General features: G+C 36.3%; 1 pseudogene; it reads left to right on the top strand.

The window, feature by feature from the left end:
* The first annotated feature begins 28,196 nt into the window (after positions 1 to 28,196).
* Positions 28,197 to 71,201, top strand: LOC149209634 (protein PPLZ12 pseudogene; annotated as a pseudogene).
* Positions 71,202 to 72,089: the final 888 nt, after the last annotated feature.

The following is a 72,089-nucleotide window of genomic DNA, read 5'->3' as shown; positions in this document are numbered from 1 at the left end:
GAAAACTAGAGATGCATGTGAATAAGCAACGAAAAGAAGGCAAAAAAATGATACAAAAGGGCTCTGAGGTTCCTGGGATGGCCAAGACCAAGGAAACTTAGAGACCTATGGAGGAGAACAAGATTTATAAGCTGAACATGACACAAATCTTCATTATTTTCATCAATAGGATTACAACGGAGCTGCAAGAATACAAGCTCTCTCCACAATAACACTAATGAAAATCATCTCCCTAGAGGAAAATTGGACTTGGTACTTATACAAAATGATTAAGAATCATTCCCTATGAATGGAGGAAGCTTTCCCCACCAAAATCCCTTGATTAGTGGATCTAGTCCCCAATATTAGGAATTTGCATTAAATGGCACGGAACTCATTCCTAGATTTTCTTAATCATTCCCTAGAGGCAAATTCAACTTGATATTTACAAAAAATGATTAGGAATCATTCCCCATGGATGGAGGAAGATTTCCCCACCAAATTCCCTTGATTAGTGGATCTTCTCCCTTGATTGGTGAATCTGCTCCCTTGATTAGTGGAACACATTCCTAGATTTTCTCAATCATTGGAGTTCCACAATTTGTGCCATAATTCCATAATATCTTGTTGACTTATTATTTATTATCGATCCTCCAGTAGTAGGGAACAAGTTCCTAAATTATCTCCTCCCACTCTTCATAATCTGCCCAATATTCTCATAATATTCCACAAAAAAAATAATAATATTAGGCACAAATATTCAGTTATTCATAAACCTTCCTAATGAATAAATTAAAGTTAAAAATAAATTATCTAATGCAAAAAGAGAGGTTTAATGTGCTGAATGATGGTTATAGGCCTTAATTTATGTTTTAAATTAGAGGCATGATCATTAATTTATGTCTAATTTAGAGCCCCATCATACCCCCCTGCTGAAAGTGTTGCTCATCCTCTGAGCAACTTAGTGACCTCATTGTACCTCATCCATGGCCCTGGTGGCCTCTCTCTTGTGCATTAAGAATATTAGAGCCAAGTTCTGCAAGGACAAACCCTAAAAACATATTTGTGCAAAGAAAAATCCTTGTTTCTTGAGATGATTTTTCTTGCCTTCTTCTCCTTATTTAAGATAGTTCCTGATTATGTTTTAGTTTGGCAAGGTCTTCCAAACCCTTATCAACCTTCTGCTACCTTGTTCTGCCATTTGGACACCCCCTGTAGGATTTCTAGGTCACTGTAATTCCCATAGGATCATCCTATAGAAAACACAGTCCCTTTGTAAATTGAAGTAAACGAGTGGAAAAATGACAGAAATGGTGGAGGAATGAATGGTAATGAGTGATAAAATAAAAATGTGAGTGATAGGGGTCCCTTTGTGATCCTCCTTTGCTCTTTGACTGTACTTCTTGCTAACCTACAAATAGAAATTTCATGAAAACGGAGAGGATGCTCTCTTTGTTTTTTTTTTTCTTTCAAGAATGAATTGGGATGGATGAATGATGAATAGATAGTGAATATGAAGTGGATGGAGGGCTTGGAGTGTTGTGGTGACCTTGGCCTTTGCAAAAAATTCTTCTTTTAACTGTTGTCCTCATTCCTTGAAATCATCGCCATTCATAATTTGATTTTTTAACATTGCATGAGTGAAGGAGTGAGTTGTAATTAACTAGCTAAAGGCGGTTGAGACTGCTGATCAATCCTTAGCTTATAAAACCTCATCTCTCATGCATTGACAACAAATTTCTAACTATAATATGCTCAAGAGAAGAGGTCAAGAATATTGCATACTTGTACCTACCTGATGGTTGTTGGAGAGACATGCATGCTGTTGCTGAGTTGATGTTCATTTGCAGGTGTTGGATGGTGATGCTGATGATCCTAATGCTGATGTTAAGCTCTGGATGAGCTTGTTTGACCTCTGGATCTCCATTAAACCTACTCATTTCCAATCCTGTAGGTGTTGTTTTGTATCCTGTAGGTTTACAGGGCAATGACTTGTTTTATCCATATCTCCCAAACAGTAGACTCGATTGAGTTGAAACTTTTGGAGCATGTTTCCATCATCATTATGCACCTCCCTATAGAACAATTTTGGTCAATGGATGCACAGATCTTGAGAAAAAATAAAAATGGTTGAAGATGATGGAGGCTGATTTCTTGGAAACCATGCACTGGAATTTGCTAAAATTTCTTGGGCATGTTACCATCATCCATATGCATCTCCCCATGAAACAAAGTTTTATATGGATGCACGGATATTGAGAAAATGCAAAAATGGTTGAAGGTGATGGAGGCCAATTTCTTGGAAACCGTGCACTGGAATTTGCTGAAACTGATTTATCATGTTACCATCATCCATATGCATCTCCCCCCTAAAGAAACTTGGAAAATGGATGAATGATTTTCAAGTTATGGCAAAAACAAATTTCTGCTCTATGTATTTTTGTATCCTATAGTAAAACAAAGCATCTTGTAGTTTTTTAGGACAACAAGCAAATTGAATGGTAGAAGCTTGAGAATGATGGGTGGATGGTGAAAATAGATGAGGGTGATGGATTGGCATGGCCTTGGCCTTGTTGAAGCATTTGAGTAAAGTAGGAGAAAGTCAAAATTTGACTTCTTTTGACTAGGCTTGACCAATTTTTCTTTTGGTATCAAATTGCTTTCGTTGTTTGCAGATGTTAGAGAGTACATGCATGCATGGAGAAAGGATTATTTTATTTTTTCTCTTTTTTTTAGGCCTACTAGCTACCTCAATGGGGTTTTCAACTAGTAGGTATGCTTAGGCATCTCAAAGGAGGTTTTCACTTAAGATCTTTTCTTTTTCTCTTTTTTCTTTTATCCAACCCATTGACCGCCTCATGGAGGTTTTCAATCATGAGCCAATCTAAGGCGCCTCCAAGGAGGTTTGCACGTTACATTTATTTATTTATTTATTTTTCTCTTATTTTTCATTTTTTTTCTTCTACCCTACCCTACCTGAAAAACAAAATCACTTTCAAGTATAAGAATACTTCCAATGGAGCCATGTGCACATCAAGATGACAGAAATGTATGCTTTGACATGTACGTGGATTTCAGAGACCAAATGATTTGACTTTGAAAGGATCAAGTGTAGTTGAGGAAGAGAGTGATGTTGCAACTTAGCGACCGTCTGGAACCATATTTCAATATAGTTGTGATGTCCTTGGTCCTTATGCTGATCTGGATCATTCTTCATGTCTTCTTCTACCATGACCTTCAAATCTTCCTCTTTTTTTCTGATTGTTCTCTTGAATACATGAAGGATTTGATGGTAACCATGAGGGAGTTCTCTCAATCTCTAATTTTTATGTCCGCTCTTCATCAATCGCAACCCATGGTTCTGTGGTCTTTTTATTTGAATCTTTTTCTTCTGGATGTTGTCCTTCAATGATATCAAGATAGTCTCTTTTTTGCAATACTCTTACTGAGCTATGGTGAATACCATTGATCTCAAGAGGAGATGTTTGGAAGTGTTGAACTTCAACATTGTAAGTGGGTTGAGCTACCTCAATGTGTGGGTTTGGAAATTGTGGTACAGGTAGTTGAGTGGGAGTGTATATTTGAGATGGATGCGGATGGGGTTGTGGTTGTGGTGGAGGTGAATTTTAGGGATACCATGGAGTTGGGTATCGAGGATATTGAGGATATTGTGGATGGTTCCCAGAAGTTCCTTGCCAACGTTGTTGCCAAGATTGGTTTTGGGGTTGAGATGGCTAATGTTGCCAAGAAAAAGGTGTGTTCCAATTACTTTGTGGTGGATGTACATAAGCTTGAAATTGTGAATTAGGCTCTTTCATCATATCAGGCTGAATAGGCTTCCATGGCCCTCTTGGAGCTACATAACATCGCATCATTGACAATTGACTTGCTCCATTATCCTCCTGGTGAACTACCTTCAACCTTGGTAATGAGGAACAACATTTAACATCATGTGATTCTCCATGGACAACACAAACATCTTCTTTTTTCTCATTTTGTATTCTTAACATTTCTACTTGTTTGGTTAGATTGCTAAGAATTTCCTTTTTAAAGTCATCAAACAAATTTCCAAGTTTAGCTTGACTTACCGATCTTGATGCTGATTTACCTACTCTTCCTTTTCCTCTTGATATGTGTTTGCATGTTTCACAAATTTCCTCATTTGATAATTGATATACATCACCTCTACTCATGAGATTAAGGGGATAAATCCACTCATCCCTAATTGTTCTAAGTAAGAGGGTTTTTAGTGTGTCGGATCCTAAATGATGTAGTTTTGCCCTCTTAACATTATACATGAACCTCTCTATTATATCCTCTAGACTCTCATCTTCTCTTTGATTCATTCTAAAGATTTCTTCTTTAAGATCATGATTTTTATATTTTTCTAGGAATATCTTTTGCATATCATTCCATGATCTTATTGAATTATTCCCTAAACTCATGAACCATTTAAGAGCTCTATCCTTCAATGTTGCCGGAAACAATCTCAATTTTTGAGTTTTTAATAAGTAACCATAAGATCTACAAACAATATCAAATTCAAAGAGAAAGGTTTCTGGATCCTCTGACCTTAGACCATGAAATTTTGGAAGAAAAGATGGAGGGATGTTCTTCATGTGCACACTTCCATCAGTATCCTGAATGGGAAATCTGATATGATCTTCCTCATTGTCATCATCGTGATCAATTTCTTCTACATTCTTCGCCATCTTCTTATTCTACCTGCAAAAGTGAATGGTGATATGGCTCTTACTGCACCATGTGATCAAATCGGGGGGTGGGTTGGTGTTGGAGAATTTTATTTTTGTTTTTATGATTGAATGAAAACTATAATGCAATGCACTTTTCTACTTTTGAAATTAAATATACCTAATGAAATTTTTTTTATTTTTTTTTTGCAAAAATTAAAAAGAAATGAATCAACTAGGGAAGAAAACAATGCATACTTTGACACCTCCCTGGCAACGCTGCCAAAAAGTGATGCACCTTAGTATTGCAACATGAATGATGCAACTCCTAAGGCTACTACTTTTAAATATCAACTTGGAGTTCATAGAAACTTAAGAGGTATCGGCACTATATGTGTAGCATACAATGTGTCCTTCCTTTGTTGGCATGATGTAGTGCAGTGCATGTATTGAAGTCAAATCCTAAACTAATTGCAAAAAATGAAATGTTTGAAATGGAACCTTAACCTATTGCAAGAAAGAAAGTACAAGGAAAGAGATAGAAATTCAATGCTAAATCACACCATTTTCTAATTAACTGCCAAAAAGCTATGCTTTGCAATAATGTTAAATTATCATGAACCAAATGCTACTATCTAAGCATGGAAGTAAGAAGCATCAAACATCACTAATGCGCAAGTAAAAGGATTGAAATAAATATTTTCTTGTCTTTTTTCCTTTTGATGCAAAATCAAGTATGCAAACTAATTTCCTTTGGTGATGTGGCAAGTGAATTTAAGGATGTTGGAGGTTGGATGGAAGGGTTAGGATATGGTTGTATGGTGTGGGAGACCTTGGGAGGCTTTTGATGATGTCCTAGAGGTTTTTCATCAATTCAGCCTCAAAACAAGGCATTTCAGGAAAACCTACAGGATGTACTAGAAACCTACAGGATGATCTTGTAGGAATTATAGGAAACCTATAGGATACAGCCGAGAGAAAATTGTGAGGTGTTGGACGTGATGGGAGGCTTAGGGAAGGTGGCATATTTGTGGAATGGAGTGAGAAAATTCCTAGGATCACTCAAAACTCAAAACCAAAGTTGGGAGATGGATGGATTTGCTGAAAAAGCTTGGATAAGTTTCGTTGTGAAATGATGAAATTGGTGAGGGTTTAATGACTAAAAAAAATCAAATAAAAAATGGATGGAATAATTTTTTTATTAACTAGCATTTATTAGGTCCCTATTCCAATTGGAATCACTCGAAATGACCTATGGTAACCCATGCGAAAAAATAATAAAAAACATTACTAGTCGAAAATCTAGAAATTTGAGAACTAGTGAGCTAGTGAATCTAAGAAATGCCTAACCGAATCAAGTGCGAATGAAATGGGGTAATTTTTTTTATGAACTAGAATGTTTTTCTGATCTAATTCAAGTGGAATCAAGTCAATTGAAGCTCATTATCATGCTCTAAAAAATAGCAGAAATTTGTTGTTCTTCTCTAAAAAGGAGGTATAACAATCTATATTTGGAAATAAGAAGACGAATCGAAGCAAATCAATGATTACTATGAACTTCCAAAGATTTTCCAAGGATGAAATAATGCTTGTGATCCTGCAAAAGAACTTACATCAACCATTTAACTCAACCCTAAAACAAGAAATCATTGATTCTAAATGCAGAAGTAGAAGGAAATAAAAACTAGAGATACATGTGAATAAGTAATGAAAAGATTGAAATAGAATCATACAAAAGGGCTCTGAGGTTCTTGGGATAGCCAAGCCCAAGGAAACTCAGATACCTATGGAGGAGAACAATATTTAGAAGCTGAACATGACACCAATCTTCATTATTTTCATCAATAGGACTACATCTCTGCAAAGAAATACAATGGAGCTGCAAGAATACAAGCTCTTTCCACAATAACACTAATGAAAATCTTCTCCCTAGAGGAAAATTAGACTTGATACTTATACAAAATGATTAAGAATCATTTCCCATGAATGGAGGAAGTTTTCCCCACCACAATCCCTTGATTAGTGGATCTAGTCCCCAATACTAGGAATTTGCATTAAATGGCAGGGAACACATTCCTAGATTTTCTCAATCATTCCCTAGAGGCAAATTCGACTTGGTACTTATAAAAATAATTAAGAATCATTCCCCATGGATGGAGGAAGCTTTCCCCGCCAAAATCCCTTGATTAGTGGATCTGCTCCCTTGATTGGTGGATCTGCTTCCTTGATTAGTGGAACACATTCCTAGATTTTCTAAATCATTGGAATTCCACAATTTGTACCATAATTCCATAACATCTTGTTGAATTATTATTAATTATTGATCCTCCAGTAGTAGGGAACAAGTTTCTAAATTATCCCCTCCTCCAACTCTTCATAATCTGTCCAATATTCTCATAATATTCCACAAAAAAATAATAATATTAGGCACAAATATTCAATTATTCGTAAACCTTCCTAATGAATATATTAAAGTTAAAAATAAATTATCTAATGCAAAAGGAGAGGTTTAATGCGTTGAAGGATGGTAATAGGCCTTAATTTATGTCTAATTTGGAGGCCCATCATATGCTTCGAGATTTCATCGATCAATTATTGTTTCCATTGATGAGTAGAGTAGATTCAAGTCAATTATTTTAGCATATTACAATCTGCAGTTTCAATCTAGCAATTTTTACATGGTATAATAGCTAACATCACTATAAAAGAGGAGAATATGAGTTTACCTTTTGCAGGAGAAATCGAATTTTCAATATCATAGTTCAGAGCCAGCATGATGTCGTTCTACAAATTGAGATTCAAATATTCCCTTGAGGGTAGTTCGAACTATATTGCCTGGAAGGACATGATGGAGTCAGTGTTGGAAGACAATGGACTTCAGAAATTCATAGACAAATATATTCCTAAACCAACTGATACTCAGGATCTGGCAGAGTGGAGAAAGTGTGTGGAAAAGGTGAGAAGCATTATCCTAGAAGGAGTTCTAGATCATATTTTATCGAACCTACATAGTAATGTAACTCCATTTTCAATGTGGAATACCTTGATGGACCTGTTTTAAAACAACAGTGACTATAGGAATTTGGCACTGAAGGACAAGCTCAAAAAGATCAAGATGGAGAAGGGTGACATAATACTGAAGTACTTGACCAAGTTCACCCAATGTCAGGGTGAGCTTGGAAGTGTTAGTGTTACAATTGTTGAAGACGATATGGTGATCCTAACACTTCTAGGCCTTCCCAAGAGCTGGCACAGTTACAAGAACTCGATTAATGGGAGGGAGAAGCTACTAGAGTGGGAGTAGTTGTGGTCTGAATTAGTACAAGTATAGATTCAACGGAACACCAGAGATGGGACCTCATCCAAAGAAGTGGAAGAGGACTTTAAATTAGTTAGAAACTAAAATAAAGCCAAGGGAAATAAGTTCCAAGGTGAGGAGGGAAACAAGAAGAAGGAACTCGTGACAGTGAAAACACTTGATGTTCAACAATTCCTTCTTCTTGTTTCCCTCCTCACCTTGGAACTTCTTTCCCTTGGATTTATTTTATTTTCTAAATAATTTAAAGTCCTCTTCCACAAAATACCCACATAAGAAAGTAAGAAAGAAGCAGGCTGCAGTAGCAGCAGCAGGTGAAGCTCTAGCTTTACAATTTGAACATTATTTCACTCTCATTGCATGCATGGAAAGAACTGTAATAGGAAGCATGTGGTATCTCGACAGTGGTGCCTCATTTCATATGATGGGGAATAGATATCTATTGAGTGACCTGGAGGAGAAAGACGTCAAGCATAACATAAATTTTGGAGATGATGGGAGGTATAGCGCAACCGACATCGGTACTGCTACTTTTCAGAGGGAGTCTGGCTACCCTCTCAGACTCACAAATGTGATGTATGTTCCTAAACAAGAATCTTCATTCTGTCACGGTATTGGAAGACCATAGCTACAATGTGATTTTTAGCGAAGGAAAGGTTTTCCTTAGACACATTGTCATAGGACAGGTGAAATAGATTGGTGTGCCAGTCAAGAACTTGTATGCACTTAAGGTACAAGATGCATGCATGGCCTTGAGGAGCAAGGAAAGGGTTCAGGACTTGGTTATTGATAGGGAGCATGAATTACCTCTCAATAAGAAGCCTTAGAAACAACTTGAACAAGTTGTGGAGCTGCCACAATTGTAGAAGCAGAGAGGAGACCGACTGGAGGCATCCACTCAAGGGGGGAATTTTGAGCCAAGTAGGAAGAGGGAGTGCATGCAGCCATACCTTCAGGTGAGAGGTGGGGGGGATGTGAAGCAATAGTCCCAAGAGCTGTAGAAATTTGTGCAGGATCCACTGAGGTGTTTTTGTCTCATGGATCATTACCATGCTATGGGGGCCCACAATATTAAGTAGTAGGAGGATACATTCCAGTCTGATACTGAGGAGTGTAGAGAAGTGTTGACAATAGAGAAGGAGGCTTAGTAGTAGAGTCAACTGCAACACAATTTTCCTAGTAGACAATTGTAACACAGTTGATTTAGTTTTTTTGTTTGGATATTTTTTTTAGTTGCAGATGTTTCAATAGCAACAACAACAATGAAAAGAGTTGAATGTAGAGCATTCCAAAGGTACCAGATCAGTATAGAGTTGAATTCATTTCTTGTTGAGAGGGAGTGTTGAAAATAACAACAAGAAATGTTAAAAATAACATCAAGAAAATCCTAATTTAATTATGTCCTTGAATTAAATTAGGAATTAAATTGTAATTCTAATTCTCATAGCAGCTTGTAATAGTTAAATAAGCTAATTTGACTTAGTTGACTTAGTTAATTTGAGTTGGGAGTCTATATAGAGTCATGTAGAGTGGTTCCTAAATTTTAGGGGCCCAGGTTGAGTTCTTTTGAGTTGTAATTTTTTAATTCAATTTAATTGAGTTAAATTCAATTAAACTAGTTCCATTTTTTTTATTGTTTGGTATTAATTCCACAATAACCATTTATGAATCGATGTTTCGAGTCTATAGGAAGACTCATCATCAGGATAATAACTATAGAGAAGTCCGCAAAAGGAAAGTGATTAATATAGAAGGTATGAAAATGAAAGAGCCGACTTGTTTAATAATTTGATCTATAGGAAATAAATAATTTAATCTTGGGAAGTAAATAAATTATAATCTTAGGAAATAAATAATAAGGAAATTTGATTAATTAATTTTTTATCCAAGTATATTTCTTGATATAGATACTCTTTGTTGTTATTAAATACTAGTTATCATTAAATATTATTTTATTAGAAAAAGATTAATACTATAGTTAATTAATAATACTACTAACCCTATTATTACATATATGATTTAAACCTAATTAATGATGACAATAATAATAATTATTAATGTTATTTTATATATTTTCTTCATTGCTACAAGTTTTAAATATTTTAACCATATAACATATTGATTTTTAGAGATTGCTATTAATATTAAAAATTGTGATAATAATAATAATTATTGTTATAATTAATTGTTATTATTATTATTATTAGCATTAATTACGTAACTAACACTAATAATAGTAAGGAATAATAATAATAAAGTTAATACTTATTATCTTGTATTAGATGTAATAATTAAATTAATACTATGCACTCTTAAGCTTTTAATTTCTAGAAGAGGATAGTACTATTATTAGGGCAGACAAGGGTAGGGGAGATATGCAAGGTAAGGTAGGCGAAAGGGAGAGGGGAGAATAGAGAGTGCTAACAGGGAGAGAATGATTGGGAGAGGGAACCAAAGAAATAAGGAATGAGGATAAAAGCGCAGGAGGGAGCTAGGGATAGAGGAGTGGGGGGGCTTCAGTCATGGTTGTGAGATGTGGTTTGTTGCATGAGCAGGGGGATCCAACTTCTGCTAATATTCATGACTCTATCTCTGTTAAGATTGCTAGGATGCTTTATGATTTCAACGGCTTCTAAGATCTTACACCTATATTGATGTTTTTCCTTAGCAAGAATTTTAGCTTCTCCAAGGAAAACATTGTCACATGTTTTTTCAAAGTGTTTTGCAAGAGTCGAAGATCTGGCTCTGCCATTTCCAATGTTGGTTCCATGGTCCTTGAGTTTGATCTTGAAGGATCTCCTTGTCTTACCAATATAACATTCTCCACAAGAATACATGACCTTGTAAACCCCTTTGTGCTGAAGGTGATCAAAATTATCTTTTACAAATCTCATTTCTTGTTTGATAGTTATTACGGGTTTGAAAAAGGTATCAATATTTTTCTTTCTAAGAGCTTTGGCCAGCTTATTAGTGACTCCTTGAATATATGGAAGATAGGTCTTGCTAAGCAGTTGAGAGACTGCTTGAGAGGGTCTTGTTTTTTTTCCATCTTTAGCTCTATTGATGGTTTTAATGATGTATTTATTTTTATATCCAATGCTAGAAAATACCTTCTTCAAATATTTAATCTCATAATCCACATGCTCTGAGTCAGAAATCCTGAATGCTCTAGTGAAGAGGGTTTTAATAACCCCTATCTTTTGCACCGGATGATGGTGTGATTTAGCATGAAGGTAGTTGTCTGTGTGAGCTTTCTTCCTGAACACCTTGTGTCCCAATGATCCATCTTCATTCTGAAGGATGAAAATGTCAAGGAAAGGGATACATTTATTTTCTTAAACCTCCATAGTGAACTAGATGTCTTTAGATAAGCTATTAAGGTGGTCTAGAAATTTCTTTACCTCTTTGTCTCCATGTGTCCAATTTACACTATTGTCATCAACAAACCTAATCCAGAATTTTGGTTTCCCTCTCCTCATCATTCTCTCCCTATTAGCACTCTCTATCCTTCCGTCTCCCTTGCTCTTGCCTTAGCTTGCATATCTCCCCTACCCTTGTCTGCCCTAATAATATTACTATCCTCTTTTAGAAATTAAAAGCTTAAGAGCATATAGTATTAATTTAATTATTACATCTAATACAATATAATAACTATTAACTTTATTATTATTCCTTACTATTATTAGTGTTAGTTATGTAATTAACATTAATAATAATTATAATTAATTATAACAATAATTACTATTATTATCACAATTTTTACTATTAATAGCAATCTCTAAAAATCAATATATTATATGGTTAAAATCTTTAAAATGTGTAGCAATGAAGAAAATATATACAATAAGATTAATAATAGTTATTATTTTCATCATTAATTAGCTTCAAAGCATATATATAATAATAGGGTTAATAGTATTATTAATTAACTTTAGTATTAATCGTTTTCTAATAAAAAAATATTTAATGATAACTAGTATTTAATAACAACAAACAAACAGTGTCTATATCAAGAAATATACTTTGATAAAAAATTAATTAATTAAATTTCCTTATTATTTATTTCCTAAGATTAAAATTTATTTATTTCCTAAGATTAAATTATTATTTCCTATAATTCAAATTATTAAACAGGTTAGCTCTTTCATTTTCATACCTTCTATATTAATCACTTTCCTTTTGTGCTCTTCTCTGTAGGTATTATCTTGATGATGAGTCTTGCTATAGACTCGAAACATCAATTCATAAATGGCTACTGTGGGATTAATTTTGAACAATAAAACTCAAGATACCATCCGCATAAATCTTCAAACTAGTTCCAACTGATGGAGGAATTAGTGGTGGATCTAGTAGTGGGGTGTAACCAATACTTTGCAACCACTAAACTGAATATTCTCTCATAATTAACTCATGCATGTCAAATTAGAGAAATACCCAGTTGAGATTGGAGTTCAGGGACAATGTACTATCAGTTGTAAAATCATCTAAATTAAACCGATGGTGCATACAATCAGAGGAAGGCATATTATGGATTGTGCAGTTATGGATGAGGAATTTACCAATTAAATATGGGCTAATTCCCTAGGAAATCGCGCAAGAAAATATGAGCTTGGTAGGTAGAAAATTTGGCTAAGTATTGACTTGAGAGAGTTTGTGAATTAGTGATATAGATTGAGATTGTGCAAAGGTTGTTCGGGCTTGAGGAAAGCATTGTAATCTTCTCATATTTTCTCATTAGTGCAATATACATATAGCAGGGGTTTTTAGCTATGGATTTCCCCATAAAATTATTTTGTTATGTGTAATTGAATTCTTTCTCTTTTATGCTCCATGATTTCATTGATCAATTATTATTTCTGCTGATGAGTAAAATAGATTCAAGTCAATTATTTTACCATATTACAATCTGCAATTTGAATCTACAAGCAATTTATACATGGTATCAGAGCTGAAATCACTATAGAAGAGGAGAATACAAGTTTTTCTTTTGCAAGAGAAATCAAATTTGTAGTATCATTGTTCAGAGCCAGTAGGATGTCGTTCTACTGATTGAGACTCGAATATGCCCTTGAGGGTAGTTCGAACTATATTTCTTGGAAGGACATGATGGAGATAATGTTGGAAGACAACATGCTTAAGGAATTCATAGACAATGATATTCCTAATCTAGCTGATGATCAGGATTTGGTAGTGTGGAGAAATTGTGTGACAAAGGTGAGAAGGATTATCCTAGAAGGAGTTCGAGATCATATTGTCTCGAACCTCCACGGTAAGGAAACTCCATTTGCAATGTGGAAGGCCTCAACAGACTTGTTTCAAAACAACAATAAAAACACGAAGCTGACACTGAAGGAAAAGATCAGAAAGATCAAGATGGCCAAGGGAAACATAATACTGATGTACTTAACCAAGTTCACCCAATGTCAGAATTAGCTTGGAAGTGTCGGTGTTACACTTCTTGAAGACATTATGGTGATCCTAGAACTTATAGGCCTTCCCAAGAGCTAGAAAAGTTACCAAGGCTCCGTTAATGGGAGGGAGAAGCTACCAGAGTGGGAGCAGTTGTGATGTGACTTGGTACCAGAATAGATTCAATGGAACACTAGAGATGCAATGTCATTCAATGAAGTGGAAGATGAATTTGAATTTTTCAACAAATAAAAGAAATCCAAGGGAAAGAAGTCCCAAGGCTAGGAGGGTGGAAAGAAGAAGGACTTGTCGAACATCAAGTGTTTTCATTGTCATGAGTTTGGGCATTATGCCATGAAATGCCCATAGAAGAAAGCAAGCAAAAAGGATCCTGTAGTAGCAGTAGTAGGTGAAGCTATAGCTTCACAATTCAAACTTGATTTCACTCTCATTTCATGCATGGAAATAAATTTAATGGGAATCATGTGGTATCTTGACAATGGTGCTTCGTCCCAGATGACAGGGAATAGAGATCTCTTCAATGTCTTGGAGGAGAAAGACCTCAAGGAGAACATAGAGTTTGGATATGATGGGAGGTATAGTGTGACCAACATCGGTACTGTTACTTTTCAGAGGGAGTCTGGCTCTAGACTCATAGATGTGATGTATGTTCCAGGACTAAAGAAGAATCTTGTTTCAGTCGCGGTATTGGAAGACCATGGCTATGATGTGATTTTTAGCAAAGGAAATGTTTTGTTTAGACACATCGCCATAGGACAGGTAACCTAGATCAATGTGAGAGTCAAGAACATGTGTGCACTTGAGGTACAAGATGCATGCAAATCCTTGAGGAGGAAGGAGAAGGCTAGAGACTTGGTTGTTGAGAGGGAGCGTGAATTACCTTTCAACAAGTACCCTCAGAAGTAGCCTCAACAAGTTGTGGAGAAGCCACAATTGGATAAGTAGAGAGGAGACCATGTGGAGGCATCCACTCAAGCATAGACCTCCAATAGGGGGTAATTTTGAGCCAAGTGGGTAGAGGGAGCACATTCAGCTATAACTCCAAGTAAGATTTGGGGTGATGTGAAGGTCCCAAGAGTTGCAAAAATTTGGGTAGGATCCATTGAGGTGTTTTTTGTCTCATGGATCATTACCTTGCTATGGGGGCCCATAATATTCAGTAGCAAGAGGATCAATGTTAGTCAGATACTGAGGAGTGCATATCAGTGTTGACAGTAGAGCAGGAGGCTCAATAGTAGAGCCAGAAGCAACACATTTTTCCCAGTAGACAGTTGTAGAGACAGTTGAATCAGTTTATTTTGTTTGGATGTTTTTTTTGGTTACAAATGCTACAGTAGCAACAAAAATAGTGACAAGAGTTGCATACAAGACATTCCAAAGGTACCAAATCAGGATAGAGTTGAATACCTTTCTTGTTGAGAGGGAGTGTTGAAAATAACAACAAGAAATGTTAAAAATAACATCAAGAAAATCCTAATTTAAATTTTTCCTTGAATTAAATTGTAATTCTAATTATCATAGCAACTTGTAATAGTTAACTAAGTTAATTTGACTTAGTTGACCCAGTTAATTCTAGTTGGGAGTCTATCTAGAGTTATGTAGAGTGGTTCCTAAATTTTATGGGCCCACGTTGAGTTCTTTTGAGTTGTAACTATTTAATTCAATTTAACTAAGTTAAATTCAGTTAAAATAGTTCCAACTGACGGAGTAATTAGTGGGAGATCTAGTAGTGGGGTGTAACATATAATAGTGGGATGTAACTAGCACTGCTCAACCATTAAACTAAAGATTCACTCATAATTAACTCATGCATGTCAGATTAGAGAAAGAACGAGTTGAAATTGGAGTTCAGGGACAATGTACTATGAGTTGTAAAATCATCTAAATTAAACTAATGATGCATGCAATCAGAGGAAGGCTTATGATGAATTTCACAGTTATGGATGAGGAATTTTCCAATTAAATATGGGCTAATTCCCTAGGAAACTGCCCAAGGAAATAGGATCTCGGCAAACAACAAATTTGGCTAAGTATTGGCTTGAGCTAGTTTGTGAAGCAATGAGATAGATTGAGATTGTGCATAGGTTGCTTGGGCTTGAGAAAAGCATTACAATCTTCTCATATTTTTTGATTAGTGTAATATATAGATAGTAGGGGTTTTTAACTGTGACTTTCCCTAGAAAAATATTTTGTTATATGTGATTGAATTCTTTTTCTTTTATGCTTTGTGATTTCATCAATCAATTATTGTTTCTGCTAATGAGTAGAGTAGATCCAAGTCAATTTTTTTAGCATATTACAATCTACAGTTTTAATCTACAACCAATTTCTACACTGATAAGTGGACCAATCATAATGCCACACATGGTAGGATTGGCTGACGAGGTTGATAAGTGGCAGTTCTGGAGCTGAAGACATGGCACTGGTGATGTGGGGATGGCATGGTAGGTTCATGTGTATGATTTGGAAACCCCATAGAATGATATATGACACATGTGATGACATGCCTGGATGATAAAGCAGGTTTCATGGTCGCCATGTGGTAGCCCAAATTTTCCCACAACAGGCCTTATCGATTGTGGAAACATTGGGTAGGTGGATTAAAGCCCCAACCTATTCGCTACAAATCAACAGCTTAACGCTACACCATTGGTGGTTCTTATTATTCCTCATGGGAAGATTCTATTGAAATTTTTTGACTATATCATTTGGTGAAAAAGGTGGTCTGGTAGGATTCAAACCTGCAACCTATCCACAAGCATCCAAATAACTTCACCGCTATGCCAAGCCATACACCTTGGAATAACATGTGATTTATATGGTATTTGTGTTGTAAAGATTTCAACAGTCCATAGTATTCGATCATAAGACCTCTACTATATAAAGTAAGTTTTTTAACTAGTGAGTAACATCTTGGCTTTTGAAATTTGGGCATGAAATCTTCTTTAATTTTAGAGTTAAAGGTCGAAGAAGATATAGTAAAATCCAAAGCCAAAGGGAAATGTATGTTAGGGCTCAACCCCAATACCTATTGGTACACAACCAAGCACCTTTTCTGTGTACCAAAGGGATGCATGTTGAAGCATTGTTGTAGAATGTGCATTTTATTATAGAGATAGGTCAAAGATCAAACAATAAATTCAAGCCAAAATAGGTGGAGACATTGGGGTTTGAACCAGAGACCAGTTATCCATTAACCAATGAATTTACCATTGTTCTAGAGACCCATTGTGTGTCCCAATGGCCAATAACAAGCCCTTTTTGAGGACTAATGGATCGTGTATTTTTGGTAAAGTAGGGATTTTCTTAAAGCCACTTTTGGAGTAGCCCAAGGATGTAGAAGGACTAGATCTTTCCACTGTGATTTCTACAGGATGTCAATGTGTCAAGGAGTTATTTGTGGATAATGTGCATAAGCTAATTAGTTTTTTTCTCATACATAGGAGGTGTAGAAAAGAAAACTAAGGCAGTTGCAAACATTTTTCAAGTAGATCAAGAGTAGGATGAGCCTAAGATAAATGCCACAATATTCCTAGATTCGGTGATAATATTGTGTTGCAGAATTGAGTTCCATGGTGATGTAACAAAGAATATGAGATGCTTCCCATTATAATAATGGAACAATTGCTTATTTGAGTGGTCTCGGAGACATAGCCCAAATTGGGTAGACCTTGTTGTCAATTTGGTTTTTTTTTTCTCTTCTTACTGGTCATTTCTTCAAGTATTTCTTAGTATTTCTCATTAAGTTTCACAACTTAAAGTAAGTTGATTCACAAATAAATATTAATTGCAACCACTCATAGATTTTCGGATTAGCCACAAAAGGAGTGTTGGTAAGTGGAAACATGAATGTTTCTCCTCTTCTCCTCATTGTACTCAATACACTTCCCATACAACTGTGAAAATTCTACAAAATGGAATCCTATCGCAACAACTGGTATTATTTCTTCTAAATGATAAATGAATTATTATATTTATTGCGACGACAACATCCAAATAAACACACCACAACCTTCACAAATAAAAGTGTGGAAAATAAATAGAACTGGAACTGAGAAAATACTAGCACACACACATAAATAAAAATTACACCATTAATTTTGGACAAAGTCCCTGGAAAAACCTATTGTGGGAGAACTAGTGCAACAAATGAGGATTTTATTTTATTATGCACTAGTGAAATATGAGTACAATCTATCGATGCCCAATTGGAAAACCAAACAACAAGGATATCTGGCCAAAATTATTTAAGGGAATTACCCTTCTTCCACAAGCAATCCTGACACAACTTCCCTTCAGTAAACTGGATGTCCAAACCCTAGTGTGACCCCTTCTACTTTGCATCTAGGTTTTTTCCCACATGTGTGGATTGAGTCTACCTCTGATGAAGTCGTTCTTCTTGCCTCTTCTAAGGAAATCGTATCTCCAAAACTCTGGACCCTCTGCCTGACCTCTGGAATGGAGAACTAATTTTTCTTTAGAAAAATCAAGTTTCTTCTGAAGCAACTGTGCAATCCTCTACACTGCCTCACTGGGAATAAGTCGACTTCCTTGCGATTACCTCTCTATATCTAGAAAACTTCCTCTAGATCACTATCTCTACCCCTCACTGACCCTGCTATGATCTTTGACTCTCTAAACCCTTCTGATGCTCTCTAGAAATTAATCTGCAAATAAAATCGAACTACAAAAGTGTGATCTCCAAGTTCCCATCGACCTCCTCTTATAATCCACTGTTGGAGCTCCAACGACCAAGATTAAAGCTTAATCGATGGCTAGGACCATCTTAGAATCGATCAATGTGAGTTTCTAGATGATTCTGAGCTTGAATTAATTAATACTAATTAATTAACCTTTTTCCCTAACCTTAGACTTAGGAAACATTAAAAAATTTGTTAATAATATAAATAAGTCACTTCTAAGTGGAATTTATAGAAATTATTTTTGGGTCTTGGAGATCTCATGTATTCAAGATTCTCCACCAAATTTCGTGGCTAGAACACATATGATACTACAAAAAACTAACAACAACCCCATTGCACATGTGTGGATTGATTAATATGCATGTTCATTGTGCTTGTAGACACTACAATCAAAGTATTAATAATTTTCATAATCTAAAATTCGAATGTAACCTAGTCACGTATATTTTATCATTCCCTAACTCAATTCGAAATTCAAAAAAATATTGGCACTATTCTATGTCAATTCACCCTTTCGGTTTCCTGTCACACTAGGAAAACTGTTAATAGCATTTGCAAATTGATGCATGTACATTTTCGTTTCATATTATCAAAATCATAGGAATCAATATTATTACTTGCATCATATTGCTACATTTTAGTCCATTAAAGATATTATATAAACTTATTATAAAACCTTTCAATCATTATCATTTAAACTCAAGTAGAAAGAAAAAACTTCATGTTTCATAATTACATATTAGACAAATAATCAATCATTTATTAAAAATTTCCCTCTAATATTTTTTGGTTTATCTCAATAGTCAAATAAAATTAGACCCTACATACACCCCCTTTGAAAATAAACTTCATCCCAAAGTTCCAAAACAAGCATGAAAATTATTGACACATCTCAGTTGTATCCTCCCAAGTACTAGAATTAGGACTATTAAAATTCAGCTAAATTTTTTTCGAGTCTACCAAGATATATCAGATTTTTCAAGTGTGTCAGTACACAATGTAGAATGGTTTAGTTATCAAGTCCCCCTTTTCCAACATATGCAAATAACTCATATTAATAAAATGGGAAGGATCAAGAATATAATGATGTAATACTAAAATATGAAAGACATCATGCATATGATCTAATGATGTTGTCAATGCAAAATTGTATGTATCTATTTTCTTTCATTTTAAAACTTAAAAAGTCCTACTTAACATGGTAATAACTGAATTTCTCCTTTATCAAATTTAATCAAATTATTTTGTAGCCTTTTTAAGAAAACTTTATCCCTAACTTTGTAATTTTTATCACCTCTAAGCTCATCCACATAACTTTTCTATCTATCTTTTGGTTCCTTTAATCTTCCTTTAATTATATTTATTTTTTCTTCCATATGTTGTATTGCTTTTGGTTTGACAACAAGAACTCTATCCTTTAATCTATCCCAATTGAGAGGTGTTCTATGTAGTCTTCCATATAAAAAGTCAAATGCTTTCATCTTAATCAGACGTGTTTAACTATTATTATATGTCATTTCAACAATCAACAAATATCTTCCCAACACTTTTATTGGGTCATTACATTCACAACGTGTCTTCTAATATCTGTTTTTTATTTTAGTCTTCATGGTAGTATCTACGTGGTATGTTGTATTAAAGTTATGCCTTCATTGCTTCTTGGAAACTCATCCAAAACCTTTTTGTAAATATTGATCCTCTGTCTGAAATTTGTTTTTATGTATTTCGTGTAACCTTACTATTTCATCAATGAACAATCACAATATTTGGTGCTTGATAAGTAAACTTCACCAAAATAAAATGTGCATTCTTGGTAAGAGTGTCTACTTCTACAATATTGAATATTGAATCATGTCTTTGTGATATCAACAATAATCCAACTATGAAATCCATTGAAATTTCCTTCCATTTCGATTCTAGCATTGCACATGGATGTAATAATATTTCCAAATGAAAATGTTTAGCCTTCACTTTTGACACTCCAAATATCTAGCTACAAAATCAACTATGCTCTTCTTCATCCCCTTCTAAAAGAATAACAATTTAAGGTCTACATTCATCTTTTTAACTCCTGAATGAGTCATCTACATTGTTCTATGAGCTTCTATTATATTAAATTGTGAATTTCATCATTCATTGGCACATATATCCTTTCATAAAATTGTAGTAATATGTCGTCATTCAATGCATATCCTTCATACTTCAAACTTCCCATTAATTCATTCTCTAACTCTAATTTAATTTCTTTGTACCATTCATATTGTAATTGCATTTTTCAAATATTTTCTTTCATATTTGTCTTTAATGGTAAAATTGAGAAAATACATGGTTTGTGACTTAAAGCATCCACCATTTTATTTGCTATTCATTTAATGTATGATATGTCAAAAACATACTCACTCAGTGATTTTAACCATCTATTTTTTATAGCATTCAAATTGCTTTGAGTAAATGTGCGCTGCAATTTCTAATGATGTATTTAACTCAAAATTTTGTTTAGCTAGATAATGCCACCAAATTCTTAATGCATATACCATTGTTACAAGTTCCAAATCAGGTGTCATAATTTTCTTCATGGGATCAAAGTTTCCTTGAAGCATAGACAATTACCCTACCTTATTGCATTAATACTCCATCAAATCCCTCCTTTGACATATTTGTACATACCAAAAATCTTATTCCATATTTGGTGCTTTAAAAATAGGAGTCATTGTCAACAACTCTTTCATTTTTTGAAATGATTCTTCAAATTCTATTGTCCATATGGATTTCTTATTTGTCTTTTGTAGTTTTGTAATAGGATTTTTGATATTTGAAATCCTTCAACAAACCTTTTGTTGGCATTATGATGTATGTGTTGTACATGATGGCAACCCGCTTGTAGCAGAACAACTCACTTGTATATGGTAACTAGATGAATCTGCAGAAGAGATATCAGATGTAACAGAATGCATGACAGTAGTGTTTACAAATGTGATGAAATGCAGGACAACTTCAAGGAATCAACTCACTCAGATGAAATATCACAGTATAGTAGGTAAACAACAAAGAATTACAGATCAGTCTTCACAGAATGAAGAAAGAGCGGTATATGTAGGTTCACCATTAACCAAGCTGCGTATACACGCAAGTTCACTATATACAAGTCGTGTATATGTACAGACGCACTTTCATAGAAAGAAAAGCACATATACCTTGGAAAACTAAATTTTTGGTCCAAAGTATTTGGTCCATGGTATTTTGATCCATGGTATTGGTCCGAGGTATCTGGTCCAAGGTATTGACCCCAGGTATTGGGTCCAAGGTATTGGGTCCAGGGTATTGGTCCTAAGTGGTTTTGTTCCATGGTATTGATAAAGGCCTAAAACTATAAAAGGAGGAGAAGATCATTAGGCCAAGGTTTACAAGTATCGAATATCTGATGAAGTGTGAGATCTAATATGTAGGTTACTGGCTTATGGTGTTGTGCTCGATCTAAGCCAAGGATGAACCTTAGCGTTTGATGAAAGATAAGATCTAATGATGTATCAGGATCTTAAGGCTTGAAGCGAATTATCTTTAAGTGGTTTGATCATGTATTTGAATAACTGGTGCATGTTGTAGTCTGTAAATATGATGATCTGGGTATGACTGAAGTCTGGAATAGTTGTAATGTTTAAATCATCATTTACAGATCTACATGCAGGTTCACTTTAGAAAAGAAGTGTATACATGCTGGTTGTACATGTCAAAGCAGTGTATACATCATAAATTTGATTTGCAAATCTGTATGCTGGCTCGCTTTGAGGAAAGCACGTATGCACATAGGTTCGACACATGGAAGTAGCGTATACCTTATAAAATATGTTTTAGTTGCTTCTGTTTTCTGTTGCAGTGTTCTGGGTTGTAGGTTGGATTCTGGTTACTATATTTTGGTGACAACATTTTGAATGATCAGATTGATGGGTTGTCAAAGTGATTGATTGATTCGGTTGTGGTTAGTTCAAAGGAGATTGGTTGATGTAGATATATTTGATGATTGAATGATGTTGTTGATGGATCCAGTCCGAAAATTTATGAAATGTGGTCCTTGGAAGAAAAGAGATGGTTGTAGCCTTCTGTAGGCCAGCACCTACGTACTAGTAAACATATCATCTAGTACAAGATCTAGGGGGTTGTAGCTCCCTTCCAGTAGAAGCTAGAGAATGAGAGAAGGTTGTAGCCTTCTGCAGGTAGAAGCCTGCATACTAGTATAAGACTACACCGACACAAAAATTGTACACATAATTTTCTTATTATTAAAAGAAGACAGAGACGACAACAACAGGTGGTTTTCACCCACATTGGGTTTCCACCTTATATCTTGGTGTTCATGTGTGTTGCTTATGTGTGATGCTTTATTCTACTTTTACTACACTGTCTAATGAATTCCTGATATACTGTTTAAAGTTCATTGCATGATAATTTAGGTAAAACAAAAGATCTCTGCATCGACACTGGTTGCATTAAGTACAGTTGCGTATACACACTAGTTCACTAAGCTAAAATAGCGTATACAAATCATTTTTGAAAATTAAATTATTGATCTGATAATACTGATTCACCTCCCCTCTCAGTATTATTTTCAACAATTGGTATCAAAGCAGGTCCTTTAGAAGAAGCTTGATCGCTTGAAGGAAGATCCATCATCATGAGTAATCAATAAAGCGGGGGATCCATCAGACCGCCAATCTTTGATGGGAGAAACCTTTTTTATTGGAAGGTAAGAACCATAGCCTATCTTCAATCACTTGGAACAGATGTCTGGGAAATTGTGGAAGGAGGATATACATTTCCATTAGCAATTCCTACAGATACAACAGGTAAAAATCAATATCAAACCAATGCCAAGGTTGTTAATACATTTTTGGGAAGTTTATCACAATCAGAGTTTGTCAAAGTTATGCAGGTCAAATCTGCCGAAGAAATATGGGACAAAATCGTTCTAAGCTACAAAGGAGACTCTCAGGTAAAACATGCTAAACTGCAAACTCTCAGAATTCAATATGAAACTCTCAAGATGCACAATGATGAAAGTATATCTAGTTACTTCTTACGTATAGATGAGGTTTTTAATTTCATGAAAAATCTGGGTGAAGAGATAAAGGAAGTTACCTTAGTTGAAAAAGTTTTAAGATCCTTTTATGCTAAGTTTGAATCAAAAGTATCTGCCATAGAAGAAAAGTAGGATCTACAGACTATTACTATGACACAGCTGCAGGGAATCTTAACTGCCTTTGAGATGAGAAAAGGAGGTCCATCAGATATGAGATAAGCTACATTTAAAACTTCTACAAAAGGAAAAGAAGAACTCAATGAATCAGGACATCTTTCAGAAGAAGAAGAGGAAGTAAAGTTTGTCAAGAAGCTTCAATGGGGTTCTGGAAGATTCAGAGGTAAACTACCTTTCAAATGTTTTTCATGTGGTAGAGTTGGTCATTATGCTACCAAATGTCCTCATAAAGATAAATATGATAAAGGGAAGGAATCTGCAGAATTGAATAGAAAACAAAGTGTAAGTAAAAGGAGCTACTATACTCATGAAGATAGCGATCGTTTATCAAATAGTGATGAAGATGAAAATAGTAATGACTATAGACTTCTGATGGCTTATGAAGATGATGATTTTTGGATGCTTTAGATGAAGATGACCTTTATGAAGAAATCTCTAAACTCAAAATCTGTTTAGAAGAAACGAATATGATTATAGATACCTTGACATACCAACTTGCTGAAAGAGAAAAACACAATGAAAAACTAGAATGTGAAATTATGGGTCTAAGAATGGATCTTGAGAAAACAAAAGCTCTCAATCTTAGATTTGCTAAAGAATCAGAAACCTTAAATGAAATTATCAAAGTTCAGCGTTCTCCTTTGATAAAGACAGGTCTTGGATATACTGAATAAGAATCTCAATCACAGAAGCTATCAACCTCCACTAAAAGCTATCTTGATGCAGCAAAGAGCAGTGAACAGTTTGACAATCGTCAGCAAAGGCATAAAGCAGACCACCAGGTAAATCAAGCTCAATTTACTTCAAGGATGAACAGAAGCCACAACTAACCTCAGGTAAATCGTACTCATTTTGCTTCAAAGATGAATATCAATAGAAACTACAATCACCGGGTCAGTAGATTTGACAATCACAGGAACTTCTTTAATGGTCAATGTTTCTCATGTCATAATTTTGGACACAAAACTGCTCAATGTGTTGCTTACAAAACCATCATGACTAGAGATGCACGAAATCAAAGGAATGTGACATGGATCAAGAAAAGTTCCTATAATAACTTTTCTCTTATTGAAAATGAAATAGAATGCTCAATCTGTAACAACTTTGGCCATGAAGAATCTGAATGCAAGAGTAAATTTCGGCAAATATCTCAAAAGGAGAAAACTCCATTAAATCCCAAAATATGGAGAAAGAAAGAACTACAAACAGAAAGATGTGGTATAGCCTTGTATGCAGAAGGACAAGAAAACTAGAGTTACATCGACAGTGGATGCTCAAAACACATGACAGGTGACAAAGAAAATCTACACTTATATAATGCCTTAGAAAAGGAAAAGAGTGTCTCATTTGGAAACATCATTCCTACTGTCATAAAAGGTAAAGGTTCTGTTTTCTTGAAAGGAAAAGTTAAAGCTGGGAATGTTATGTATGTTGATGGCTTAAAGCATAACCTGTTGAGTGTGAGTCAAATGTGTGATCAAGGAAATGAAGTAGTGTTTCGATCAAATGGATGTGTTGTTCGTGAGATTGATACAGGAGAAACTGTGATTAAAGGTACAATAACTCCAAACAACCTATACATACTCAAGGGAGGACAACAATAGTGCTATCTAAGAAAAAATGATGAAAACTAGCTATGGTACAGAAGATTGGGACATCTAAGATTTTCTCAAATAAGAAAAGCATGCAGATTCTAGTCTATTTGTGATCTTCCAGATATCAACATTCTTGAAAATACTATATGCAAATCATGTCAATTCGGTAAGCAAACTAGATCTCAATTCATTGAAAAGGAAGGGTCAGCTAGTAAGCCTCTTGAACTTGTTCATACTGATTTATGTGGACCATCAAGGAAAAGGTCACCTCGTGGAGAAGAATACTTTATATTGTTAATTGATGATTTTTCCAGAATGTGTTGGATAGGTCTTCTAAAGCATAAAGATGAAGCATTTGAAAAGTTCAAAGCCTTCAAACGTTTGGTTGAAAATGAATCAAATCGCAAAATCAAATGCCTCAGATCTAATCGAGGAGGGGAATTTACCTCGGATGAATTCTTTGACTTTTGTGAACAACATGGAATAAAAAGGTAGTTCTCCACCGTAAGGACTCAACAAAATGGAGTGGTAGAAAGAATGAACAAAATTGGTCAACAAATGGCTCATGCTATGCTAGATGAATCCAGAACTCCTGCAACCTTCTGGGGTGAAGCTACATTCACCGCCATCACTATTCTCAACCAAGCAAATGTTCAGGTAAACAACACTCAAACTCCACATGAACTTTGGTATGGTAAGACTCCTACTGTAAAATACTTCAAAGTTTTTGGAAGCAAATGTTACATCAAAAGGACTGATGAAAAACTTGGTAAGTTTGAACCCAAAGCAGATGAAGGTATTCTTCTTAGCTACTCTTCTCGAAGTAAAGGATATAAATTTTATAATAAAAGACTTGGGAAAATTATTGAAAGTATTGATGTTGTAGTTGATGAAGCATACAAAAATCCAAAACAGATAAAAACTAAAGATTATGACAATGAAGAAGATGAGGATCATTTTCCCACATCAAATCACACTGATTCTGAAGAAGAAACCAATGAAGCACCAAAGGAAGAGATAACGATAGAAGAAAAGACTCCGTCCAGGTATGTTCAGAAAAATCATCCAGAAACTCAAATTTTAGGGGAAAAAGGGGCAGGTGTGCAGACAAGAAGAACTATTGCCGAAGCCTCAAGCTATCTAGCATTACTATCTTCCATTGAACCTCAAAATGTAAATGAAGCATGCAGAGATGAATGTTGGGTCAAGGCCATGAATGAAGAACTTGAGAAAATTGAAAAGAATAATACTTGGGAATTAGTTCCTAGACCTCATGATAAGAATATCATAGGAATTAAATGGATATTCAAAAACAAGTTGAACGAAAATGGAGAAGTTATTAGAAATAAGGCTAGACTTGTTTGCAAAGGATATGCTCAATAAGAAGGTATAGATTTTGAAGAAACTTTTGCATCTGTTGTTAGACTTGAAGCCATAAGAATGTTTCTAGCTCTTTCTAGTTTTCAGAAATTCAAAGTATATCAAATGGATGTAAAATCTGCCTTTCTTAATGTAGACTTAGAAGAAGAAGTCTATATTGAACAACCAGAAGGATTCATTCTTGGAAATGATGCAAAACTTGTATGCAAACTCAGAAAGGCTCTCTATGGTCTAAAACAGGCTCCAAGGGCCTGGTATTACCGTCTTGACAAATATCTCCACCAACAGGGTTTTTCAAAGGGGTGAGCAGATAGCAATCTATATACAAAGATTGACACTGGTAAATTGTTAATAATTGTTGTTCATGTTGATGATATAATTTTTGGTAGCAATGAAAAATACATGAGTTAGAATTTTTCTTCAGTAATGCAGCAAGAATTTGAAATGTCATTGCTTGGTGAGCTTACCTACTTTCTTGGTCTACAAGTTCAGCAAAATAAAGATGGTATTTTTCTCACACAAACCAAATATCTCAAATAGATCCTGATCATTCTAAAATTCATACTTCTTTCCTAATTTCTTGGTAACTAGGGTTAGCATTTAGTTTTAATTTTCATTTCATGGTAATTTTGCATATATATGTCATTATTCTATTAATAAATATTTCATTTCATTAATTGAAAAGGAAAAATCTAGAATTAATTGCATCTTTATCCCCCAAAGTAGGGTTGACGTCTAGACTTTTATTGTTGTTGTTTATGTATTTTTTGATTGAAAGTGTGTTATATTCTGAAACTTCTAAATATTTTGGTGGGCCCTCCACTCATCATTGGGGTCTAGAAGAGCATATTGATTATGAGAAGCAAGTTTCAAAAGAGATAATATAAATATTGGGGTTGGGGGTTAGACATTGAGCTGATGGGAGAGAGTCAATGGATTAGAGTTAAGATGTGGACAAACAACTTTTAAAAATAAAGAAAGAAATAAATCACAAAACATAATAGGATAATAAATTAATATAAGGGGTTTAAGATTAAGGAAATTTTAACATAGCTAAAATTTATTTTGGACCATAGTTAAGAAATTTATAAATCAATTATTTTTAACTAAAAAATAAATTAATTAATAACTAGAATAAAATAAAATATACATGAAACTAAAATAAAAGAGCCGTGGGGGCGAGGAGGGACACGGGTGCAATTGGGGTGCTAAAATGTGAATTAGGAGACAAGTGTAATGACAAAAATATGAATTTTAAGAAGTGACTGAAGAAAGAACATAAAAAAACCAATTGATAAAAGAAAAGATCATATAAGATTCAAGGATTAGTGATATAGGATAAAGAAATTAAAGAGGGGGTGGGTAATGTTAGACTCCGTCTCATGTCAGAGATTGATTCTTCTTCAAAACAGGGTTTTGAAGAAGAAATCATTTAAATGTTGCTTTTTAGATTATGTAATTTGTTCTTCAGCTCTTCAACTGGCAGCGACTTCAAGCTCCTACCTCTGTAAAAGCACAAAGAAAACAAAGCATACATCAGACTCTACTGTTGATGAATTTGGTCAAGTTTTATCTTCATATGGTTTCAACTATCATGGCACAGAGGTTCCCTACAGTGGCACCCTTGGTACAGAGCTTACTTGTGAAATATTCATTGGTCCAGTTTACTATCAACGACTTCGTCATATGGTTTCAGATAAATTTCAGGACAATGTCTTTGTGCAATTATTTTGCTCTATCCAGTATCGTGTTGTGAAACAGAATGCTGACGATGCATTTTATGAGCTGCAAAATCCTCAAGAATAAATTCAAGCTTATGTGTTTGATGTGGTTCGAGCAAATGTTCCAAAGATGAATTTGGATGAATTATTTGAGCAAAAGGGCGATGTTGCCAAAGTTGTGTTAGAAGAGCTTGAAAAAGCAATGGGGTCATATGGGTATAACATACAACAGATACTTGTGGTTGATATAGTTCCGGATCCTTCAGTACAGAAGGCAATGAATGAGATCAATGCAGCTCAACGACTTCAACTTGAAAGTGTGTTGGATGAAGTTAGAGAGAGGGGAGAGTTTCTGAGTGCTGAGAGTGCTGGAGAACAGAGCTTTCAATGTACAGTTTTTGGCAGAGAGTTTAATGAAATTACACAGCTCTGACTTCTGAGATTCCTGTGGTATGAAAGTTAGCATTAGTTTTCCTCTTGTTTCATATGTAATCTGTTATGTTCCATTTCACTACATGATCATTTCTAACTGAACAAATGAAGTGTTTAGGTAAGAATTCATGCCTGCCATGCTCTGCCTATAAGTTTGTTCATGTTTAATGTTTTCTTCTGTTTGACAAGGATTCATCTCCTATGCCCTTGTTAGCTCCTCACCAGTCTTGCCATCCCATTTAAATCTAGATTTGGTGTTAAATTTCTTGCCTACCTTGCCTCAGTCGATAATCTGTGTTGTTCATTATATTTCTCTGTTCAAGCTGTGATTTTGCCCATGCAGCCCAGAAAAACCCCGTCATTTGATTAAAAACCCCAAATCAACTTTTCTAATTAGTTTACTAGCCTAATATCAGTGTCACCGTATTGGTCATCTCATCTATTGAAGATTTTACCGAGATAGACCGGAGAGAGCCTTCTCCTGCCCCGTAGGGCTAGCTACGGGGCTGAATGGTTTGATGTTGCCTTGAGGTTTACCTTTCTCAGCCTGAGGTGAAATCTCAAGCGCTAATAGGTAAAAAGGAAATCAAAATCCATGAAGCCTTAGAAATTTGTAAAACATCTATAAAATTTCAATTGGGAAGATAGCTATAAACAAAGCCATTTTTGGAAATCCCCCATTCATCATATTAACAAGCATACTCGACATGCATAATCTCATTACTCTCATTCCTTCTCTTCCCACCTTCCTTGTTTTCACCCTCCCTTCTTCGCTTTAAGTTCCCTTCTTACCCCCCTTAGATTCCCCACTCCCTAATTTTCTATTTTCTATATCTCTTATCCTCAAATCTTATATCGTCTTTTCCTTTATCTTTTGGTATTCTTGTGTTATTTCTTTTGTCCCTTATAAGTCTTCTCCTTATCATTAAACTTATCCCCTAATTTGTTAATTAAGATTTCTTTCCTTCTAATTTTCCTATTATTTCCTCCCTTGATTTTTTTTATCATCCTCAATTTCCCTATAACTTATGCCTTTCCCTTTGGTATTTAATTTCTATTTCCCTCCTAATCCCCCGCCCCAACCCTTTTAATTCCATTTTCATTTATATTTTATTTAATTCTAATTATTAATTTAACACTTTTTAAAATTATTAATTTAATTTTTTCTTAACTATGGTTTGTTTTTTTTGTTTTTTGCTTTAAATTATGGTTAATTTTCCTTAATCCTGAACCCCTTATATTAATTTAATATCTTGATATGTTTTTTGATTCATTTCTTTATTTATTTAGAAGAAATTGTTTGTCCATGTCTTAACCATAATTCATTGACTCTGTCTCCTCAGCCCAATGGCTAACCCTTAGCTCTAATATTTATAATCCTTCTCTCATTGATCTAGGTGGATTTTGGTGGCCATCTCCCTATTCCACTTGCACCCACCACTGCCTCTTTTAGTTTTTTTTCAATTTCCTTAGTTGTAGCACAAATTTCTATTTTTAGTAGTTTTTCAGGTCCTCAACTTCCGAAGCCATTTTGAAGCCCTAAATAATGTTTCTTTTGGCAAAATACCTTAAATATTTTAAGGGGAAATCACAGTTTCGGCTATACTCCTCAGAGAGATTTCAAATGAGGTATCATACATGTCAAACGACGATAATATTACCAAGTTACGACCTCGGGAAGTTGGCTGCCCAACTAACCCCAACGAGACCCATAAACTCTTGGTGTTACATCTCCTCGGGTTAGGGTTTTTGTTGTTTAGGGTTTTCTATTATTGTTCAATAATAAAAAGGCCCTTGAGCGTCATTGTAACTCATTTCAAAGGCATGTAACCACCACATCTCTTCTAAGAGATAAGTTACCATTGCTCGAGCTAGTTTTATTTACATTCTATTTGTAAGCATATTTCAGTATTTGATATTAATGAAATGAAGTATTATTTATAATGCATCTCTATATTTATGGTTATATATGTAATTTTTTGCGTTCTTGTTTAAATCCAGATCAGTGGTATTAAATCGATCTTCTCTTTCTCTATTTTTCTTTGCATGTCCCCAATCAGGACATAAGGAGTTAGGGCTCGATCTAGTTGAACCTTTGCAAGATCAACTTTTCAAACCCCGACAACTGCCCATGGGGGAAGAAAATAAAGATGAGGGAGTAGGAGATCCTAACAAAATATTGCTCAAGGAGGCCCTTGAGAAACCAAGGAACACGATGATGGATAAATTTGCATAGATCCTTCAATGGTTGCCCACTGACGACGCATCCACAACATGCAGCTACTCTAGAGACTCCACACCTTTTAAGGTACAAATAAACTTTGACATTCCCATATTTGAGGGCCAAATAGATGCAGATGTCGTAGATAAATGGTTAAATCTGAGACAACAATATTTTTCTATTCATGATTTTTCTAGCCAGGAAAATATTACTTTTTCCCTTCTCAAAGCCGCCCCCCACATCAAGGACTAGTGGAAAACCTACTCTGAGCAGAAGGATAAAAGTATGACCTCATTGTTTTCAGCCGCTTCAAATTGGAATTCATTCCATAATGCCATCAAGGAGTAGTACTACCCTGTCGAAAACTATGAGGGCAAATACATAAAGTGGACCACGCTACAGCAGGGAAGGGAGCAAGATGTGTTGGAGTTGACCAATGTTTTTCATACCCTTTGCATGAAGTTGGGTATCAAGGATTTTGAAAAACATTTGGTACTCAAGTACTGCGACTGCCTACATAGATAGATGTAGGACGAGATGGAGTTCCTGGACATCTCCTCGCTTGGCATGACTTATTAATAAGCTGTCAAGATCGAGCAGAAGTTCAAATAGAAGAAGCGAGAATTTGGATCTGCGAATCTGAAGCAAGGGAAAGGTGCCCCCAAACTGTAGAACAAAGGACAAAGCCAAGGCGGGATGACCCTGAACAATCCGCAAAAGCCACAAGAAAATGATAACACTATGAAGCCGAAGAAGGACACAAGACAGTTGCTTGAGTTCCATAAGAGTTCCACTCACAACACAAGTGAGTGTCGGGCCAAGAAGTCACTGGTGGCTGAGCTGAAGGCTTCAGAATCAGATGCATGTTCTGACTCTGAGTAAGAACCTGACAAGGGGAATGAAAAAGGGAAATAGATTATCGATGCGAAGCCCAACGCCACAATTTCCACAAAGAATATCCAGAGGAGGAGGAGCGTGTCTTCCACTCCAAGATGTGGGTGAAGGGTTCCCCGCTACAGTTCATTGTCAACAACGGGAGCCAAAAGAACCTCACTGCAGTGGAGGTCGTGAAGTGGTTGGGCTTACCGACCACAACACACCCACAACCGTACACCATCAGCTGGCTTCACCAAGGACAGATACGCCCTCAGGGAAAGAAGAAGATGGTGGCCACGACCTCCAAACAAGGCCCCTCCACATGAAAACAATAGATGGAAAAGGTCACAGAGGAGTATGAGGACATCTTCACCTCCCCTGCAGGGGTGCCCCTGCACTATCAAACACTCCATCAATCTGACCCCAAGTGCGTCGTTTTCCAATGGACCAATCTAATGACGCTATGTTTTGGAGAACGATGAAATCAAGAGGTAGATTTAGGAGCTACTGCAGAAAGGTCAAATCTAGCCGATTTCATTGCCTCGTGGGAGCCTGATCGTGTTGGTACAGAAGAAGGATGGGAATTGGAGACTCAGATTGACTACCGGGCATAAAACAAGATCATTGTCCGGAATAAGTACCCGATCCAACATATAAATGACCTTTTGGATCGACTGAAGGGGGCTAAATATTTTAGCAAGATTGACTTGAAGTCCAGATATCACCAGGTACCAATCGAGCCCTCCAATGTGTGGAATACTACCTTCAAAGCCAAGGAGGACCTTTTCAAATGGCTGGTTATGCCTTTCGGGTTGATGAGTGCTCCTGCAATCTTCATGAGGTTGATGGATGACATCCTGATCTTCATCCAAAGCTGGGAAGAGCACCTCCACCACATCCGACAGGTTCTCCAGACACTGAGGCAACACAAGCTATGTGCCAATTTGAAGAAATTCACTTTTGGCATGAGTTTTTTTCAGTATTTGGGATACATTATTGATGAACGGGGGTGCATGTGGATCCAACCAAGATCCAAGTAATTTGGGATTGGCCAATCCCAACCACTTTGATGGAGCTTTGCATCTTTCTAGGTCTTTCCAATTTCTACCACAGGTTCATGTTGGGGTCCTCTCATATCACTTGGCCCTTGAGTTAAGTCACCAAGGGATGAGTGAAAGAAAAACTATTATGGTATGAATTTCAACAGAAGGAATTCACAGAGTTGAAACATCACCTCTACTCTACACTAGTGCTCACACTACCAAACTTGCAACAACCATTTGAGATCAAGACAGATGCCTCTAACTATGTTATTGGGGCAATTCTCACTAAACAGGAGCATCCAGTGGCATATCACAGTGAGACACTTTCAGACACAGTCCAAAAGTATCCCACTTATGACAAAGATATGTATTTCATTATGCAGGCCTGCCAACAATGGAAGCATTACATTTTGGAGAAGGAAACGATCATTCACGTAGACCATCGACCCCTACAGTTCATACAGATGCAAGGAAAGTTATAGAATGATCGCCATCGGAAGTGGTCCACATACTTGAAACAGTTCCATTTTAATATCAATTACAAGAAGGGTAGCACCAATAATGTTGAATACTACTTCATCCGACCACCGATCATGGCATTAACCATCATGCTCAAATCTTGTGGGAACGAGACTTTTGATTGGCCACTTGTCTACAAAAGTGACCCAGAATTTGGCCACACATACCATATGGTCTTGGAGGGTCATCAAGTTCCATATTTTCACCTCTAAGATGCTCTTTTATGCCACCTGGGACAACTTTGTGTTCCTTCAAGTGAACGTGCTAAGATGATTTGGGAAGCACGCTACAGTTGGGCTGTTGGGCACTTCGGGGTGAAGAAAATGGTGGTAGTACTGCAGAATTATTTCTATTAGCCAAACTTTTGACATGATGTCAACAAGTACATCAGATCCTCCATTACCTGCGCCATTTCCAAATCGACCATCAAGAAGCAAGGTCTCTATACTCCGCCGCCTACCCTTATTCGACCTTGTGAATCCATATCCATGGATTACATGTCAAGCCTTCCTTCTATTAAGCATGGCAATGACTGTGTTTTTTTGGTCATCGATAGATTCTTGAAGATGGCCATTATGGTGGCCTGCAAGAAGAATATCACAGCAAAAGGCACTACTAAAATCTTCTTTGAACGAGTGTGGGTACATTTTGAGATCCCACAGTTAATCATCTTAGATCAGGACAACAGGTTCCTCAATACATTTTTGTCCAATCTCTAGTCAATGTTGGACACCAATATCACTAAGTCCATAGCTTTCCATCCCCAAACTGATGGCCAAACAGAGGTTGTCAACAGGATCATCGTACACATTATGCGCATGTACAACTCAAAGCATCCACACACATGGGATGAGAGCCTCCCCTATGTACAACATAGCTATAACTAAGCTCTCCATAGCTTGACTGGCCACAACCGTTTTCAGGTGGGCTTCAGATTCTAGCCACTATGTCCCATTAATGTGGCCATACCATTTGCAGCAACTTAGGCAGATTCAGCTCATGTCTAGTTTGAAGCCGACAAGGCAAATAACTTCATTGAGCACATTTGACACACCTATCAATAAGTCCATGACATATTTGACAAAGCCAATGCTAAGTACAAGCAGCAGCATGATCAACATTGGGTGCCACACAAATTCTAGGTGGGTGACAAATTTTGGCTACATTCGCAGAAGGAGAACCTCGTTAGGCCCCATTTCAAGATTCGACTACTTTGATATGGGCCATACACCATCACCAAGGGTATGGGAGATAATGATTTTGAGCTTAGCATTCCTCCATTCCTTGGCCTGCGCCCAGTGTTCAATGTGGATCGCCTTTTGCCATACTTTCCACCATTACTAGACACATCTGACATTACAAAACAACTCACACCAACAGAGTTAAATCAAGACTACATGGAGGAAGTTGCAACTGATCAGATCATGGACACGCATATCAAGAACACTCACCAGCAGGAGATCCAGCTATATCGAGTTGTCAAAGCTAGCAAACTTCTGCAACAAGGAAAATGGTTCACGAGGGAACAAGTTCAATAGAAGTTTCCTCATCTCATGAAGGAACTCAGTGCAATGGAGACGATTGCTTCCTAAGGGGTGAGGAACAATCTAGGAAGATGTTGGTGGCCACCCACCTATTCCAATTGGACCCCCACCACTGCCTCTTTCAGTTTCGTTAATTGTAGCATATTTTACTCTTTTTAGCAGTTTTTTGGGTCTTGAATTTCCAAAGCCGTTTTGAGGCCCTAAACGATGTTTTTTGGCAAAATTCCTCCCTTGTTTTTGAAATAAATCACAATTTTGGTTGTATTCCTCAAAGAGATCTTTCCAACGAGGTATCATACGCGTCAAACAGAGATAATATGACCAAATTATGACCTCGGGAATATCGTTGCCCAACTAACCCCAATGGGGCCCATAAACTCTTGGTGTTACATCTCCTTGGGTTAGGGTTTTGGTTGTTTAAGGTGTTCTCTTATCATTCAATAATAAAAAGTCCCTTGAGCCTCATTGTAACTCAGTTCAGAGGCATGTAGCCACCACATCTATTCTCAGAGATAAGTTACCATCACCCGGGCTAGTCTTATTTACATTCTATTTGTAAGCATATTTCAGTATTTGATATTAATGAAATGAAGTTTTATTTCTACTACATCTCTGTATTTATGGTTATATCTGTAATTTTTTTCATTCCTGTTTAAATCTGGATCACTCACAACTTTCTTCTCATCACCAATATGCTCCTCTAGTCCTTGATGATGAGTAGAGAGTCGAGTTGAAACATTGGATGTTTTAGAATATCACACATAGTTTCAATCCAAAAAGACACAAACAACATCATGAAAAATTGTGGAAATATTCACACACTTTTATTGTTGTTTTGTACATCTAAAACCATTAAAAGCCTTAAAGTTTCCTTACCACTTTCTTATACCTTGATAGTTTCTGATCCCTTGTTGAATCCATACCTTAGAGGCTATTTCTAACTATTATATGCTCTTGCATGTTGTAAATTTGCATACCATAAAAACTCTAGTTTATAAGAACCCTCTTCTAATCCATTGGGGTTGGTGGAAATTGTACTTGATTACTTGTAGCCCTCTCATGGCTATCAAGGCTTCGCTGACACCATCCTTTAAAACAATTAGACCTTTGACACACTTGATCTCTTACTTATTCAAGACCTTGTTGGGTGATATTATTCACAAGTCACTTAAAGATTCATTTGCTTTAGGTGAAAACCCTTTGAGCCTTGTTAGGGAAGCCTCCCTTGTGGTGATAACATCTACCACTAAATAGAAGGAGAGGCCATTGAAGCGACAATGGTAGCTAATCTCATTGTTGCAATAACACCTGTGTTACATAGTGGGGCTTTGCACTAGCCATGCTAAATTTTGTGGTAACATGTCCAAAACCCTAATTCCTTAAATTCAACTTTAATACCATATATAGCACTTCTTTAATAATTAAGCTCATAAATAATTAAATTGTATTAATACATACAACAATTCAACTTATTTTAATTACACAAATATACAATACAAATTAAAAAACATCATTATCTTATATATATATATATATATATTACAACTAAAGCCATATTTATGTAATATACTAATACTCTATAATAATGATGACAAGCAATAAAATAAATAACTTCAACTTCTTTCTTACAAAGAGTATTCGATTTTTATTTTTATTTTTTTGAGTATAAATATGAATCTTTAAGCTAATCAGTTTTTTTTTTTGTCAAGTGATCTGAGTTCATCAGAGCTTACATCAAGCTTGACATGTGTTATGAGAAACCATGGCCCAGGGGGATATGATGCATCAAAATCACCTGGTGATTGCACCTGGTCTGGGCCACACCAACCCTTAACATGATTGGATGTTTTCCCACGGAGTTTCAAACTGGTGACCTTCACATCATGAAGTGACTTAATAGTACGCTCAATCACCATCCATTCTATGCCCCATGGGCTACTCTTTAAGCTAATATTTTACAATATCTTATGCTCAATAATTATAATTATATATAATATTTTGAATGATAATTTCTTAACTAACTTTCATATTAATTTATATTAATTAATTTTTATACATAATACTCTCTCTCTCTCTCTCTCTCTCTCTCTCTCTCTCTCTCTCTCTCTCTCTCTCTCTCTATATATATATATATATATATATATATATATATATATATATATATATATATATATATATATATATATATATATATATATATATATATATCTTATCGGGAAGGTCTAAGGGAGGGAGTCTAGTTTATATCTAGTGTTTCTCTAGGTTTTGGCTTTTTCCAGGCCACGATTCTTCTTGTCTCCTTTCCCAGCCACCAACATTGTTTCCAACAGGCCTTTTGGGGTGACCCTAATTTCAACTCAAGAAAGCTATTGTGTATAATGAAAAAGTTGATTATTAGCTCGATTCAACTATCTTGGGCCTAGTTTTTATGCATAACTCTAACATTAATTTGGGAACTTCTCCATTGTTGGATGGTTCATGCACCAAGCCTGATAATCCTATAGTTATTACTGAGCTTGAAAACAATAATTGTAATTGTATAGTCGGAAAGTTGTTGCATCATTCTATATTGGAGGAGGAGTCAATTTCTTGTCCGAAAGGTTTTCAACCTTCATATACAGATGGTAAAATCTTGAAATTGAAGAAGATCCAGGCCTCCATGATGGTGGGCAAATATGTTAGCTTATATGAGGTTCTAGATTTGGTTAATAGAGCTTTGGTGGGATGTTTTAGTGGAAAAATAATTGGGATGTTGGCCTTAAAAGACTAGATTTAGGACCATTGGCCCCCTTTGTTAGGTATGATCCATCCCTTCCACATTATGTAGAGGGGAAATTTTTTTATTTTATTGAAATCCAGAGATGAAGAGGATATAATTATGAAAAGGAAATGGTTTTAGGGAAAGTATGTTTTGCAGATCCAAAGATGGTCTATGAATTTTGACTTTACTCATGTCCCATTGAAAACACACAAAAAAATTGGTGTTACTCCATGGTCTTCCCCTAGTATTATGGTCAAATTGTATCAATGATGCATCTAGAAACAATCTTGGTCATTTTTCCAAGGTAGAAAAAGATTGTTTTTCTAAAATAAACATATGTTACACATGGATAGACATTGAGGTTGATCTCTAAGAAGGATTATATGATTAAATTGAGCTCATTTACCAAGGTTGTAAATGATCTCATAAGGTGGATTATTGAAAAATCTCATTTCGATGTTTTTTCTATTAGGACACTAGACATTTAGTGTCTAACTACCCTAGAAATTACAATGGTTGTAGACCTACTCGTAAGATTTGGATAAGGTGGAGAAGCATTAGAATGTGTTCTCAGAGCTGGGGTTGAAGGATTCTAATCCAGACAATGTCAAAGAAGGTATTGCAGTAAAATATTTCTTGTTAGTGTCAGAAACTTTATCTCCTCACCATATCGAGAATGCATGCTTTGTAGACAATGTTAAAAATAATATTAATATTCTTATATCCTCTTCCCTATAAATCCCAAATTATGGGTCCTTATGCCTTTCTACTCTACCAACATATAAGGATGATCCATCTCCCACCTTTATGCCTATAGTTCCCAACTCTTCTTCCTCATATGAGCCTAATCGTTACACTTGGTCAATTGATAAGGATGTATCCCTTAGCACGAGATATAAACATCCATCGCCTATAAAATATAGCCACATGATTTATGAGTTGTAGTCTCACTTGAAGGATAACACATCCTCTCAAGGTGACCCTTCTCTAGATATCCCAAAGGTAGGACAAGTGGGAAGAAAGTGCCACCTTTAAAAATCTTAGTCTTGCTCAAAAGAAGACATTAGGACTAGTAAGAAAAAAACTATAATATGGGTACTTAGAGCTAAGAAAACCCTTTATAGGGAAAAATATGATTGTTATATCTCTAAAGTTAAGGGAGTTTGGGAATTCTCCCAAAATAAATTCCCTAAAGAGGGACCCTGTGACTCAAAATATTGATATTCTTTTACTACAAGAAACTATGTCAAAAGGGGAGAAAGCTTCAGATATTTTGGAGCCATGGCTTAAGTTTTGGTATTGTTATCACCCCAAGAAACTCTCCTAGGTTGTATATCAAAGATGCTCGGGAACATTACAAACTCAACAAAAATGTTGGAAATAGGTGGATGAATGGAAGGAATGATGCATATTCAAGCCAGATAACCACTTCTACTATGCTTAACCCCATATATGGGTGAACACCCCCAGACTACAAGGATTTAGACTTCCAATTACTCACAGCTTGAGGAATAGGTGAAGATGGAGAATACTGGCCACACCAGCAGATGCACAGGACCCTGTGATGGCCGGCTGTAGCCAGTTAAAAGGTCTATAAATCTATTTCCTAATGCACAGATAGGATGATAGCTCTCTAGCACCAAGAAAATAGAAACCTGCATACACCTTCAATAATACATACTAGATTCTAACATATAGGTGGGATGACAGCCCCTCTAATGCTAAACATCAAGAGCACATGAAAAATGCATAACAGGCATAGCCTGTAACAAAGAAGAAGTGGAAAGTGAGAAATTAATAGCAAAAGAAGCTTGCATTAGCTGAAAATGAAGACCAGATGCTGCAGGTATCACAGTAGTTACAGTCTGTAGAAGTTGAATCTTACATCAAAACAATATCCATCAACCCTCATTACATCTTGTTTCTAGCTATATACACTGGTTGATTACAAAAATATCTGCTATCCTATGCGTGGACGGGTCATAATGGACCACCAACCACCTTAACTTTCTTATATGGGTCTCTGCTACAATCTGATTGTTTTAATGAACAAAATGACCCTTTCTGGTACTCCGTTGTACTTCACGAACCAGTGGAGTGCTATACTGAAGGAGTTCCATAACTGATAAATGCCATAATCTGCTCAAGGTTGTCCTTCTCATCCTTCGGATGTACAATGCGTTGAATGTAGTAGTTGAAGCTTAACTTCGCAGATTACTGGTGGATGATCGCCTTCGTCCCTTGGAAGCATGGTATAGGCCAAACACACAAAAACTGCATGGAAAATGAACGAAGGGTTGGGAATGAATGTTAGCCGTTGGATGGAACTGACGGATGGCTGAGATCTCATGGTGGGAGGTGATGGGAAGACACAGGGCGGAGCGACTATGAGTCGTCAGATCACATATATGGACGACAGAGATCATTTGATAGGGAGTATCGGGAGAAGGCGTGAATGGAGAAACGTGGGCCGTTGGATCACGGTCGGGCAGATCCGACGGTGATCAGGGGCGGAAGTTGCACGGGAGATAACGAGCGGGAGAACAGGCGGGATGGCGGTAAGTGGTTTCCCCGCACCGCTTATGGGAGGCAGTGGTATTCGTATAGAGGAGTCGCGATACCACTCAGGCGTTGACGCGTGGCGGATGTGACTCGCGGGAAACCGCTTTCCCCACTGGCTATCCTGCGTGCATGTTTAGGCGTCGGGATGCGCGGATGCCATTAGATCGGGGGATGGATGATCGGATGGCAGGAATTAATGCGCACGCTTGGTGGAACTGATGTGATAGGAAAAGTTGTGGGTCAGGGACTTTGTAAAGGCACGCGGTTACAGGTTAAGACCTTAGCGCTGGGGGGTTTGACGTAAAAGGGCTTACACAGGGGAACACACCGAATTGGTGGATAGCGCTTGCTTTGGAGGTTAAATGACTGTGGTTGTATGACAGCTTAAATTTAGCGCCCGAGAGCCAAAGAAACCAAGGTTTATACTAAATATTGGAGTAAAACAACGATAATGGGGGATTATGGAGTTATAAGGAAAATGAAGGAGAAGAGGGAACCAACTGCTGCAAGCCTCTTGCAAACATAACCAGCACTGCCAGACCTATTTTTTATCCATTGAATGTTGTAGAATATAGCAGAGCTAACACTGGCTCCTTTTGGGGATGAGATCCTCCCTATGAGGCCTCAAGAACCTGTAGATCAATGCCTTTCCAGTTGAAAACAAATTAGCCAAAATTCCTAGTGTTCCATTGGGCATGGAGTCTACTTTGCCTACAAAAAACTGATAAAAACAAAATATTTACAACTTTTAAGGCCAAAGACCTTAAACAACATAATTTTTCAGAAAACGCCCATTAACTGGGCCATCAAAAACTACCTCTCCTCCCATACTTTTCAGTATGAAGGTGTTGTTCCCTTGAATCTGAGAAATGATGAAAGGCCTTGTCCAGAAAGCATCAAATTTCCCATGGTTGCCTTTCTTTTCCTTCAATGCATCCCATTTCAGAACCAAGTCTCCAACCTGAAAATTATCTGATTTTGTCCCTTTGTCAAAGGCTTCCTTGATCTTTATCTGATGTGTTGCAGCCTTTTCAACCAGCTGTTCTCTAATCTGATGTACCTCTACTAAATCAGTGATCCTCTTTGCCATGTCTCCTTCCTCATTCTACTCTTCTTGAAGGAATTTTGCCACAGGGAGAGTTAACTGAATGGGGAATAGAGCTTTAGTGCCATATACCAGCCTGAATGGAGAATTTCCTGTGGACTTCTTAATGGTTACTCTATCAGCCCACAATGCATATTTGAGCTTAGCATCCCAATTCCTTTTATTGTCCTCCAACAGTTTCTTAATTATCCTTATCAAGCTTTTATTTGAAGATTCTGCTAGACCATTACCTTGAGGATAGTATGAGGTGGAATGAACCAGTTTAATACCCATTGAATCACACATTTCCACCAATTCCTTTGCCCTGAAGGCTGCTGCATTATCTGTGACTAATTTATGTGGAAAACCAAACCTGGTAAAAATATTTTCAATTAAAAACTTGATGACCACATTATGATCAGCCCTCCTGGTAGGGACTGCTTCAATCCACTTAGTGAAATAATCAGTAGCTACTAATATCCATCTGTGTTGGCCACTGGAATGTGGATTGATTTCTCCAATCAAATCCAAGCCCCACTGCTAAAAAGGTCCTTTTGCAAGTATTGGCTTTAAGGGTAGGGACTTCAACTGTTGTTTCCCTTCAAATCTTTGGCACCTGTCACAAGATTTAACAAATGAAAACACATCAGAAAATAAGGAGGGCCAATAGTAGCCAGCTCTGAGAATCTTATGGGCAGTGGTTTTCCAATAATGGTGCCCTCCACACATGCTGGAATGAAACTACTGCATAACTTCTATTGACTGTTCTTTGTCTAGAAACCTCAAAAGCACTCCAGATGGATCCCTCCAGTAGAGAAGATTTTCATTAATGCAATATTTAGTTGCCCTAAGATTTATAGTTCTGGCTTGAATTTGAGTAAATCTTGAAGGTATTTCTAACTTCAGCAATAATTTAACTATTGTAGAATACCAATCACAAGAAGCTAGATTTTCGGCCACTGATTGCTTTCTGTCTGGTTCAGCTGCTTCCTCTTCTTCATCTGTCTGACTGATTTCTGCAATTGTGCATAGGAAATCTATATCCAATGATTTGCAATTTTCTTCAGCTAACAACCTAGCAAGACCCTGACCTCTGACCAGCTTGGTGGGCTTCAGTTCTATATTAAATTCAATTAGCTTTGCAATCCATTTAGCCCTTCTTCCATCAACATCAGGTTGTGTTAAGACATCTTTTATTGCAGCAGAGGGTACATATGCAATTATCTTGGAATGCAAGATATAAACTCTGAAAGCTTTCAAGGATTTGATAAGGGCATATGCTTGTTTTTCAATAATGTCATACCTCAGCTCAGCATCCCTCAAGTTTTTGCTGAAAAATGCCACCGGATGCTCTGAGCCTTCTTCATCTGCTTGCAATAGAACTGCTGCAATGGTATCTTCAGAGGCAAATGAGAATACATGGAAATCCTTGCTGTAGTCTGGACTTATTAAAGTGGGAGCCTCCATAATATACTTTTTAATGGACTCAAAAGATCCTCTTATTGCATCAGTCCATCTGACCTCTGACCCTTTCTTCAACATGGAGGTAATATGCTTCACCAATTCTGCAAAATTTGGTATAAACCTCCTTACAAAATTAATTTTGCCCAAAAGGGATTGGATATCTTTCTTCGATCTTGGGACAGACAAAGTCTGTATTACTTTTACTCTTTCTGGGTCAATTCGGACACCTACAGCAGAAACAATGCGTCCCAACAACTTGCCTTCTTCTAGAGCAAATTGTGATTTTTTAGGATTGACTGAAATTCCAAACCTCCTGCACTTTAGGAACACCTTTTTCAAATGCTGCAAATGATCTTGATGGCTACTGGAGTATACTGTTATGTCATCAAGGTAGATAAGGACAAATTTATCCTTCTCTCCCACAAATGCTATATCCATAGCTCTCTGAAATGTTGCCCCAGCATTCATCAATCCAAAAGGCATCTTGGCATACATAAAAGTGCCCTAAGGAGTGGTGAATGCAGTCTTCTCTTGGTCATCTGGATGCACAACAATTTGATTAAACCCTGAAAATCCATCCAAGAAAGACATTACTTTGGCTCCTGAGACCTTCTGCAGCAAATGCTCTATCTTGGGTAGAGGGTAGTTGTCTTTCTTAGAGCATTTGTTTAAGTTTCTGAAATCAACACGCAGTCTGATTTCTCCACTTTTCTTCCTCACTACTACTAGGTTGGCTACCCATTTGGAATATCTGAGAGGGACTATGATTTTGGCAACCAGAAACTTTTTAATTTCTTTTTCAATCAGTGGAAGAAGCATAGGATTTATTGGTCTTAGCTTTTGTTTGAAAGGAATGGTGTCTTTCTCCAGAGGGATTTTATGCTGGATTATCTTCTTATCATACGTTTTTAGATCACTATACTCCCAGGCAAACATGTCAGCAAATTGCTTCATTAACTTGCAATATTCAGCACTCTGGTCAGCAGACAGATGAGTGGATAAATTTATGTATCTAGGCTGACCTGGATTCCCTATATCATGCTTACAGACTATAGATTGGTCTTCTTTTTGGGCAGCCTTGTAAGGCACATCATTCTAGTCAAACAATATTTCTAGAGGAATTAAACTCTTAGGAATATGATTGCTGGGAAGCTGGACAATGCTATCTTTTCCAATTTTATTTCTAAGCTAGGATTTAGGGCTTTCTAACAAGGCTTCATTATCTTGGTCAATTTGCATTTCAGAAAACTCATCAATGACTTGTAGAAACCTATTTATCTCATCATCATCATCAAAAACTTTCCAATTTTGGACATTATCAGGCAAGGATGGTCTATATTTCATTTTGACTTCATATACCAGTCTGGGAGGCATGGGAGGGATAAACATGCTAGCAGACACGGCAAGGGAATCAACAAGCTGATTTTGGGTTCTAGGAATATATGAAATACAAAAATAATCAAAAGAATCTTTGATTCTCCATACCTCATCTCTGTATGCTTTCAGCCTTGGGTGCTTTGCTTGAAATGTTTTATTTACTTGCTGAATGATCAGATCAGCATCTCCAAACACCTTTATGTTCTTGATTCCTCTATCTTTTGTTGCGTTAAGACCCAATAACAGAGCCTCATACTCTGCTATATTGTTTGTGACTTGAAAAGCCAGCTTGAAAGACAGCTGTGTGCTCTTCTGTTGTGGAGATATCAGCACCACCCCTACTCCTGCAGTCTCCCTGGAACATGCTCCATCAAAGAACATCTCCCAAACTTGACCTCCTTGCTCTTCTTTGGCCTGAACTGTTGGTTTCCTGATCTGCATTGCGGCCTTCTGAGATTCTTCTATTTGGAGGATACATGCTCCAAAATCAGTGTCCACAGCATAAATAGGATGATTGGTAGGATTTTTCTCATCACTAATGATGTATGCCAGTTGTGCTTCTCTGTATAATCTCCTGCTTTCTCCTCCAAAAATTGGGACAGTGGCATAAGATAGATCATTCTGTAATGTCCCACCTAGTCTCTTAATCCATCCTCTAGACAGAAGCATGCCAAACTTAGGAGGGACATTTGCTACCACAATATCCATCATTATACTCTTCATGGGTAGCTGAGTTAAGGTAATGGCCAGGTCTTTGATTAATCCTAGGCATTTCACTTTCCTTGAATCAAAAGAAAATAAATCATGATATGGTCTAGTGATGTCAAGGCCTAACTCTTCCATGACAGCTTTAGGCATTAAATTGTGGCTGGCCCTTGTATCTAGCAGGCAATTGTGGAGGATTTTGTCATGAATGGTCAAGGAGACATAAAAACATGGATAATTATTATCAGTAGGTTCAATCACAGGGCTGAGCACAATGACAGACTTGTCATCTTGCAAATTCACAGAGTTAGTGGAGGTTTGTGTGGTTTCCAGCTCGAGGGCCTCAAGGATAGGCTTTCTAAATACTTCACTCTTTACCAACTCTACCAGAGGCACAGATATGTTTAATTTCTGGAATTCTGACTCAAGGCTGAAAGAGGATCGTAACTTATCAAAACCCCTTACCTCTTGAACTAGTGCTTTTAGAATGACTGGATCAGCTATTGGTCTTCTGTGTCTGATATTTTGTGACTCTGTTTGGAAAATAGCTCTTTGGGCAGGATTCTCTTTGACATTTTTTGCATTTGACCTTAGGTTATATCTTCCCTGCTCCTCAGCTTGTAGGACAGCTTCTCTATCCCATTCTTAACTGTCTTGTTCCTACAACAATGATTCTTCATAAGCAGCCAAAGTAAAAAATGCAGCGCTTCCTTTATCTTCCATGCGGTGAATTTCATCCTCATCTTCAAATTGTTCCTCCTCCATGACTACATTTTGGAAAGGAGCTTTAACTTTCTGTTCTTCTTTTGATTCTTTACTCTTCTGAATAATTTACAACTGTTCATTTGCTCTTTTGAAAGGATTTGGGTTTCTTGGAGCAAATGCGTTCTGCTACCTTGTTTTTCTTGAATTTTGCTCAACCTTTAGCTTAGAAATTTCAGCAGCCAATGACTCTATCATCTTAGTCATTTTATTTAATTTAAGCTCTGAAGATGATGTAGAGGAGGTAGAATCCTGACCTCTCTACCTCCTTCTATCAGCTTGACTTTTGAGCTTTTCTGCAGCCATGATATTAGACTCTACTTCTAGAGCTGCATCCTGCATGTCTGCCAGAGTAGCACATCTCATTTCTCTCAACAACAGGCAGAAATCAGAGGCAAAAGCATTGGCATAAGTGAGTTTGGCAAAGGTGGGGGTAGGCTTTACCTCAACTGGTATCTTATTATACATACGATTGAAAATTTTATTAAAATCAGGCAATGATTCCCCATTTTCCCTCTTCAGGTTACCAAACTCAGTATGATAATACAACAAGTCCTTTTTATCTCCCCAGTGCTTCAAAAATGCATCATCTAAAGCTTCAATATCAGCAATAGATCTAGGGCTAGTTCTCTGAACCACTTTCTGGCCTCTCCATCAAGGCTTTGGACAAAAACTCTCATCCACACATCATTTTCACTTATATCTAAGTTATCAGCATAACTATAAAAAGCTTCAAGGTGTTCTTCAGTTGTTACTCCCTTAGTGCCAGTGAACTTAGGCATATATTTTTGATATTCTCCCACAGGCATAGGATTCAAAGGAACAGGCAAGACCAAAGGTCCATATCTGGCAGCTACAATTCTTTCTATCTTCGTGGGTGCTTGCTGGCCTGCCATGATTGGGATATGTGGAAGGATACTGGCAGATTGAATGGTAGGAAGTAATGTGATGGATGGCAAAGACAAAGGGATGTTTTGGACTGTATGGGAAACTTTCTTTGGACTGAGATTCAAAGGGGAACTAGATGGACAAGGGGTTGTATTAATCTCTGAAGGAATTTCCTTATTAACAGTGCTGGGCTCTAAATCTTCAAACTGTATATCTTCAGCTATAACTTTATCTTTCAGAGATGCATGAGATTTCTTAGGCTTACCTAATCCTGATGCCCCTTTTTGTGATGCTTTCTTCGATTTGACAGTCCTCTCAGGGTCAGGCACTGGTTCAGCTGGTGATTTCTGAGGATTTCTTTGAGTATGTCTCACAAACTGAGCCAGAACTTCAATGTGGAGTCACCAAATGCTGGTCTTCCTCCAATGGAGTCGCTAGATAGATGATTACAACCAGAAATGTGCCCAGACCTTGTATATCATCAAAATCTGGAATTGTATCGTTCTCCCAGGGAAGCTGACCTTCAATCTCCTCTCCCCGGCAATGGCACCAATTAATGTTATCACCCCAAGAAACTCTCCTAGGTTGTATATCAGAGATGCTAGGGAACATTACAAACTCAACAAAAATGTTGGAAGTAGGTAGATGAATGGAAGGAATGATGCATATTCAAGCCAGATAACCACTTCTACTATGCTTAACCCCAGACATGGGCGAACACCCCAGAATACAAGGCTTTAGACCACCAATTACTCACAGCTTGAGGAAAAGGTGAAGATGGAGAATATTGGCCACACTAACAGATGCACAGGACCCTGTGATGGCCAGCTGCAACTAGTTAAAAGGTCTGTAAATCTATTTCCTAATGCATAGACAGGATGATAGCTCTCTGGCACCAAGAAAACAGAAACCTGCATACACCTTCAATAATACATACTAGATTCTAACACAGAGGTGGGATGACAACCCCTCTAATGCTAAACATCAAGAGCACATGAAAAATGCATAACAGGCACAGCCTGGAACAAAGAAGAAGTGGAAAGTGAGCAATTAACAACAAAAGAAGCTTGCATTAGCTGAAAATGAAGACCAGAAGCTGTAGGTATCACAATAGTTACAGTCTCCAGATGTTGAACCTTACATCAAAACAATATCCATCAACCCTCATTACATCTTGTTCTGGGTATATATGGAGGTTGATTACAAAAATATCTGCTATCTTATGCGTGGAGGGGTCATAATGGACCACCAACCACCTTAACTTTCTGATATGTGTCTCTGCTACAATTTGATTGTTTTAATGAACAAAATGACCCTTTTTGGTACTCTATTGTACTTCACGAACCAATGGAGTGCTATACTGAAGGAGTTCCATAACTGATAAATGCCATAATCTGCTCAAGGCTATCCTTCTCGTCCTTCGGATGCGTTGAATGCAGTAGTTGAAGCTTAACTGCACAGAGTACTGGTGGATGATCGCCTTCGTCCCTTGGAAGCATGGTATAGGCCAAACACACGAAAACTGCATGGAAAATGAATGAAGGGTTGGGAATGAATGTTAGCCGTTGGATGGAACTGACGGATGGCTGAGATTTCATGGTGGGAGGTGATGGGAAGACGCGGGGTGGAGCGATTATGAGTCGTCAGATCACATATATGGATGGCAGAGATCATTTGATAGGGAGTATCGGGTGAAGGCGTGAATGGAGAATCATGGGCCATCAAATCACAGTCGGGCAGATCCGACAGTGATCGGGGGCGGAAGTTGCACGGGAGATAACGAGCGGGAGAATGGGCGGGATGGCAGTAAGTGGTTTCCCCGCATCACTTATGGGAGGCCGTGGTATTCGTACAGAGGAGTCATGATACCACTCAGGCGTTGACGCATGGTGGATGTGACTCACGAGAAACCGATTTCCCCGTTGGCTATCACGTGTGCATGTTCAGGCAGCAGGATGTGCGAATGCCGTCAGATCGGGAGATGGACGATCAGATGACGAGAATTAACGCGCGCGCTTGGTGGAATTGATGTGACAGGAAAATTTGCGGGCCAGGGACTTTGTAAAAGCGCACAGTTACAGGTCAAGACCTTAGTGCCGAGGGGTTTGACGTAAAAGGGCTTACACAGGGGAACACACCGAATTGGCGGATAGCACTTGCTTTGGAGGTTAAATGACTAGTTGTATGACAGCTTAAATTTGGCGCCCGAGAGCCAAAGAAATCAAGGTCTATACTAAATATTGGAGTAAAACAGGGATAACGAGGGATTATGGAGTTATAAGGAAAATGAATGAGAAGAGGGAACCAACTGCTGCGAGCCTCTTGCAAACATAACCAGCACTGCCAGACCTATTTTTTATCCATTGAATGTTGTAGAATATAGTAGAGCTAATAGGTATTTATGTTATATAGATGCTTTAGGCTTATCTGGTGGATTGTTAAACACATGGAATCATCACATGCAGGCAATCTCATCTTTGGTTAGTGATAATGTCATTTGTGTATACTTGGTGATCAAGGAATTAAAGGTAACATATAGGATTGTTAGTATCTATGGCCCTTACAATGACCAAAATTTCTTTTGGGAAAGTTTAGCTAAGTCTAATATTCTTCAAAATGGAAAATTAATCATCTATGTCGATTTTAATTTTGCCACCTTCTTTGGTGAAATTTGGAGACCAAATCCTTTCCCAGACCCATTAGATCCTTTCTGCTTGCACCTTTTGGAATCACTAGGCTTAATTGAATTTAAACCTACTAAATTGGTTCCAACTTGGAGTAATTCTAAATCTTTTGAAGATGTTGTTTAAAAAATATTGGATCTTTTTTATTTTTCTGAGTCATTTCTTATCTTTCATAATTAAGTCCTTGGTTGAAGCTAGAGGGATGTCAGACCATTATCCGATCCTGATGTGCATTGATAATAAAGAACAAAAGGCTCCAACTCCTTTTCATTTCAATTATTCATGGTTAAAGGAAGAGGATTTTTTAAATCTGCTTTAATTGAATTGGTTCCATATAGATCCATATTCAAAATTATCTTTCATGCACCAATTTTACAATAATTTAAAATTCCTAAAGAATAATATAAAGGGATGGATATTGAAGTATGAAAAGAAACATGAAGCCACCTTGTTGTATATTGAACAAAACATTGGTAATATTTATCATTGTAATGATTTAGTGATATTTTCTATTAAGGATATAGAGTCAGTCTATTCTTTGGAAGATTTGAAGCAAGAAATATTATCCCAGAAGGAGGATCTATGGAGCTAGAAGATCCGATCTACATGGATCTCTGAAGGTGATAAAAACACAAAAAATTCCACTATTTTTCCAACTTTAGAAAGAAAATGAACACCATATAGGATATAAAAAACTAGGTTGGGGACAAGATCTCCTCCTTTGAGGAAAAATCTGAAGCAGTTATGAATCATTTCGAAAACCTCTTTACGAAGAGGGAAGGTGGTCCCATTCTTGAAATATTGGAGTCCTAAATCTCTTCCCATAGCGAATCTCTGAGGAAATGAATGATTCAATGGAGATAGTAGTTTTAGAAGGGGAGTTATTATCTACCCTCTCTGATATTCAAAAAATATTTTATTACCTTTCTATGCCTTATTAAAAAAAAAAGATGTTATTACCTTTGACGATTTTCATGTGATATCTTATTACAATGTTATTTATAATATGGTCACCAAAATCATAACAAGTAGATTGAAACCTATCCTAACTTTGTTCATATAAGAGGAGAAATTTGGATTTATGCAGGACCGCCATATCCATGACATTGTTGCACTATATTAGGAGATAATGCACTTGATCAAAATTCAGAAGATTTTGGCCTTCTCAATGAAATTTGACATATCTAAGGCTTATGATTGCATCAATTAGACATTTATCATACTATGTATCGTAAAGCTAGGAATGAAGCCAAATGTGGTCAATTGGATTTTGGGTTGCATAAGGTCTATAAATTTTGCAGTCCTTATCAATAGGAAACCTTCTTCATTTTTTCAAGCTTCTTAAGGTTTACGCCAAGGGTTCCCTTTGTCTCCCTTGTTATTCTTGCTAGTTGTGGAGGTGATAAGTAGACTGATTAAATATGCAATCACAAAGGGTGAGCTTTAGGGAATTAAAGTAATTAAAACTAAACATTCATTCATTTATTGTTATCAAAGGAATTTTGGACAATTCTGAACAGGTCACATGGATGTAGATAAATTTTGGTAAATCTTTGACTCCATGGGCTTATTTCTCTAGTGATTTTATTTCAATAGAGCTCATATGGAAGATGGCTTCAAGTAACTTGGCTTTAAATTAAATCCTAATGCATATTATAATGTGGATTGGGCTTGGGTGATAAAGAAAATAGAAGCTAGAATTCTCATATGGGTGAATAGATTATTGTCGAGAGGTGGATGATTGATTATTATAGCCTGTAATAAAGGCCATTCTAATGTATTATACATATCGTATACTGATTCCGAAATGTGTTTTGGAAGATCTACAACGTGTTTGTTTGTTTCCCTTCGTTAGGTGTGAGGAATAAGGATGGCATTCCCTTGGTGAGATGGAATTTTAGAGCCAAAATCGCTAGGTGGATGGATTTTGAAGCAACTTCCATTGTTTTGTCAATATTTTGCAACAAAGAGTTTATGGATGCTTCTAAATGATAATAGTTTATGGGGAAGGGCCACTTGTGGAAAATATTTCATAGTAAAATACATCATTAAATGGATTTTTGACCCAAAACAATTGGAACCAAATGAATCTATTATCTGGAAAGAATTCATGAGGTATTTTACCTTAACCAGAGTTAGGGTGGCGTGGAAAATTAGAGATGGAAAGATGATTCATATTGGACATGATCCTTGGATGAGTTGTGTTATACGAAATTTATGATTGCAGACAGAGGTAATTTCCCTAGACCTAGTGGACTGGTCTAGAACAACAAAAGGAAAAGAATATAGAGTTTTCCTTAGAGAAATTCAAGAATGGGAAATAATCCTACTTGGAATACATCAAAAACTTTACTTTCCTCCTTTCTTGTAAGCTCCAATCGTAGCTCCAAATGCTATAATTAGAACCTTCACATACAACTAAGACAAGCCAAGGATCCACAACATCTACGTAGCATAATTCAATTACTCTATTCAATGAATTAATAAGGAATTGAAATACATGAATGTAAATGTAACACAACACATATAGGAAAACAAGATAATATTTGTATTAATAGAAATAGGAGAGAGTTTACAACAAAAAATAGTAGTTTATCTTGCAGAGATCTACCCAAGTTGACTTTTCCTTCCTTGTTAGAAAGAACACCTCATTGTCACCCTAATGAATAGGGATGACGACTCCTTTAGATTCAAGGAAAAAACATGATGGAATGATCCATCTCGAAAAGCCAACATTGATGCAATGAATGGTAGTAAATTTATAAGATATGGATGGTAGTTTAGGATTTACCATAATCAGCATGAGATCCACTTATGATGCAAGGATGAGCTCCAGGGATAAGAGGTGATGTCTACAAGGTAGAACTAGATAGGACTCAAGATTCTTATCTAAGGTAAATGGTTAAAACAACCCCTGAAATCTTATGGAAGATGAAGTTTAAGAAATATTTTTAATTTCCCTAAATTTCTAGAATCAACACTCCCCCAACAAAGAGAAACTAGTGTTGACCAATTCTGGTGCAGAAGGGAGAAACCAGCACTAAGCGCAGGTGGCTAAAGGGGTAGGATGTGATGGGGCTAAAAAAAATGATTTTGAGCAGTTAACCACAGAAACTCAGACTTTTTATAAAGATCATGCTTAGGGCTTTACGTAGGGATGATAAAAACATGTTCATGAATGTGGATTGATCCATTTTTTAGGCTTGTTGACCAGATGTGACAAAATTTCCCATAAGATATTGCCTCCTAAAGCACAAAGTTAGAAACGATAGTTGATGATTGAAGTGCTTTACCTTGTGACAAGTCTGGATCAAGAACAACTGGTCGATATCATCATTTGTTACAATACATTTTCATCATGATATATTTGTTGAGGGAGGCATACCCATGTTTAACACATAAGCTAACATTACATGTACAATGATCAAGAAGTTTTTCTACTGGTGACAGAGAGTGGACCCATGCTTAGATGAATGTCAATATGATCATGGGCATCATGCTTTGTAATATTGCATTAATCCTGAAATTGTAGCCCGGATGGATGGAAGTAGATATGGCATCTTCTATCTCATTCACTCGACCATGAAATGTATGAGTCTAACCATCTGAATAAATGAGCTAGAGTCAAACATGGTAGACACCATATGATTACTGATCAATGATGTAAGTCATCGACTGATGTGAGAGAAACCACTAATGATGTTAATGAATCTCAAGGCACTGTAGTAAAATCCGTATGGTGAAAATGAATGAGTTGAAGTCCAACACCACACAAAATCTTTCAGTCGAAGGAAAATGATGTAGATTTGTTGCCAAGAGTGAGAAAGCTTTCCATTGATGTATGTAAGCCCCAAGGTACCAAAGGGATTTTCTAAGTCAACTTCTTGGATAATGAGCTAATGTTGACAGGAAGCAACTCATTGTAGGAGGGCCTTATAGTATTCGCCATCAACGACATGAAAAAAGTATCAAGATTTGAGATAAAATGATACTGATGTGGAACTGGTTCAAGAACAACATACATAAATGAAGGATTAGGAGTATTGTAGTAGATATCAACTGAAGGAATTCTCTTGAACATATCGACGACACTGAATAGATTTGGAAACATTGAGCCAAAACCAAATGCAGAGGCTTTAATATGGTGTGATGAACCAAAAAGGAAAGAATATTCCCCTACCCAACAACCACGAATATGAAGTGGAAGAGTGTCATGTTCAGGAGTGACTCACTACCATTAATAGGTAGAGTACCTTGTGTTCCCAATTTCCCCAACCATTTCTAGTTAGTAACTCTTTATTTTTTAACAAGCCTGAGGAGGATAACATATGCTTTATCTTTAAGTTCATCCTTCATATGAATACCTCAGAGTTTTTTTAATGAACCATGAGAAGAAGTGGTTTGGTCCCATCATGTTTGATGGGTCCATTGTTGTTTGATTATTTTACAAGTCCCACAAAGGTCTAAATTGGCTCCTTTTTCATGTTTAGAGAGTTCGAAAAAGAGGCAAAAAAATAAAACTCCAAAGGTTCCTTTTCATAAATAGTATCTTGGTTCTAAAAAGGAATAAAATGATACTTAAGAGAACCTCTTATCCATGTTCCACTAAGGTATTCCTTTTTTGTAAATAGTTTATCTCAGTCCAGAAAAGAGTTAAACTTATAGTGAATAAACATATTTTAATTTACTTTAATGAGTTCGAAAAAATAATTGCTCAACAATATTTTCATATTTAGGGAGTCTCAAAAGAGCTAAAAGAGGATTCCAGGGTATTCCTTTTTCGTGAGTTTACAGAGGCCAAAGAAGTGATTAAATTATGCTCTTTGGGAAAAATGAGTTGTTTCAATTCAAACATCATTAAACCCATCAAACAACTATTACTTTGCTCAGAACATCACCAAAATATTAAAATATCTAATACATGGTAAAATTAAATCATATTTAGGTAAAAATAATAAAATAATCATGCAAATGGCCATAAATAGGAAAAAGTAATTTCATTTTTACCATTTTACATTTTACCTCTTAGTGAGTGAGATCAAAGTGCATTTTTCCCCCGATATTCAAAAATTGATTGCGGCCAATATGAAGGATCATTTCAAGTGTCGTAACTTTGAATTAGGAGATCTCACCTTCCTCTTTCTTCTTACAGTTCCTATTTTTCATTTCAAGCATATTTTTTCATGTTTTGGGTGACCAAGGATTTAATTTTATGCCCTAGCTCTAGCGCACACCAACAATCTTGAAAGGTGCACTGGGACAAAAAAAATTGAACTGTGGAGGGTGCCACAGTGCACTATCTCCCTTTGGTAGGGTGCACTAGGTGCATTTCAAAAAATTGTTTTGCTTCTTTCACTCAAATTTCTCTCAGTTTTTAGCATGGAATTTACTCTAATGATTTCTCTTGTAATGTTTCAGGTATCCATCAAGATGAAATGACTTTAATTTGGAAAGAAAGAGAACATGAAGTCCAAGACATGGATGCACCCAATGATCCAAAAACCATATAGGCATTGAAAAACTGTGGGCTTCTGAAGTTCTTTTGGCTTCCTCTGATGAGACAATAGATGGAACTAGTGGAGTATGTCTTCAGGGCATGGGATGTTCAAGCACATGATTTCAGGCATGGACCATCTATGCTCAACATGCAGGTGGAAGACATTTATTTATTGATAGGTTTATTGAGGAGAGGTGCTCCTATGTCATTAGCTAGTTTGAGGAGGGGTGGAGATCCTATCAAAGGCTATATCACTTCACATTGTAGACCTCGATCCAAACCAACCAAAAATGAGAAAATTGAGATAAAGGATGTGGTTCATTTTCCTTTGAGGACAATCCTGTTTATTATTGCTAGATTTTCTTGTAGTGCTACCTTGCATTTGGATAACAGGTACCAAATGCAGTATGCTTTAGAGTGCATAAAGTCGAAAATATTTAACTGGAGCAAGGGAGTACTAGCAAACATGAAGGAACAACTCACCAAGGCGAAGGATGAATGATTGAAAAAATTTAGGTATGTTTCCATTTTGATATCATTTTCCTAGGAGTGGATTCCATTATTCTAACCATAGCATTTCTAGCTCGAGCTCCTAGATACAAGAATCCCAAGGATGACATGACGGGTGAATCTCATGTTTAGACATTCAGGTCCATCGTCTATGAGTTACATGTTAGTCTTCCTCTGATGGATGTGCATGAAGCTCATTATGATTGAAGACTATCCATATGCTGGGATGGATTTCCATGGGGATCCAGAGCTCATGATTTCATATGGCGAGTTATGGGATGCTATAGGTAAAACAAAATGATTTTGATCATTTTGTTTGATTTTTAGGTTTTACAATTTTTTTAATTTTTATGTATCTGAGACTAACTATCGATTTTTTACATGCATATGTTGGACCCGTTTGAACAATGGGTTCATCCTATCTTTAGTGTGTTGGAGACCCACAACAGGCACTAGTTGGAGTACAAGTTATTGCATGGGGACGAGAGGTAGTGTAGAATCTAACTGTGGCTAAGATTCTTGCAAAGGTCGAGTGATAGGTGGAGGGATTGACCCAGGGCATAGTTGAGACTAGGGTTGATCAGATCCTTATGAGACTATAGTGTAACACTATTGATGTGCCTGTTTGTATCAGTCAATTGTTATGCAAGATGGCTCACGTAATTACTTTTTATCATGTGAATCGTCAAGATTAGTCTACTAGGAGGCTACGTAGTCGTATTTTGACTACATGTATATTTTTTATATGATAGGTTGTGTGTCCATATATGTCTCGGGCAAAATTTGATATATATACAACCATCTACCTATTGATGCTTATTATGCGTTCTATTATCTTGTTCAATGTATGTGATGTGAATTGAATTTTAATTTACATATGCCACAAATGTCTATCTAAAACACGATTTTCCAATGCATCTATAAATGTATTTAAACTTCTAGGGATGTGTTGCTATTGGATATAATAAAAATGTCTTTCCAAGAGGTGAACCCTTAAGAACATATAGAGTATAGTTGAACTTATAACTGAATAGAAAATTTTCAATTGTATTACTACAAGTTGTGAGTCAAGTCTGATAACTATACGATAGATACCATGAGAAACAAAATTAGACAATAGTTCAATCACTACGCTATACTCAACGATTGTATTGGTAGAACAACTTATACAAATCCCTTATAAACTCACTAACTCACCATTCAGAGCATATAGAACCCATGCCACATAACAAAGGTTCTGATTACTACGAATAATGCCATCAGCATAACCAAAATATGGTTGAAGGGATATCGACATCTGTAAACCAAATGCAAACATGATTAAAAGAAACTATAGGAAACTCTGAAGGGAACACACTACAAACATATTCAACACACCTATATACATCATGTACACAATTAACTACACAAAAATAACTTAGGAATATTATTTCTTGAGGTACAACCCATTTCTAGGCTATGCTAATGAAACTCCATAAAAATAAAAAAGCTTGTAGGCCCCCTTAGCAATAACATGTTTAAAAATGTATGGGCCTAACCACATTGGTTCGAACTTCCCAGATCCTAACTTATCAGACTCTTGGTCATACAATAGGACAAGGTCACCTTCCGAGAAAGCATAAGACTTGACATTATTATTGTATTTTGCCTTAATCCATTTCTTGTGGGCCTCATTAGCCATCATAGCATCATGTTTGGTTTCATCTAAGCATGTTAGATATAAGAGACACTCTTGTTCTACAAAAGTGGCAGGGAGGATTTCGACAACAAGTTTTAGAGATGGAATTTTTCACTCAATAGGAAGGATTTATTTTAAACCATACACCAATTTAAAAGGTGTGAATCTGGTAGTTGTCTGAACATAGGTTCGATATGACCACAAGGTTGTATAAAGGATAAGATGCCAATCTAAGTTGTGGATCCCTATCATGCGCTAAAACATTTTTTTTAAATTTTCTTTTATTGCTTCAATTTTCTCATTCGCCTGAGGGTAGTAGGGAGTTGATATTTCATGTTGGAGGCCCAACTTGGCAATGAGTTTAGACAACATGTGATTACGGAAATTTTTACCATGGTTTGTAACTATAGCTTGTGGTACACCAAACCTTGCAATGACATGATTTAAGAGAAAGAGAGAAATTTTTTTGCCAATGTTATTATGTGTAGGAATCGTCTCGACCCACTTGGTAAAATAGTCTACCCCTATTATGTAGCCATGCCCCCAACTGAGTGAGGGTTACATGTCATAAAGTCAATGCCCCATTTCGCGAAAGGTCCAATGATGATAACAAGGTGTAAAGGAGCTACTGGAGCATGGGTTTTATGGTCGTACAACTGGCAGGCATGAAACGTTTGGACCACAAGGATGCAATTGTGAAACATAGTAGCCCAAAATTAGCTAGCACATTGTTGAAATTCGAAACTAGGGCCAAATTTCACTTTGGAAAAATAATTTGATGGAGATTATGATTGCATTAAATTCCTCTTTTTGAGAGGACCAAAATTGGCCTAAATATCATCAAATTTGGACAAGGGAAAGTGTATTTGTAAATTATAAGCCCACATGTGCATATTTTATCAGGTCAGCCCTTAAGCAGATTGGACATAGTTCGAAGGCTATATATACAAGTGACCTCAACCTCATTTGGATTTCCTAATGAGGCATTCTTATATTCTATTTCTTAGTTTTGGATTTGTAATGTCCCTATAATACTAGTGATTCCCCCATTACTATTGTCATTGTATCCCTTACTGTTATTTTTGTGCCCCTATTGTCCCCATATTGTTAATATTGTGCTCCATGAAGCCCACTATTGTTATTTTTGTGCCCTTATATTATTATTGTTATGTCGACTTTGACTATATTGTGACCCCTTAGACTCCTATATATAGAAAGGAGGTTTTTTCATTTGTATCATCTAAGAATTGTTCATTTGTGTAATGTAAATGAGGTTTCCCCCTCGAAGAGGCTGATTTCTAAGTCATTGATCTATCTTTTCTATCTTTTTGTGAGCTGGTTTCATAACATTTGGTATTAGAGGTTTGGATTCTAGTGTTTTGCTTCTCCAAAATAGGTCATCATGGCATTTTCACTATAACTTTTTTTCTATGATGTTTCATAAGCTAAAAAAAACCATTTGAGCCGAAATCTCTAGGATCCTTGGGTCCAAATTTTGGATCTTGTCTCGTTATATTTTCAGAGATATGATCCAAGGAAGTTAGGGTTTTTGCAGGCTCTTGAATTACATCCCAAACAAGTGACCTTGGGAAAATTTTCATAACTTTCTCTCTGAGTATCATATTGAAATTTATTAAGAGGTTACAAAAAGAGGATGGACTATAGTTTTCTGTGCATCATTTTCAGGTCCGAAGGTTTAAGCAGTGACACATGGCACTTTGCACAAGTTCGTTCTATGGGAAAAGTGTATAATCAGGACATCATGGGAGATTGGGCATAATGGTTTCGTGGAGAATCCAATTTTGATAAGACTTATGGCATTGGAAATATAACTTAGAGGGTTACCACATTTCACAATTTCAGACCTTGGAGATCCGAAATTTCAGAGATACATCAGACACAATATCAAGCTCCTCCAAAGTGAAAAGATGTGTGTAGTTTTTTTTAAATTTTGCATAAGTTTGGTTTGAAAAATTAGTTTGAAGGAATTCAAAGGGCATAGTGAAGCATAATTACGAGACCAAGTGAAATAAAATTCTCTCACAAAAAGTAACAGAAACTAAGATGGATGGTTTAAAGAAAGATGTGGAAGCTAAGATGGATGATGTGGAAGCTAGATGGATGGTTTAAGAAAAGGCATGGAATCTAATATGGATGGTTTAAATAAAGGTGTAGAAGCTAAGATAAATGATGCGGAAGATAATATGAATGACATAAAAGCTAAGATGGATGGCATGGAAGCTAAGATGGATGGTTTAAAGAAAGGAGTTGAAGCTAAGATGGGTGGTTTAGAAGAAAAACGTAAAGGAAACATGGAAGATTTGAAAACAAATTTGACAAAGTTTCCATATGAAATGCTTACTAATGGTGAAAGGGTAGTAAAAGAAACTCATGCTGAGAAAAAAATAAATGTTAATCATGATTTCATAGATTCTAACGTTGGATCGAAGACCCACCATGTTCCAAATATTGATATGAGGAAGTTTGATGGAAAGGATCTTGTAACATGGATACTGCAAATGGAGCAATATTTCGATCTCCATAATGTGAAAAACACACAAAAGGTATGCATTGAAACTTTATGTTTGGAACCAAATAAGTTTGTATGGTATCGATGGATTTGCTCTCGTAAACAAATTGTCACTTGGGAAATTTTTACAGATGAAATGATAACACATTATGAGGATACAAAAAGCATCAGTTTTTTTAGCCAATTGATAAATCTCAAACAAAAGGGTTCAATGATGGAGCACATTGAGGACTTCCAAAATTGAATATAAGGGTAAAAAGTATTCCAGAGGAGCATAGCATTGATGTGTTCATAGGGAATTTAAGGATAACATCCAACATGAGGTTTGCCTTTGGGAACTTAATTCATTGGAGAAGGCATTCAGGTTGGCAAGAAAAATGGAAAGAAAAATTATGGAAACAAGGAAGCCTACAACTCGCAATTATAAAGATGGAAGTGTTGTTTCCCCTATCCTTCCACAACCTACAAGGTTGACACCACAACAATTGGAAGAAAAAAAATAAAAATGGCTTTGTTACAGTTGTGATAGAAAATACACTAATGGTGATAAGTGTGCTGAAAAGAAATTATTTTACATAGATTGTGAAGAGGAGGAAGAAAAGGAACAAGAAACGTCAAAAAAAGAGGATATACACCAGGAATAAACCCTAGAGAAAGAAGAAATGAATCTGACCATATCTTGTAATGCATTGGCTAGAATTACCACTCAAACTATCAAGATAGAAGGAGATATCAAGAATAAAAAGGTAATAGTGTTGATTGATTCGGGCAGTACCCATAATTTTATTCATTGTAAGATAGCCAAGGAATTGAATTTCTTCATATATCTAGCACCAGAGTATCAAGTGATGGTTTCAAGTGGAGGAACCATAAATTGCTTTGGAAAGTACCATAATATCAAGCTATCCATGGGAGAATATGTATTGAATAGCCCAATGCTTTCCATTCCAATGGGTGGTGTTGATGTTTTACTAGGAGTCCAACAGCTACAATCCTTGGGTACAATAGCCTTTAATTTTCAAGAACTTCTCATGAAATTTTCTTCAGAAAGAAAGGAAGTTGAATTAAGGGGTATCACAGGGAAACTGGGAAAGATAATAAACTCTAACAGAGTGAAAAATCTTCTAAAGAAAGAATAATGAGGTGTAGTTGCACAATTATGTTTACTAGAGGTTTCAACATCGAAATCATTTATTTATCCAGATCTCCAAAAATCCTTGGATAATCATTCCAAGGTATTTGAGACTCGCAACGGCCTCCCACCTATTCGTGATCATGATCATGCTATTCATTTAATTCTAGGAAGTGTTCCTACAAACATCAGGTCTTACAGATATCCCTATGCCCAAAAAGAGTGAAATTGAATTTATGGTTGCAGAAATGCTAGAGGTTGGTATAATTCAACATAGTCAAAGTTATTTCTCTGCTCTAGTAGTATTGGTTCACAAGAAGGATGGATCATGGCACATGTGTCCGTATTATAGGGAGCTCAACAAGCTCACTATTAAAGATAAATTTCCCATTCCTATCATTGATGAATTGCATGGATCAATTTACTTCACCAAGTTGGATGTTCATTCAAGATATCATCAAATCAGCATGAAGACTGAAGACATTATGAAAGCAACATTTAGAACTCATGAGGGTCATTATGAATTTTTGGTAATGCCTTTTGGCCTTACCAGTGCACCTTCCTCATTTCAAGGTTTGATGAATTCCATTTTCAGACCCTTCCTTAGAAATTTTTTGTTAGTATTTTTTGATGATATACTAATCTACAATAAGTCTTGGAAGGATCATGTTCAACATGTCGATAGGGTGCTCAAACTATTGTAGGAGAAATAATTATATGCCAAAAGCTCCAAATATTTCTTTGGAGTACAAGAGGTGGAATATCTGGGTCATATTGTATCTCATTAAGGTGTTAAGGTAGACCCTAGAAAAATTAAAACCATTAAGGAATGGAAAAACCCCACATCCATAGAGCATCTGCGAGGATTTCTCGGGTTGACAAGGTATTATCGCAAGTTTGTTACGAATTATGGGAGAATAGTAGCACCTCTAACAACATTATTGAAGAAAGATGCATTTTTATGGACTCCAGAAGCAACAAAGGCCTTTGAACATCTTAAAGAGGCAATGTGCCAAGCACTAGTCTTAGCTATGTCGAACCTCACAAAAACCTTTATTGTGGAATGTGATGCCTCAGGGAATGGAATTGGTGTTGTTTTAATGCAAGAAGAAATACCCATTGCTTTTGAAAGTTGTGCAATCAAAGGAAAGTATTTACACAAAGCTATTGATGAGAAGGAAATGTTGGCAATACTACATGCACTTAAGAAATGGCGACCCTACCTAATGGGAAGACACTTCAAGGTAAAAATAAATCATGATAGTCTCAAATAATTTTTAGAAAAAATATTATCTTCAAAAGAGAAGGAAAAATGGGTCATAAAGATGTTGGGTTATGAATTTGAAATCATCTACAAAAAAGGGAAGAAAAATGTTGTGGTAGATGCACTCTAAAGAAACGATGAGGATGTGGAAGCATTACTTTGCGCCATTTTTGTTATCCAACCAGATTGGATAAACGAAGCAAGGGATGAATGGAAGAATGACAAAGAAGTGTTGGCACTCATTGAAAAGTTACAACAAGATCCTAGTACATCTAATACATTTAGTTGGAAAAATAATTTGTTATGGTACAAATATTGTTTATACCTATCTAATAATTCCCAACTCAAACAAAAAATTCTTACGGAATTGCACACCTCTCCCTTAAGAGGGCACTCATGATTTCTAAAAACTTACCACAGGGTTAAGAACAATTTTTTTTGGGATGGCCTTAAATCGGATATTTAAAATTTTGTGGTGGAATTTTTGGTTTGCCAACAAAATAAAGCTGAAACAAGTAAGGCCCCAGGTTTATTACAATCTTTATCCATTCCAAGCCAACGTTGGGAGGAGGTTTCAATGGATTTTATCTCAAGTTTACCCAAGTCCAAAAGAAAGAGTGTTATCATGGTGGTAGTTGATAGACTTACTAAGTATGCACACTTTTGTACATTATCTCATCCATTTAAAGCGAGTATAGTTTATACTACATTTATGGAAACCCAAAGATTATTGTAAGCGACAGAGATCCCATTTGCACTAGAAATTTTTGGACAAAATTATTTTCTTGTCTTGGTACTTAGCTCATATCTCATCTTATCATCCTCAATGTGATGGGAAAATTGAGATAGTAAACAAAATTTTGGAAGGATATCTTCATGGATTTGTATATGATAAACATACACAATGGGTCAAATGGTTTCTTCTGGCTGAATGGTGGTATAACACTTCCTTCTATACTGTAGCAAAAATTTCCCCATTTATGGAACTTTATGGATATCATCCACCATCCATCACATCATATTTAAGAGAAAATTATAAGGTTCAAGTAGTGGAAGATCACATCGAGCATCAACAACAAATTCTCCAACTCTTAAAGGATAACCTCACTTCGGCACAGAATGGAATGAAACAACAGGCATATCAACATCGTAGTGAAAGAAGTTTTGATTTAGGTGATTGGGTACTCCTACGGCTACAACCATATAAACAAATTTCCCTCAAGAAAGATAAGAAGGATAATAAATTATCACCAAAGTATTATGGTATGTACAAGGTGTTGAAAAAGATAAGTACTATGGCATACAAATTGGAGCATCCTGCAGCTTCCTGAGTGCACCTAGTTTTCCATGTTTCATGCTTAAAGAAGGTTATAGGTGACAAGCTCCTAGTGCAAACAATATTTCTAGAACTTGATGAGGAAGGAAAAATCATATTGGAACCTAAAGCATTCACAGAAACAAGAAATTGACAGCAATGAAATCGATCAATTTGAGAGTATCTCATCAAGTGGAAGAACTCACCCACTGAAGATTCCACATGGGAGGATGATAATTTTATATAGAAGCATCCAGAACTACTCAACCATTGAGGAAAACACTTTTTTGAAGGAGAGGGGCATGTTAGGTCCCTATAATATTAGTGATTCCCCCATTACTATTGTCATTGTAGCCCTTATTGTTATTGTTGTGCCCCCATTATCCGCATATTGTTATTATTGTGCCCCATAGAAGCCCACTATTGTTGTTTGTGTGCCCTTATATTATTATTGTTATGTCAGCTTTGATTATATTGTGACCACTATGTAGCCATGCCCCCCAGCTGAGTGAGGGTTACATGTCATAAAGTTAGTGCCCCATTTCGTGAAAGGTCCAACGATGATAAAAAGGTGTAAAGGAGAAGCTAGAGCATGGGTTTTATGGTCGTATGTCTCGCAGGTATGACACTTTTGGATCGCAGGGATGCAGTTGCGAAACATAGAAGCATAGAATTATCCAGCACATTGTTGAAATTGGAAACTAGGGCCAAATTTCACTTTGGAAAAATAATTTGATGGAGATTAGGATTTCATTAAATTCTTCTTTTCGAGAGGACCAAAATAGACCTAAATATCATCAAATTTGGACAAGGGAAAATGTATTTTTAAATTATAAGCCCACATGTGCATATTTGATCAGGTCAGCCCTAAAGAAAATTGGATACACTTGGAAGGCTATAAATACAAGTGACCTCAACCTCATTTGGATGTCATAATGAGGCATTCTTATATTCTATTTCTTGGTTTTGGACTGCATAGCTCTGAGGAACATTCATGGAGAATGGGTTCGCACGAAGGAGAAATTGTAGGGTCCAAAGCTCGCATTTCTATTTTAGGGTTTTGGGCCTCAGTTGCAGGCATGGAATAGAGAAACCTTAGCTATGGTTGTTCATTGAAGGCTCATCCATCTGGCTGAAGCTTTTTAGCTACACACACAACACATCCTCCATGCGACTGGCATCTAAGGTTTCTGAGTCACAGTCACATGTTTTCCAAGGGATGATTTTGATTGCAGTCACTATCTTACAGGATCAAAGGAGCAACTAGAACCTCCTTATCATATGAATGACTCCTCCATGTGACTGGGACCTAAATTTTCAAATTTCATTTGTCTGAAGTTTTTACTCATAGACCGCGGTGTTCAATAGTTGATCCCTTATAGTAATAGTTCATTATAGGCTTCTAAATTAGGGTTTTTAGTATGAGCATTGATGGGTTGATGTCATGGATGTTGTCTAGTTTATTTTGTTGGATAGTTGTATGGATGAAGATATGGATCATTGTAATCTCTTTTGCTGAATCATTTAATTAATACCTAATAAGAAGAATAATTTTAAATAGTTTTCCCCATAGTGGGTTTTGCCCTAGTCACTGGCCAATCCTGGTGTCTCTATGTGTGAATTTTGTTCTTCTATTGTTTCTTTATGTTCCACTGCATTGATGATCATGATGTTGTTCTTTCTACATAGTTTCATATGTTGTTGAATAATAAATAATTTTATGATGTTATGGGGTGAATTTAATGTGTAAATTAAGAAATGAAATTACCAAAGAAAAGAAAAATATATCCCTAAGAAAAATTAACATGGTCTCAAAGTTGGGCTAAAGAAAAGTCATGGATATCACCCCTTTGATGACACCATTGAAGGATGCAAGAGAGGATGGTGGAGATGTAAAAGAATAAAAGGGTTTGAAGGTAACCAAAGGAAATTTGTATATTAAGGTTTGATGGAGGTTAGGTTTTGAGAGAAGCCCTTATTTATTGCAAATATTTGAGATATGAAATCTAGAAACCCTAGCATGATCAATGGGAAATTTTTAAAGCATTTTTGTCAAATTTAATGAAGCCCTAGATGGGATAGTCTCTAGTAGGCCTAGTTTTTTATAAAGTTGGTTGAAATAGTGAAGGAAACATTGTTAATGGAAAATGATGGCTTTTGAAGGATGGTTCAAGAGGGAGATGATCACATCTCATTAAAGATAAGTACTTTTTGATTTATGATGCTCTGTTATGTCTTTAATTTTGTTTAGACTTATGGATCTGATTATTGTTTTGATTATTAATTATACTTCCTACATGTATATTTGAGTATTTGGATTATTATAACCTCCTCATAAGTTGTGATAAGTGGACCCTTCTCGAGGATCATGGCCAGTGCAGGAAAAGAAAAACTAGAGTCGGAAAAGGTAAAAAGGAACTTGATGAAAAGGTGTCAAAGTGCTACAAGATGCCTATGTAAAATAAGAATATGCACACATATTTGAATACTACAAGGTATGCATGGTATATTGTTTCAATGTTATGTTTCAACTATAATATTGGATGGCAAGGTAAGCCCTAAGGTATGATGAGAATGTATCCTTCACAAATGGCTCACACATACATATGAAAGTGATTTTGATTCATGGTTCTTATGATGAAATGATGCACTTGGTATTTAACAAGTATATTGCTTATTATACATGATGAATTTAATGATTCTATGAAGCTACTTTGAAATATTTATTTTTGATATATTAATATACTTGATGTTTGGCCAACATCTACTATTTTTATATCTCGATCTCATAAAGAAGGCTTGTACATTGATCCTTATATATGGTAGCTTGACACTATTGATAATGCTTTTTATAATCATGATAACCATGATGATGAAGTAGTTGATGCTAGCATGTAATAACCATGATGGATATATGTTTTAGAACCAAATATAGTTCAAATCCATTATCTAATAGTTATGCTTATACATGGCAGTATTATAGACATATTGATGACTTGAATGGTGATGATTGAAGTGGCTTCCCATTTAGAGGGAGAATCTCTCCATAATATCCCTACACCTATTATCATTTGCATTATATGATTATTTATTGTTGAAGTAAGATTTATGAACATGAATATACGAATATTTGATATTGTTGGTTTGGAACAAAGTTCTGCTCTAAGAAGAAAGAGTTTTCCTTGCTCTAAGCCTCAGCCACATGGAAGCAAGCCTAAGGGTGTGTTTGTAACCTATCAACTGCATAGAAGAAGGCCCATGCATGCGGTATGCCTGTAGGACATGTTATCACCCTAAAATTTTTGCTTCTAAACTTTGGAAAGTTTGCCTTGTTTCTAGTCATAGTCTTATAATAAGTTTTGAGTCATCTCATCTCAATAGTGTCATTGTCTTTTCCAAATAAAGTTTGACAGCCTCATTCCATGTCCTAGAAGCCTCACCATGTGTTTTGAAAGTCATATGTTTAGGCATTTTGAATTTTTTTTGAAATTAGCTATGAATCCACATTTTCGTAGTGCAGATAGTGTAAAAAACTAGTTTTGCGCTATGAAATCACTGAAGCAACCTTTTTTCAGCAGAAAAACTGTTTTAGGTAGTCAACTTCCAGGAGGTCGTTTGAGCAGCTGAAAGCATGTTTTGGAAAACTGAAAGAGGTTTTTATTCCTAACATACTGAACTACAAAAAAATCTTTCAGTTTCTTCAAATTCATTATAATCTGGGAGAAATGGATGACCCAACTTGCGCTACGAAACTGTTGTAGGTGCAGTTTTTCAGAAATCAGAATTTCTCAGTTTACACGTGTTTTTCAAGGACAGATTCTGGACAGCTGGAGAAGTGTTTTGAAAAACCAAGAGAGGTTTTTGTTCTAGACAACATGGACTACAAAAAAATCCTTTAGTTTTGTAAAATATGTCATGGATGAGAATATAAAGGCTCTATCCTAAGTGCTAATTTTCAAGGATCCTAAACCTAAAAATAGGGAAACATGTTCCCTAATTTCTAGGGTTTATCATCAGCAGTAAGGTGACAACGTGGGAGGCTTCATCAAATTCAACCTCATGAGGTTGCAACTGTCAAAGAATGCATTCAATGTTTAGTTAAGGTGGTTTAGTCATAACAAGGAGTTGTACTCCTAATTGTATTAGGACTCTAGGACTGTTAGTTAGCTGTCAAATGCATTTAAAGGTTTGTTTTATGTTTAGAATAGGTTTCACTCATAGCAAATTCGAATTCTCTTGATGTGGGATGAGGGAATCCATGTTGTAAATGCTATATATAAATCAAGAGGTTGAATTAGGAAGGGGTTGAAGACTTTTTGGCCCAGCTGCTGCATTATGCTATGAACTATAATTAGTAATGCATAGAGGTTTTCCTAAACAGATATGAGTTCTCATGGGGTTAATGTTGTCTTGATTTATATGTTACTTTGAATAATTTGCAATAGATCTGATTGCTATTACTTAATATTCACAACCATGTGCTCTGACTTCATTTAGAAATGAGATGACTGTGTCTTTTTGCATTTTGTGAGTAAACTATCTTTGAACTACTAGCAGTAAGTTTCATTGCTATTACTCAAAATTCATAACCCTATGCTCTGACTTCCTTTAGTAATGGAATTTTTGTGTTTAGTAGTAGATCTCATTGCTATTACTCAGAATTCACAACCATGTGCTCTGATTTCCTTTAGAAATGAGATGACTGTGTCTTTCTACATTTTGTTAGTAAACTATCTTTGAACTACTAGCAGTAAGTTTCATTACTATTACTTAGAATTCATAACCCTATGCTCTGACTTCCTTTAGTAATGGAATTACTGTGATGACCTATTTTCTTGAGTGAATTATCTTTGTTTGAAAACCCCATTTGCCTCAGCTTTCATGTCAAGAAACCTTGCCACTGAATTTATTGACTTGTTGACTCCATAGCCCAATGGGAGAAAGCCTTCATCTTTTCAACCTACAAACAAATCAAACCAAGATAGAGTTAGCCATATATATTATCATCAATCAATATCATTAACCTTTGAGAGAGCCCTCTCAGGCTGAGGAGGCTAAGCCTCAGCTAAAATATTGGTTTGAAATAGTTACACTGAGATAGTCTGATTAGCAACCTATTAGGGTCCTACTTTGGTGATAATAGGACACAAAAGTAAAGCTTTGTGCATGCAATCATAAGTTCACCTGAAGGATGAAAATCCTATGAACATGGAGAAAACAACATAAACTTCCATGAGTAGGGAAGTTTGAATATTTGACTTTCTAGAAAGAATGTGAATATGTTGACTAAACTTATGTTTGCAGGGGACCATAATATGCATATCAATGTGTCATTATGATTTAACCATTTAGGCCTATGTATGAAAATATTTGATAACAGATGCAAGGGTTTGAATAGATTTAGTTGATTTCTATAGATAAGCAACATTTAGAGTTTTGACATGATGCTTGATGAACATTTATAACTTTGAGTTGATGTTGAGATATGTTTTGGGCTATAAATATCACTGTGATAGAAAATTTGGACAAATGATTTGATTTGATGACTGATGAGTTTCCTTGATAACAATGCTATATGTGCATAGTGACTTTCAGTGACTTATATATTGGTATTCAATAGATATTATGTGTTGAAATCATTATCTTTGAAACATTGGTTGAAGTATAAACAATTGTGATTTAGTATGCACCAATCTCACTGTGAATGAATGAAACTTGTATGAATAAAATTTATATGACTTGTCCCTAATGTATCCATTCATATTTAGTAGAAAAACTTATTCATGCTATGATCATGAGGATGACTTGATAAATTTTGATTGGATAGTGCTTGGTAAATAAAAATTTGTTGTAACTTCATATTTGGATATGATATATAACGTACCTTGGTCCAAAGGTTTTTTTATAGTCATATTGATGAGTTTGATATCAATTTAGATCTAACATATAAGGCTTGATAAGCTAACTTGGTTGATTTGATTGCATAATATTGATTTATGTAAGGATGAGCATATTGGTTTGGTAAAGTGTTATGTTTATGGAAATCATTGTATGAAGCAAGCTCGTCAAGCTTGATATGTCTACGTTGATAGTTATTTGGTCAAGTGAGGATGATGTTCTTCAACTTGTCCTGACGATGAACCACACTGGTTGGTTCGAAACGCGTCGACAAAATACTGATTATGTGATTTTGCTGAAGATTATCTATACAATGTTATGGATCACAGAAGTCTAAACTCCTTAAAATAAAATCTATATAATGAAGCTATTAAAGAAAGTGGAAGTGCAAATCCTTCGACACTTCGATCAAATTTCAAGAAGTTATGAAAATATATTGTTGAAATTGACTTGGCAACCGATAGTTGACTGAAGCATTGATGTTCCATGTGAACACCCATCCATATATTCTGATTCAATGCGTGATTTAGCTGCTTCATACACATTGAGTTACTGTTGAGCTTACTTCAAGATATTTGCATGGGATGATCTATTTTTGGTCTGAGACATTCTTCCTATGATATGTGATTGCATGGGTGTACCAATGTTGTTTGGGATCTTTTTTGAAGATATAATCACACTTGGGTGTTGCCTTAGTATGAAATATGCCATGATTTTTTGGAGATTTAAGCACAACCGAGGTTGAATACGATGTTTCTAGCATGACTAGCTATGAGGCAAGATGAAGAAGCTCTTTAGAGAGATGTTTGAGCAGGTTCTGGATATAACGCAAATATATTTCAATGACAAAGAGTGGGAACCAGTTGGTAAAGAATCCCATATATTTTTGAGACTAAGATTCATTCATATATTGAGATAGTGTTGATCTATGAGTCAAGCTTAGGCTTGTGGTTTCTCCCTCCATGAGAAGGAAGATGAATACGGTATCCTTTTTGTGATATATATATATATATATATATATATATATATATATATATATATATATATGTTTTTGTTCTAATATGATATTTGATTTGATGACCTGTATGAACAAAAGACTGCTACTATTGAGACATGATGATTTCCAGATATGAGCATGATGATATACTCCTAATATATAGAGAGCATCACTAATTGAGAACACTTAGCCAACTCTCCCCCCTTGTTTGACCACTCAAGATGTGAAATTGAGATGGAGGGCTCCCGGGGTCAAAGAATATCTAGAAAATAGGGTATCACCCCTATCTATTACCCATAGGGTTGGAGATGTTTCTCACTTATATTTTTCTTTGTAGATTATACCCCAGTTGGCATCATACCCATAAGTCAGGCTTGTTGGGATTGTCCATCCCCATCTGGCCAACAAGTTGAAGAGGCTTGAGGCATGTGATCCTTGCCTTTTGGTAAGTGGGGTTTCTAGACCAAGCTTGGATTATGATGCGGGTGTTCTACCACATGACTATTGAGGGTCATTGCTAGGAATATTGGTAGGCAATAGGATGGGTTGAGATGTGCTCCCCTATATCACCTATTGCTCTAAATGGGGTTGTATATTTTTAGGTCCCCCATGAGATTATGGGTTGAGATGTTCTCCTTGATGTGGTTCTAGGTTGAGATGTGATCCCTGTTGATATGCTCTCTAATGTTGATGTAGGTCATAGATATGGCTCCCTGCTAACGTTTCTTGGATGGTAGCATTGGGCTCCCTGCTGGCACTAATTTCAGGTGGTAATAGTGGCTCCCCAATGAATAGAGGGTGGTAGATTAGGCTCCTCTCTGATATCAAATTATTCTTCTTTTGGACTTGAGCATGTTCAACATACGAGCAGGGAAAGTCAAGAGATAAGTAGGAATAAGTAAAAGATGAATCGATATCAACACTAACGATATGTGATGATGAGATTCTTGAGATTGGATATGATTTGATGATAGGATGCACATGACCTGATGTAGGTGGAATTCCCCCTAGTTGAGAGGGAGTGTCGAAATTGGAAACTAGGTCCAAATTACACTTTGGAAAACTCATTTGATGGAGATGATGATTGCAATGAATTCCCCTTTTCGAGAGGACCAAAATCGACCTAAAGATCATAAAATTTGGACAAGAGAAAATGTGTTTTTGAATTATAAGCCCACATGTGCATATCTGATTAGGTTGGCCCTAAACAAAATTGGACACCCTTGGAAGGCTATAATTACAAGTGACCTCAACCTCATTTGGTTATCATAATTATACATTCTTCTATTCTCTTTCTTGGTTTTGGCTCGCACAGGTTCCAGGAATGTTCGCGGAGAATGGGTTCGCATGAATGAGAAATTGCAGGGTTTGAAGCTCGCATTTCAGTTTTAAGGTTTTGGGCCTGATCCAGGTGGCTCCAGACACTCTCAAAATTTAGTAGTGGCTATGTAAAATTTAAAAAATAAAATTCCTCATATTGAAGTGAAATGAGGACTAGATCGTTGTGCTCGTCGCCCTGATTCGAACTGTGGGAACAACAATCAAAACCAAGCTCGTATGCTCAAGTTATAGTTAGTGAAAGTTATGGTCAAACTTTGCCAAGTAATATTCTTATCGTGGTAACATTTGGTAGCAACCCAGTGCATGAAATCCTACCATTAGAATAGGTGAATTTGTTGCCTACTAATTTCCCAGTGACCCCTAAAAAACCAGTCGAAAAAAATGGCTAGTTGTTTTATTAAAAACAAAAAAATAAAAATAGGGGTGGTGGGTTTCCATCCTCGCCACCCCCAGAATCATCATGTTATAACACACAAACAAAAATCAAATGTGATTGGTTAGAGGGCGGTCAAACCCCGCCGACCCCAAACCTCAACATGTTACAATGACCGTATCCATTGTAAACAATACCATATTAAATGGGCCGACGAGGATTAAATCTTCCTGGCCATGTGGCCGACCCACTCCACAAGTAGCCAAACCAAACACCAAACCATATGTCATAAATGTTAACTGCTTCATACGAAGTTTCAACTACTGGTCAATACAATAAACCATAACTGTGTTTGTTGGGAACCGTCGTGACATATAACTACCAAACCACATCATAGGTAACCACTTGCCAAATAAAAACTTGGATCGCGACATATAGTATGACTGCCAGATATATAATAACCGCTAGCCAATATTAACCGCCAGGCCTTACCCATTGTTTAAAATTGGAGCGGGCAAGTTTTGAACCTGACCTGTCTTCCCACTAATGCGTTGACTCCACCATTG

Source organism: Pinus tabuliformis, chromosome 1_2, assembly GCF_031772625.1.
Source record: "Pinus tabuliformis cultivar Carrire ecotype Pingquan chromosome 1_2, CPIR1, whole genome shotgun sequence".
NCBI lineage: Eukaryota > Viridiplantae > Streptophyta > Pinopsida > Pinales > Pinaceae > Pinus > Pinus tabuliformis.
This window is presented reverse-complemented; position numbering and strand designations above follow the sequence as displayed.